General features: G+C 42.4%; 4 protein-coding genes and 1 long non-coding RNA gene across 9 annotated transcripts in view; 2 read left to right on the plus strand and 3 right to left on the minus strand.

The window, feature by feature from the left end:
- Positions 1–27,448: 27,448 nt before the first annotated feature.
- Positions 27,449–29,106, minus strand: LOC106569877 (ras-related and estrogen-regulated growth inhibitor-like protein). Its single transcript, XM_014141586.3, has 4 exons — positions 28,929–29,106; positions 28,660–28,713; positions 28,468–28,544; positions 27,449–28,293 (listed from the first exon to the last, which is right to left on the minus strand). Exons 1-4 carry the CDS (start codon positions 28,996–28,998, stop codon positions 27,877–27,879), a joined length of 618 nt encoding a protein of 205 aa, XP_013997061.1. The 5' UTR covers positions 28,999–29,106; the 3' UTR covers positions 27,449–27,876.
- Positions 29,107–29,849: 743 nt separating this feature from the next.
- On the minus strand, positions 29,850–43,878 carry LOC106569876 (transcription intermediary factor 1-beta). 5 transcript variants are annotated; one of them, XM_082961189.1, is made up of 17 exons: positions 43,771–43,878; positions 43,351–43,514; positions 42,974–43,062; positions 42,713–42,848; positions 42,435–42,552; positions 41,001–41,117; positions 40,694–40,808; positions 39,626–39,802; positions 38,892–39,003; positions 37,535–38,691; positions 35,132–35,223; positions 34,818–34,950; positions 34,545–34,735; positions 31,996–32,101; positions 31,294–31,362; positions 30,872–31,015; positions 29,850–30,578 (listed from the first exon to the last, which is right to left on the minus strand). In XM_082961189.1, the coding sequence occupies exons 2-17, from the start codon at positions 43,481–43,483 to the stop codon at positions 30,366–30,368; spliced, it is 3,102 nt and encodes a 1,033-aa protein (XP_082817315.1). In that variant the 5' UTR covers positions 43,484–43,514; positions 43,771–43,878; the 3' UTR covers positions 29,850–30,365. The 5 variants fall into 5 exon arrangements, with proteins under 5 accessions (XP_082817315.1, XP_013997058.3, XP_082817314.1 ...); XM_014141583.3 differs by having other exon boundaries at positions 43,351–43,552; positions 43,771–43,873; XM_082961188.1 differs by having other exon boundaries at positions 39,656–39,802; positions 43,351–43,869.
- Positions 43,879–43,905: 27 nt separating this feature from the next.
- On the plus strand, positions 43,906–46,444 carry LOC145860390 (uncharacterized). The gene is made up of 4 exons (XR_014380422.1): positions 43,906–44,101; positions 44,643–44,837; positions 44,916–44,986; positions 45,222–46,444. It is a non-coding gene; the product is annotated as an uncharacterized LOC145860390 (long non-coding RNA).
- A 6,009-nt stretch (positions 46,445–52,453) lies between these two features.
- LOC123726764 (perforin-1) lies at positions 52,454–55,175 on the minus strand. The gene is made up of 3 exons (XM_045694719.2): positions 55,109–55,175; positions 54,121–54,665; positions 52,454–53,892 (listed from the first exon to the last, which is right to left on the minus strand). Exons 1-3 carry the CDS (start codon positions 55,109–55,111, stop codon positions 52,671–52,673), a joined length of 1,770 nt encoding a protein of 589 aa, XP_045550675.1. The 5' UTR covers positions 55,112–55,175; the 3' UTR covers positions 52,454–52,670.
- A 13,076-nt stretch (positions 55,176–68,251) lies between these two features.
- LOC106570157 (uncharacterized) overlaps positions 68,252–71,667 on the plus strand; it is a 5,004-nt gene continuing 1,588 nt past the window's right edge. Inside the window, exons 1-3 of the mRNA XM_045694720.2 lie at positions 68,252–68,384; positions 69,050–69,101; positions 69,528–71,667. The exon at positions 69,528–71,667 is cut by the window's right edge and continues 1,588 nt beyond it. Coding sequence (XP_045550676.1) covers positions 68,315–68,384; positions 69,050–69,101; positions 69,528–71,574 — 2,169 coding nt within the window. The 5' untranslated portion in view covers positions 68,252–68,314 and the 3' untranslated portion in view covers positions 71,575–71,667. The remainder of the gene's footprint in view (positions 68,385–69,049; positions 69,102–69,527) is intronic.

The following is a 71,667-nucleotide window of genomic DNA, read 5'->3' on the forward strand; positions in this document are numbered from 1 at the left end:
TATCCTTATTAGATGACCCTTACCCAACACACTTGTCTAAATTGATTGGTCGTGTGAAGGAAATGCTATAACCACCCCCAGCCACATCTAGCTAAGTGGATGAGTCACTATTGTCTAGACATGTACACATGTTCATGAAATACAATAGATGGTTGTAATCACCCCCAGACACACCTGGATAATTTGATGGGTCATGTAATAATCTGGCCGAAGTGGAGTCTTTTGTTTAGACATCTAGCTAGCTAGCTAGCTAAACAATGAACCGGCATAATCCCAACTCATACTACTACCAATACAAACATTTTTATAGCTGTAGTATGAATCTGCAGGTAGCTAAAGCTAACAAACGAGGTTCAATGTTAGCTAGCTAACATTAGGCTATAACTAGCAATGCAAATGGATTACTGATTTTATTAATATTACTGCACAGATCATACACGTAACGTTGCTAGCGAGTGCAGAAAGTAGCCCATCACTTTTTCCAACTGATCTGTCGATAATGCTTGCTAAATTCAGGGCACCAATGTTATTGAGAAAAGTAGCAAAACTTTTGTAGTTCTGGATGGCTAACGTTATATCTTCCAAAAACGGTCAACTGTCAACACATACTGAACAGCTCACGACAAAAGCATGCTACATGGCAGACCAGTCTAAACTCATCTGTCTTTTTCCGTGGCAAAATCAACAAAGCTTGTAATTTAACAATTGTATTTGTATTTATGGATGGAATATAAGTTTGTTATTAAGGCACATGAAAGTTCACATGTTCCAGAAAGAATTTCTGCCAAAACCCGCATTTTGATAAAAAAATTATGTTTATGTTCAAATGCCGCTCCTGTGTAGTGACATGCAACATACGCCTAGTTTCCTGAAACGAGTCACATGTATACAATAGATCTCAACCATAATCAATCAATCAATCAAACAATCAATATGAAATGTACAGCTACTAAATATATAGCCCCCAAGATAAACTCATAACAAAAGTTTCAGAGATAACTTCGCTCCCGTTGGTTATAAAGTCCAAATAAAATTAGAATGAATCCTTTGCATCTTTCCCACAAAAAATGCCCAATTAGTTACACTAGAGCAGCAGTTTGGCTACGGCTTTCACTGATACATTTGACTGATCAAATTCAGTGATTCCACTCACGGTGGTTCTCTAGAACTTTTGACAATAATCTGGTGGACCCCGGAAAAGGAAAAAATTGGGAACCACTGGTCTAGCAGATCTCCAGCATCAAAGTTGTTAGTCGAATTCAGTTGTCTAATTTCAAAGAGAAAGAGTGTGGTTACTTCTCACCCACGCTCAACCAAGTTGCCTAATACTGAAGTGATTGGCTGTGGTTACCCCTCCCTACCAATTGCTACAAGTGGGTGGAAGGTGTCGCCCGCAATTAATAACTTTGTATCTTCGCACATCTACTCATACAAGTCCATTCTTTTTTCAAGTCAAGTCAAACTCAGGAAGCAGTGTGGCTCGCTTAAACCGGAACCTATGCCCACAGGCTTATCTTGCCTCCACACTCTTAATCTCTTCTTCAGGCTTAGTAGGGTTACTCAATAAAAACGGCAGAATGGACGTTACAAGCAGCTGAAATCTCCATGTTGCATCAGACGAGTGCCTACAGGGGGAACATAAACAGCGGTAGTGATGACGGGGGATTCAGAAGGCCATGATTGAAGCTTTGGTCATCTAGAACTTCCGAACATTGGGAGAGAGATGACAATGACGCCTAAGAAGCTATAGTGGTGCTGTTTTACAGAATCTTGCCACCATAAAGCTAGCAACTTGAAATAACTTTCTATGGAGTTAACTTCTACTGACATGAAGAGAACAAAAAACGGTACCCCACTCTTTCAGGTGGCGAAGGCCCTATAAACGTGATGTTCGATCGGAGTCACGTTACTCTCCTCGGAAAACAGGCTTTTAGGGTCTGCCTAATGTCCAAAACACCCACTTAACCACATAAGAGGATTAGCGAAACCCCTCTTAACCCCCTTCATATCCCCCTCTTTAAGGGTTTTATATGGAAAAGAATTCCCCTAATCTGTCTGCCTCTTAAAGTTTTCTTTGGCTACCTGTGGCATGAGCTTGGGACAAGGCTATTTTTACAATAGCACGTGAACGACCATCTTAAGGCTGTTGAATCGGCGTAATGAGTCCATTCAACCTTTTGTATGGTCCCACATCCACAGTTTTCAGACATCACGCACGTTAATGACATGTTATGTTGTGGCGGGATTGTTGTCACCAAGCAACGGAATTACCTATAATTACCTCACTGCCCTGAGCTGGTATGTTTCTCATTGGGGGTGAACATGTCATTTCCACAGGGGTAGAGTTGTTATGTCTTGTGGTCAACACATTCAAGTTTCTCTCCAGGGAAAGGCTGTATGCAGGGCCCTGAATCACCTCATTAACCCAACAACTAATTGAAGGACGAATTATAATGCCTATAAAACTCTGACAACCCTGCTGAAAAAAAACAGTATATACCAGCAAATGCTGGTGACGAGTGCTGGTTTTGCTGGTGACCCGTCTTCGCTGTTTTGGTCACCAGAAAAAACATCATTATGTCACATTATGCTGGCTTGCACAGTGATGTTTAATTCCTATTTACATCCCAGGAAGAGTGGGGCTATCCGACAATTGGAACTTCTATTCAGCCACAATCTCCAGTCAGAATGATTGCTAGGGTTAGAAAGATGAGTTACTGAGACTACGTAAGCCATCTAAACTGGATAAACAATTTCAGTAACAGGCACAAATAACGGGTGCAATAGAAAAATGTATGTTATTTATCTTTGTGTAGCATTTAATACATGAATCAATGTACTTGTACATGTGCAAAAACACAACAAACAAAAAGATATTGAAACAAACAATTTAAAAAATCTAACTACAATAGAGCATGCTGGGAAATATGATCATGATGGGTGTGGTTTTGTAGACCAGCTTGACCATGCTAGACCAGCATAGACTAGCATGGACCATCTTGGTCACCAGCATGCCAGCATCACCAGCATAAGATGGTCACCAGCATCACCAGCTTTACCAGCTAGTCGGCCAGCCTAACCAGCTAGACCAAGCTGGTAAAACCAGATTGACCAGATAGACCAGGCTGGTCAACCAGCATAGCCATGCTGGTCATCCCAACTTGACCAGCATCCAACCAACACTAGCCAGCATAGACCAGCACAGACCAGCATGGACCAGCTTGAAAATGATGCTGGTCTATACTGGGAGTTTTCTACGCAGGGAAATAGTGGCCAACCTAATGAGACCCATGTGTCACAGGTTTCTGGATCATACTTTGTTTAGATCATCCATCATGTGGTGTGTGTACGTGCAAATCAATGTGCAAATCAATGTGTGTATATGTGACAGGTGGTTTCTTTCCCCTGTCCAATAACACCCTGTCAGGTGTTCTGCTCTTAGCTAATCACTTTGGGCAAGTTGGTGCTTCCCCATGTGTCACGTTATTTCAACATCCTTTTAAAAGAGCTTGTGAGAGCCCTGAAACTCTGTTTGGTCTCTCTGGCGTACTATAGCTTCAGCTGAAGAGGTAGTTTAAACAAACATTCCTTTTTCTAACAGTGTTGGTTTATTGCCTTTGGATAAATTGTATACTGCCTTTGCATATGCTTAGTAAATCTAAACCTTACTCTAGGCTTCACAAGGGCCCTTCGATGAGTTTGATTGGTTGGCCTGGTAGAATACCATAACGGGGCCACCTAAGGCCAATGTTGGGGAACAGAATATTAACTTCTGACCACGAGCCTCCAGTAACCTGTCATAGTCCTATAGGCATGGAAGGTTCCCTTTTCATATTGATGTAGATGCTCAATGATTAAGTTGTGCCAGTGTGTGTAATCTGTGTATGTTAATGTCTGTATGAGTGAGTATATCCATGTATGTCGTGTATGCATGTTTGTTTTGTTCCAAATATGTAATTATACAAAAATGTAATACACTTTTTATCAGTGTGTATATATTTTTTTGCAGTATCTAGATTTAATTGCTTATGTAAGTGAGTATGTGCCTTTGTGTACTGTGTGAGTATAGAGACGTTTGTGTGACATAGAATGGCAGTCTCGCAACAGTCTATCTTATTTTCATGTTATCAGCATGTCTTGTTATTTTGCCATCATCCCCTATTGACGAGGGCCTTCACTCAAGTGTGTTATTGACAATGATTGCATTCACCTCACTTCTGACATCCTCATGTGTAAAACTGTTAAAAAAAACAAACAGATAATGCAACACCTCACGGCGCAACGCCTCTCCCCTATTTGACCTAGATAGTTTGTGTGTATGCATTGATATGTAGGCTACGTGTGCCTTTTTTTAAATTGTATGTAAGTTCTGTCCTTGAGCTGCTCTTGTCTATTGACGTTCTGTATTATGTCATTCTGTATTATGCTTCATGTTTTGTGTGGACCCCAGGAAGTGTAGCTGCTGCTTTTGCAACAACTAATGGGGATCCTAATAAAATACCATAAATGCTAAAATTGCATGAACTATTTGTTTGCTTGCATGGTTTGCTGTGATTCCCCAGATTGGAATATACTACATTGACTTGAAATAGCTCTTGCCAATTCAATATCACCGCCTCCCTGCCCAAACTAATTACTAAATGCCCCCAGAACTAGTTAAACGGAACTGAACCTTACTTTCAGAGCACAGATGACATCAATGGTAAGTCTAGGTTTTGCGGAGAGGATCAGCCGGGAGTGGAAATGGCGACTGTGCTTGAATCTGAAAGTGCGGCAAGTGAAGTGTGTGATAATGAATAGAAAATAGTGAAATCAAAGAATGGAACTACATTTTCCAAAGTTGTAGTAGAAGCCAAGGACCGGTCCAATAATGCATTTCTTATTGGACTTTGATTATTGGACAAGGACAGCTGAACCTGCGGTTTGTGGAACCGTTCAAAGTCCTGAGGAGAGTCAATGAGGGGACGTATTGATTACAGCTCCCCGTCAATTAGCGTATCTCGCCCTCGTTTCATGTATCTCTCCTCAGGTTGGTGGCAGCTGGTCCCTTGGCTAGTGCTGGACCGTTCTCTAATTCGGGACTTCCACAGGCGTTGTCCCAACCGACCCGCCCCGCGTCTCTGGGGTCGTCCCCAAGGTCTGTCACACCAGCCATCGCTTTGGCTCCCCCTCCTGTCCAGCTCAGGCGTTTGGCGTCGCCGGCCTTCTAGCTGCTGCCGAACCTGCTGCTGGCGAACGCTCTTCACTCATCAACCCCACACCTGTCCCGTCATCATTACACACACCTGGTTCCAATCCCCACTCTATCCCTGTATATATTTGTCTTTGTTGGTCATTGTAATTGTTGCTTGTTTTCCTGAGAGGAATCTCTCCTACAGTTTCCTGAGTACTTTATTATTTTTGCAATTTGTCTTTCGTCCGCTTTTATTTATATATATATATAGTGCTTTAATAAATTCAGTAGTTCTAAACCTGCGACTGCCTCCTGCCTACTCCTCTCTACACTTGTGACAGTCCCACAATTGACAGTACATGTCAGAGCAAAAACCAAGCGATGAGGTCGAAAGAATTGTGCATAGATCTCCGAGACAGGATTGTGTCAAGGCACAGATCTGGGGAATGCTACCAAAACATTTCTGAAGCATTGAAGATCCCCAAGAACACAGTGGCTTCCATCATTCTGAAATGGAAGAAGTTTTGAACCACCAAGACTTTTCCTAGAGCTGGCGGCCCAGCCAAACTGAGCAATTTGGGGAGAAGGACATTGGTCAGGGAGGTGACTTTGACAGAACTCCAGAGATCCTCTGGGGAGATGGGAAACCCTTCCAGAAGAACAACCATCTCTGCAGCACTCCACCAATCAGGCCTTTATGGTAGAGTGGCCAGATGGAAGCCACTCCTCAGTATAAGGCACAAAGGCACGCTTGGAGAGGCACCTAAATGACTCTCAGACCATGAGAAACAAGATTCTCTGGTCTGATTAAACCAAGCTTGAACACTTTGGACTGAATACTAAGCGTCACATCTGGAGGAAACCTGGCACCATCCCTACGGTGAAGTATAGTGGTGGCAGCATCATGCTGTGGGGATGTTTTTCAGCGGCAGGGACTGTGAGACTAGTCGGGATTGAGGAAAAGATGAACGGAGCAAAGTACAGAGAGATCCTTGATGAAAACCTGCTCAGGAGCTCTCAGGATGTCAGACTGGGGTGAAGGTTCACCTTCAGGACAACGACCCACAGCCAAGTCAACGCAGGAGTGGCTTCGGGACAAGTCTTTGAATTTCCTTGAGTGGCCGAGCCAGAGCCCGGACTTGAACCCGACCGAACATCTCTGGAGAGACCTGAAAAGAGCTGTGCAGCGATGCTCCCCATTCAACCTGACAGAGCTTGAGAGGATCTACAGAGAAGAATGGGAGAAACTCCCCAAATACAGGTGTGCCAAGCTTATAGCGTCATACCCAAGAAAACTCAAGGCTGTAATCGCTGCCAAGGTGCTTCAACAAAGTACTGAGTAAAAGGTCTGAATTCTTATGTGAATGTGATATTTCAGTTTTTTTATTTTTAATACATTTGCAAACATTTCAAAAAACATGTTTTTGCTTTGTCATAATGGGGTATTGTCAGGGGCGAAAATCTGATATCAACTTTGGAGGGGACAATTACATGACATTTTCTCAAGAGCAATTCCTGAGGGGGACACCAAAAGTAGTGCTGTAACACATAGCCTACATTGTAATATGGTAAATGTATTACCAAAGAAATAAGGTATTTGCCGTACTCCTAACTACCGGTACCTAAAACTACACAATTAATCACAACAGCAATACCATTGCCTTTAACAAATCTTAGTTCAGTCACCAGTTTAAGTTGAGAGTGGGGGTATCCATGGCATTTTCCAATTATGTTCCTATTTTACAAGTCAAAAAAATTGAGAACCTTTCATAATGTTGCCAAACAAAGACTCAACAAACTTACCTGAGACTCCCTGTCTCTGCCAGTCTGTCCCTGCATATCTGTCCCCAACTCTGCTGTCTGTGTGCCATCTGTTGCCTGCTCTGCCTAATGACATCATTGTGAAACATTTCCATTAGAATTTCATTTCTTTCTTATGAACATTTTATCAACTAGTCTTTGAGATATTAGGCTACTAGGGTTCTTACTTTGCATTTTGGTGTACTGAAAAATACTCTGATGTCCATCTTTTATTTTTCTGCCATTTTTCTACCTGGCTGGCTGGCTACACACACACAGGTTATTTACAGTAGGAGATGGGCTTCTATCATCTTATCTTTTATCATTCTATATGGGCTTCGATCTAAAAGGTAGCTAGCAAATGTGAAATGGATTAAAATGACAAGAGTTGGCCATTTACACAACATATGGTGCAACCTTTTGTAATTTTAATAGTTTGTTTCATATTGGCTGGCTTCCAACAATAGCTGAATTTGCAAAGCTAGCGAGCACCAATTCCGTTTCAGTGGTGTTTGCTATAATCTTTGCTACCCGGGTTAAATAAAGGTGAAATAAAATAAATAAATAAAAGTTCCCTTGCGACAATTTAGCTTTTGCAACGAGACCATTAAATATATTTAAGACAGAGAGTGTAGTTCTGTTCAGTTTGGACTTCAGTTTATCGCTAACCTTATCACAGGGACTTTGAAGCACTAACTTACATCATCTGCATGCTGATCTTGGAATAAATTGACGATAGCAAAGATTCCATCTTTGACGAGGCCACATAAATGGAATAGGTACTAGCTAGCTTAATAGTTCATATTTGCCCGCTAGCTCTGCATATTCAGCTAGTGTGTGTGCGCGATTGACTGGATTAACCTCACGTCAGTTACGTTCATTGAGTGCCTTTCAGACAGTGGATACCACCCCTCTGTTACCTTGCCAAATAAGGAACTGGCAGTGGATCAAACCATTGTGAGGCAAAGGGTGGGGGGGTCACAATCTTTTGAAACTTAAAAACGCGCTATTAAGTGTCTATAATCAGCACAATTGCTTTCATTGCGTATTATTAATATTATTTAAATTACATAGTTATGTTTCAGTGATATATTGGGGGGGACAAATCATATTTTTCCCAGGATGGGGGGGTCGTGTGTCCCCCGTCCCCCCCGGGATTTCCGCCCCTGGGTATTGTGTGTAGATTGATGAGGGGGAAAAAACTATTTATCCATTTTATAATAAGTCTGTAACATAACAAAATGTGGAAAAAGTCAAGGGGTCTGAATACTTTCCGAATGCACTGTATTTTTGTTCACAATGTGTCTGAGTACATACTGTATGCATGTGCGTGGATGCACTCTGTTTGGTGTTGCCGGCTCCACCAGCACGTGTCCTGTTGTCTCCAGCTAATGGCCAGGATGGCTGCGTCTCTACGTCTCCCTGCATGTGCCTCAGGGTCCCACTGGGGTGATGTGGTTGATGCGCCTCAGCTGTGGCCAGATCTGCCGCTGCTGTTCCCCCTCCCAGATGACCTCTGCCACCCCTCTCAGCAAGCGAAGCAGTCCGCCCACTCAGCCCCAGATGACCTCTGCCACCCCTCTCAGCAGGCGAAGCAGTCCGCCCACTCAGCCCCAGCAGCGCTGATGATGCATTACTATAACTTCCCTGGTGTGCCACTCTCATTCCTATGAATCTTTGCATCTCCAATTTGTGTTTTCCTTTTCCTTATCTCTTCTTGAGATTCGTCTCAGGCAGGCCCTATAAAAAACATGAGCTGGCGCAAACCCAGAACAATTATTTTGTGTGGAGGTGCTGACTAACGGTCAATAAACTATAAACTATCAAAATAAATTGAGTCGCACACTCCATATATAAACTCTTAGTGTATTATTCGGTGTTTAACAACGTTTCGGCATCGCCGTGCCTTCTTCAGGGAGGCTCTGCCATGTGTCTCTTTTCCCTGAGGTGAAGGCTCTTTGACTGTTTGTGACTGAGCTAAATTAGTTTGGAGTTACTGATGTACTTCTGATAGCTGTTGATGGGATCTTGAGGGGACGGTTGTGTGTCTACAGTGGTCCCCGACTATCTTCATTAGCACAATCCAAATGTAGAAGAAATCTCATTGGTATACAACCTGACCATGGTGTTATAAAAGATGTCATGATGACGTCATAGCAACTGGTTTTGCCCTCTGGGAATCTAACCAACCAGTTAAGTTTAACTTCCCCCAATGTTTCCCTAAATCATCAGCGCAACCGAGAATTCTGCTGGGCCATCAAATATGGATTTAGTAAATCCAATAACAGTCCACAATAACTGAAGTCTAAATGGGTTTGCTCCTGTCCTGCTATCGCAAATAACTCCATCTATGCTCTAGCTGCCTTGACTGTCACTCTGGTCATCACACAGAAGATACACCTCAGTCAAGGTCTAAAAGGTGAGAAACTGTCAAGCCCCTCTTATAAGAAATGGCAGAGGGTCAGATATCTCAGCACGTGGTTTTAATTTAGTTTCCAGCGTTAACGATCAGTCGATCTGCGGCACAGGTGTGCGAAGCGACACTAGCGACCCGCGTCGATTGAGCCGCTCACCCTTTGGCAGCCCAGGTGCGCTGGGAGTGAGAGGAGGGCTCTGTGTTCCCCTCGTGCACCCTGTGTGGCATGAGGGACCTGCTATGTGTGGAATGCAGGACCGGAGGGGGCCATGTTGCCCACTGGAATGCCAGGAATGGCTGTCCTTCTCCATCATTCCGGAGACATTCAGAGGAGCGAGCTGACCTCAGGGCTGTTTATTTGCAAACAGCGTGACGTGGTCGGTTTCAACCAAGTTGTTTTTTTAAGAGTCCTTCTCCCACTTAGAGTCTCTGCCAAGAGGTCACTCTGGTTAATCTTTAGCCAACCTGCTCCTTGGTTGTCTTCTGCTGCTGTCCAGGGGGGCGACTTGGAGCAAGGTTCAAGTTGATTGTGAAGTTGAACTACTTATGAGGATACATTTTTAAACTGTTGGCTTTCAGTGGCCTGGAGCCAATAGGTGGTAACTTCAGAGTTCAACCAGGACAGATATGCAGGCTGGAGTTTGGCTTTAAGTGCTGGGTCAAAGCAATGGATGTTTTTCGCCCCTACTAGCTAAGGCAGGGGAGCAAAGTCTTAACTGAGCAGAACCGCTGAAGCACATAGTCTGCTATACCTTCTTTATAATGAAAAGGAGTGATGAGAATTTTGTCACTCAGTATTGCGCAACAGGAAGGGGAATGGATGGAATGTGCATGACTAAATGTTTTATTTTATCCCTCGTTTAATAGGTTGTTCCTTGTTTAACTGGCCCTCCATTGTGATAAAACAGGAAAACTTAACAAATCGTATGCAGTTAAATGATGTAACCAACTGATGGAATTTGTGTTTACCTTGAGCCAAGACCATAAATGTACAAAAAATGTTAACATTTTTTAATCCAATGGTTGAATCACCTTCCATACAACGAGGAAGTTCACGTAGAACCTTTCACAACACACAAGTTCCCAGCTGTTCCTATCATGTCCGAAAGGGTTGTTTTAAAATGAGAAGACATAGTAAGACAGACTTAAGTTTCTCCATAACACAGTAATTTATCGTGTCCCCCACCCCCTTTTTTTTTTTTTTACCCATTTTATGATCTGTTTTGGACTAATAAAGAGAGAGATAGGGGGAGAGAGCAAGTCATACATGCGAGGCCCCACTCCGCAGGGGGTTAAGAGGAGGGTGGGTTTGTCTGTGGTGACACAGACGGGTGGGGGGGGGGGTCCTGTTTATCCTGGTAGATGACTATGACCTTTCTCTTTAAATGCTCTCAACCAAATAACTCTGTCCTTTGTGTGTGTTTAAACTTAAGGTTCAAAGTGTACATGTGACATTTCAGTATGGTAAATGCCTCTATAGTGGGCGTAGCCATGCTTGTTGTGAATGGTTTTACTATAGAGTGATCAACAGATTGACTGTTCTCCCCTCCAACATCATTAAGTTTGCTGAAGACATGACGGTGGTAGGCCTGATCACTGTCGACGATGAGACAGCCTATAGGGAGGTCAGTGACCTGGCAGTGTGGTGCCGGGATAACAACCTCTCTCTCTCAACATTAGCAAGACTAAGGAGCTGATCGTGGACTACAGGTAACAGCCTCCCCCATCCACATCGACGGGGCTGTAGTGGAGTGGGTCGAGAGCTTGAAGTTCCTCGGTGTCCACATCACTAAGGAATTAACATGGTCCACACACACCAACAGTCGTGAAGGAGGCGCTACAGAGGGTAGTGCATACGGCCTAGTACGTCACTGGGGCTGAGCTCCCGGCCATCCAGGACCTCTATACAAGGCGGTGTCAGAGGAAGGCCCTAAAAATTGTCAAAGGCTCCAGCCACCCAAGTCATACTGTTCTCTCTGCTACCGCACAGCAAGCGGTACCGATGTTTAAGTCTGGAACCAACAGGACCCTGAACAGTTTCTACCCCCCAGCCATAAGACTGTTAAATAGTTAACCAAGTAGCTACATGGACTATCTGCATTGACCCTTTTTGCACCAACTTTGACTCATCACGTACACTGCTGCTACTGTTTATCTATCCTGTTGTCTACTTTACCCCTACCTGTATGTACATATCTACCTTAATCACCTCGTACCCCTGCACATCAACTCGGTACCCCGTGTATATAGACAAGTTATCATTACACATTGTGTATTTATTATTCTCTGCATTGTTGGGTAGGACCCATATGTAAGCATTTCACAGTTAGTCTAGACTCGTTGTTTACGACGCATGTCACAAATACTATGTGAAGAATATTATCAACAGCATGTCAAAAACCAAGGTTCTTTCAAGCCAATACCACAGGCACGAAGGCAGACAGTCAGTCTCTAGAGTCTGTATTAAAAGAGGGTTACAGGAAAAAAGCCACACAGAACAAAACACAGGGACAGCACACTCCCACGACATACTCGCTAGAGTCCATAGTTGTTTAGCATCTCATCTCATCTCACCTCATGGGTTTCCAATGTGGTAGTCGTGGCCTCGGCAGTCTCGTCGTAGCAGGCCACGTCTGGAGGGCGGAGAAAGCTTCATCAGTAACGTCATCATTCTGGAAACCATTGGTACGCACTCACACGTTGTTCGGCTCTTCATCCCAAAGCAGGATTGTTCCGTTCGGCTCTTCCCGACCAGGGTCACACTCATCTGGTCCCCTCTCCCCAGACGCCGGTCGGTCGATAGAGAGAGATTGTGTGCATGCGGCTGAGCACAGCCTGTGGCACCTAGAGTGCCTCGGAAAGTAATCAGACCCCTTGACTTTTTCCACATTTTGTTACGTTACAGCCTTATTCTAAAATGGATGAAATAAATCAAAATCCTCAGCAATCTACACATAATACCCCATAATGACGCAGCGAAAACTGGTTTTCAGAATTTTTGCAAATGTATGAAAAAAACACAAACAGAAATTGCTTCTTTGCATAAGTATTCAGAGCCTTTGCTATGAGACTCGAAATTGAGCTCAGGTGCATCCTGTTTCCATTGATCGGGTCATTGCGCACACCTGGCCCCTATTCCCACTGATTGTATTTGTATATATGTGCCCTATGTTCACTATGGTCTTGTTGATTATTGTTACTATGTCCGTTGCTCGTGTGAGTACCTGTGCTGTGTGTTTTAGGCTTTCGTGCCCTTGTGGATTGTGCAGATGATTACGGGTCTCGTCCCGTGTGTTATTCATTGTGAGCGTGTGTTATTTATTCGAGGTACTCCTCACTCTTTTGTTTGGGTTTCAACCCTGTGTTTTGTTATGTGTTTGTTTGGTCTTCGTCCCCGTGCCTTTACACGGCACGCCGTAATTTGGGCTTAATAAAAAAAAAAAATACGCATTCCTGCGCCTGTCTCCCGAATCCATTTATACCAACGTGACAGAATAATCTACCACCCAATGGAAATCAAAAGGCACACTTATACAAGTACTAATCAATGGGAATAGGGGCCAGGTGTGCGCAATAAAAGTTCCAGAGGGATCCGTGACAGTCCCACAGTTGACAGAGCAAAAACCAAGGAATGAGGTCGAAGAAAATGTCCATAGGGTTCCGAGACAGGATTGTGTCGAGGCACAGATTTGGAGAAGGGCACCAAAACATTTCTGCAGCATTGAAGGTCCCCAAGAACACAGTGGCCTCCATCATTCTTAAATGAAAGAGGTTTGGAACCACTGAGACTCTTCCTAGTTCTGGCCGCCCGGCCAAACTGAGCAATCGGGGGAGAAGGGCCTTGGTCAGGGAGGTGACCAAGAACCTGATGGTCACTCTGACAGAGCTCTAGAGTTCCTCCGTGGAGATGGGAGAACCTTCCAGAAAGACAACCATCTCTGCAGCCCTCCACCAATCAGGCCTTTATGGTAGAGTTGCCAGACAGAAGCCACTCCTCAGTAAAAGGCACATGACATCCCGCTTGGAGTTTGCCAAAAGGCACCTACAGACTCTCAGACCATGAGAAACAAGACTCTCTGGTTTGATAAAGCCCAGATTCAGCTCTTTGGCCTGAATGCCAAGCTTCACGTCTGGAGGACACGTGGCACCATCCCTACAGTGAAGTATGGTGGTGGTAGCATCATGCTGTGAGTGTGTTTTTCAGTGGAAGGGACTGAGAGACTAATCAGGATCGAGGAAAAGATGAATGGCGCAAAGTACAGAGAGATACTTGATGAAAACCTGTTCCAGAGTGCTCTGACCTCAGACTGGGGCGAAGGTTCCCCTTCCAACAGCACAAAAAACCTAAGCACACAGCCAAGTCAACGCAGGAGTGGTTTCGGGACAAGTCTCTGAATGTCTTTCAGTGGCCCAGACTTCAACCCGATCGGACATCTCTGAAGAGACCTGAAAATAGCTGTGCAGCGACGCTCCCCATTCAACTTGACAGAGCTTGAGAAGATCTGCAGAGAAGAATGGAAGAAACTCCCCAAACATAGATGTGCCAAGCTTGTAGCGTCATACCCAAGAAGACTCAAGGCTGTAATCGCTGCCAAAGGTTCTTCAACAAAGTACTGAGTAAAGGGTCTGAATACTTATGTAAATGTGATATTACAAAAATCCCCAAAAACTGTTTTTGCTTTGTCATTATGGGGTAGATTGTTTGTGAAAAAAAGTATTTATTCAATTTTAGAAGAAGTCCTGTAACCTAACAAAATGTGGAGAAATTCAAGGCGTCTGAATACTTTGCAAAGGCACTGTATCCTCTACCGTTACTGGCTTGAATCACCTGAACAATGTCTGAGAGCTACCTTTGTGCAGGGACAGCTCGTTGTCCCCAATGCTCCTCAGGTGTGGGTGGCATGGCTATGGTCCCTAATTAACACACTCATTGCCGTGAGACAAGTCAAATCAAATCAAATTGTATTTGTCACATGAGCCGAATACATATAGTGAAATGCTTACTTACAAGACCTTAACCAACAATGCAGTTTTAAAAAAGTGTTAAGTAAAAAAGAGATTCGTAAAAAGAAAAATAACAAATAATTCAATAGCAGCAGTAAAGTAACAGTAGCGAGGCTATATACAGGGGGTACCGGTACAGAGTAAATGTGCGGGGGAACCGGTTAGTCAAGGTAATTGAGGTAAGATGTACATGTAGGTAGAGTTAAAGTGACTATACATAGGTAATAAACAGAGAGTAGCAGCAGCGCTAAAGAGAATGCAAATAGTCTGGGTAGCCAGAGAGAACAGTCTATGACTAGGGTGGCTGGAGTCTTTGACAATTTTTAGGGCCTTCCTCTGACATCACCTGGTATAGAGGTCCTGGATGGCAGGAAGCTTGGCCCCAGTGATGTACTGGGCTGTACGCACTACCCTCTGTAGTGCCTTGCGGTCAGAGGCCAAGCAGTTGCCATACCAGGCAGTGATGCAACCAGTTAGGATGCTCTCGATGGTGCAGCTGTAGAACCTTTTGAGGATCTGAGGACCCATGCCAAATATTTTCAGTCTCCTGAGGGGAAATAGGTTTTGTTGTGCCCTCTTCACGACTGTCTTGGTGTATTTGGACCATGTTAGTTCATTGGTGATGTGGACACCAAGGAACTTGAAGCTCTTAACCTGCTCCACTACAGCCCCGTCGATGAGAATGGGGGCGTGCTCAGTCCTCTTTTTCCTGTTGTCCACAATCATCTCCTTTGTCTTGATCACGTTGAGGGAGAGGTTGTTATCCTGGCACCACACGGCCAGGTCTCTGACCACCTCCCTATAAGTTGTCTCATCGTTGTGTAGTCGGCAAACTTAATGATGGTGTTGGAGTCGTGCCTGGCCAAGCAGTCATGAGTGAACAGGGAGTACAAGAGGGGACTGTGCACGCACCCCTGAGGGGCCCCCGTGTTGAGGATCAGCATGGCAGATGTGCTGCTACCTAGTTGTTTAGTTCCAGGGTCCTTAGCTTAGTGATGAGCTTTGTGATGAGTGTTGAACGCTGAGCTGTAGTCAATGAATAGCATTATCACGTAGGTGTTCCTTTTGTCCAGATGGGAAAGGGCAGTGTGGAGTGCAATGGAGATCGCATCATCTGTGGATCTGTTGGGGCAGTATGCAAATTGGAGTGGGTCTAGGGTTTCTGGGATAATGGTGCTGATGTGAGCCATGAACAGCTACAGACGTGAGTGCTTTAGTCGATAGTCATTTAGGCAGGTTACCTTAGTGTTCTTGGATCAGGGACTATGGTGGTCTGCTTATGACATGCTGGTAATACAGACTCAGTCAGGGACAGGTTGAAAATGTCAGTAAAGACACAAGTTGTCAGCGCATGATCTGAGTACACGTCCTGGTAATCCATCTGGCCCTGCGGCCTTGTGAATGTTGACCTGTTTAAAGGTCTTACTCACATCGGCTACGGAGAGCGTGATCACACAGTCGTCTGGAACAGCTGATGCTCTCATGCATGCTTCAGTGTTGCTTGCCTCGAAGCAAGCATAGAAGTAATTTCGCTTGACTGGTAGGCTCGTGTCACTGGGCAGTTCACAGCTGTGCTTCTCTTTGTAGTCTGTAATAGTTTGCAAGCCGTGCCACATCTGACGAGCGTCGGAGCCGGTGTGGTACGATTTAATCTTCAGCCACGACTCGGTGAAACATAAGATATTACAGTTTTTAATGTACTGTTGGTAGGATATTCGTGAACGTAGCTCATCAATTTTGTTATCCAATGATTGTAAGTTGGCTAATAGGACTGATGGTAGAGGCAGATTACCCGCTCACCGTCGGATCCTTACAAGACACTCCGACCTACGTCCCCGATATCTCCGTCTCCGTCTCATGCGAATCACAGGGATTTGGGCCTTGTAGGGTGTCTGAAGTAAATCCTTTGCATCTGGCTCGTTAAAGAAAAAATCTTCATCCAGTACGAGGTGAGTAATTGCTGTCTTGAAATCTAGAAGCTCTTGTTGGTCAGAAGAGACGATGGCAGAAACATTATTTTCAAAATAAGTTACAAATAACGCGAAAAATAACACACAAAAGCACAATTGGTTAGGAGTCCATAAAACGGCAGCCATCTCCTCCGGCGCCATTCTGTTACAAACACTCAAAATGAGGTTAACCAATTCAAAGTAAAGGAAGTCCCTCAAATAAGTAAATAAGACATTTACCAAAACTCAGCACACAATAGAATAAATATTTAAAGCACCTCTAGGTTAATACATTCAAAATAAAGTACACACGAGGGAATAAAGAAAAAGGACTAAACAGAGCCGTAGCACACACGTGACACATACTCACATGCTAATAAGACACTAGCTGTGTTCCAATACTCATACTGACCGCACTAACCTACTATTTGTGTTGTACATTGAGTGTGTAGTATGTTTATTTGTCATAGTATGGATATAGTTAATATGCCAAAAGTCGTACTACATTTGCCAAAATACGAAGTATACAAGCAGTGGACACTATTTTTGTGCTTTTAGGGCCCATACTGCAATTCTTCAGAAAATGGGCGTGGCTTCACAGCATTCTCAGATTTGAAGAAAATGGCAGAAAATATGCAGCCAAAGTCTAACGAGAGCGGATACAAATTCATCGCTTTAGCTAATTATGACAAATGTTAAGAAAATGTTGAGCAAAGTAATAAAGTAATGACTTTCAAATAAGTTACGCTACACGTTATGTTGGCTGACAATTTGTTAGCTACGCTAGCCACATTGCATATCATTACACCAGTTGCTTGTATGTACCGGTATGTTAGCTAGCTACCAAACTTTAGTTGGCTACTAATGAATCAAACTTGCCAGTATATTAACTGTATGCTATCTAACTAACTACCCAACATGTATTGACTTGATTATTCACGTCATTCTTAGCTTAGCTAAGTGGTATAGTCGTTTGCGTTCTCAATGGACATTGTTAATTAAGTCATAAGATGTCTAGCTAGTAATTTGTTATGCTAGCAAGCTAGCAAGAAGTTGCATAGCAACAGCATCAATTTCTGGTAGACAGGCGAAGTGCTAGTGCACTCAACTGAAAGGATAACGTTTGTTTACAGTATACTTATGTAGTATGTAGTATATACCCATTAAGTATGTAGTATACAGTATGTTATTATGGGTATTCGAACATACCTACTGTCAATGAGTTGTGTGTGTGTGTGTGCGTGTGCGTGTGCGTGTGCGTGTGTGTGTGTGTGTGTGTTGTATAGGTAGAAGTATGTGGTAATTGTGCACAATAAATCCTGCGATCCCTCTCGTCTTCTCTAACGGGGGAAAGATTGTAAAAAAGAGAATTGTATTCAGCAGTAGTACTCAAATAAGACTTTTATAGGTTTCGTAGGTACAGTACATCTCTGCACTGAATGTCCGTACTTAACGGACTATGGCAGTAAAAATGTACAGATCTGTCCACAAAGTGCCTGTTTTTTGGGCCTGCATATCCTTCCAGCGAGAACGTACATACAGTAGTTACATTTGTTTGTTTCTCGCTGAGTAGTGCATGGAGCTTTTGGCAGGGTGCGAGTGGTACCAAGCACATTCCAGGGTATTTAATATGGAGTTTAATGATTAGCTGACTCTGCTTGGGGTCCACCACTCTCCATGGGAGGAGAGCTATTGGGCTGAGTCATCGTCTACCAAACAGAAGAGCTTTCTAATATCTCAGCCAGGGAACACTGAAACAAGGCACCTTACTGCTGAAATGGACATTCTGACACTCAATCATCTGGATTCACAGCATAAAAGAACGCATGTAAAAGGGCGGTTTGCGGAGTACAAATGTACATTTTGACAGTCGATGTCTTGACATATGGACAATGGATGCCAAGATGTAGCCTGGGGGTTGGGTTCAGAGTTTACACTGGAGTGCGCTCCTTCATTGAAGAAACTTGAAGGCCAATCTTACCAGATAATGCAGATCCTTGCTACCTGAAACCACTTACTTACCATTATGGGTTTTACACATTCAGCTTTGCTTAACAATAAAAATCACTCCCGCTTGACAAAAGTTTAAAAAAAGAACTGCGCTGAGGTTACGTATAGAGCTACACTACACACTGCTGAAATGCACATTTAGAAATTATGGCCTATATGACCGGCAATCCAATGGATCCTTGTTTACTAATTTATTTGTAAAATGCAGCACTACCACTAGACCAGCCTCCAACACGGGACTTCTTTAGCATTTGATAGGAACAGAACATTTTCAGAAATTATGACATCTGACATTTTAGTCCTGTCACCTACCCTCAGCTAGTCAATAGAGTCAGTATCATACAATGTACACTGTACCCTGGGTGACTCAGGCTACATGTAACAAAGTTCCTGTGTAGGTCACAAGTCAAGGGTCATCCCAGAACAGAGGAGGCTGGTGGGAGGAGCTATAGGAGGACGGGCTTGTTGTAAAGACTAGAATGGAAGTCATGGAATGGTGTCAAACACATCAAACATATGGAAACCCCGTTTGACTCCGTTCCATTCATTCCATTCCAGCCATTACAAGGAGCATGCCCTCCTATAGTGCCTCTCACCAGCCTCCTCTGGCCCAGTTGCAGATCAGGCAGCTCAATAGTAACTGAGGTGTCCTGATTATATCTCAGGAGTCAGACACTTACCCAACAAATACCTTTCAAGGAGCCAGTCCCTAAAGGTGAGAGGTCAAGTCCTGTAAAAACCATGGGAGTGGAGATAAGGTGTGTTTGATCAGGGTACCTAACAGGAGGAAGTCAAATAATAGTCTTCCCTGTGGCTCAGTTGGTAGAGCATGGTGTTTGCAATGCCAGCATGGTGTGTGCAATGCCAGGGTTGTGGGTTCGATTCCCACGGGGGGCCAGTACAAAAAAAAAAATGCATGAAATGAAATGTATGCATTCACTACTGTAAGTTCCTCTGGATAAGAGTGTCTGCTAAATGACGAAAATGTAAATGTAATAGATTCATAGTAACAGACACACTCCCTCTCAATGGACCTCTCTTTCACACATGCACACACACATTAAGACACATGGCAAGGACACACTGACACAGGTAGTTCATCTTCTCTGTGCATCAGAGGCAGACCGTTAGGAACCTAATCATTAATATCCTGTCTTCCACTCACCTTGGGAGTGGGTTTATGTTTGAGAGAGAGGCAGGGTCTCTATAGAACAATCTTATTTGGAGGGGCACTACAATCTGTTCATGTGTCTGGAGAGAGGCCCTCAGGTACACCAGGAGAGAGTGTTTGGAGTGATCCGTTTACTCCACAATGTGTGTGTGTGTGTACGTGTGTGCGCCTGTAATGTGGCGCCTGTGTGCGCCTGTAATGACAAAAGGAAACTCTGAAAAGGAATGACAAACGGACGCTGACTAAGCCTATTCGCAGCACAAGTGGAAGGTACATTTACACAAGTGTACCTTCCACTTGTGCTGCGAATAGGCTTAGTCAGCGTCCTGTTGTCATTCCTTTTCAGAGTTTCCTTCTGTCATTACAGGGGAAAGTGATCCCAGACAACCATTTCAGACTGTCGATCTGGTATATTACCGAGAGAAAAAAACAAAAGACAATGTTTATATGATCCCCTTTCAAACAGCCCCTTATTTCCCCTTTTATACAAATCCGTAAGTAACTGGCAAATTGGGAGGGGCGGGGGGTTGGGGGGTGTTTGCATTCAAATTAAGGAGGTGTTAAACAATGGAAGTGTGAATGGCTTTACCTGTATAAAAAGCAGAGAACCATTCACACAGATCCGATTCCTGTACTTTGGTTACAGGGTCTGTGAAAATGCAGGAATCATGAATAGGTCGTTAGGTGGGTTTTAATTGTCGATGTTTTTTTTACCCCCTACCCCTTTCAGATATACAACAAAGCAGGTATAAAGAGGCAAGCATGGTAAAATAGTGGGAATTTGGCCTGTCTGTTAAAGGGATACTAACTGACCTAGGTTTAGGGACACAAGTTACCAAACAGCCCGTCCATATCGATCAATCAACCTGTATTGTCTATTAATATAGACAGCAGGGTTGACAAGGTCACAACAATACTACGTGCATAACTCAGAGGTAAAAGGCTGTGCGGTAGATGGCTTGTTTCAGCTAGTTTAATCTTGTTCTTGATACCATCTCTTGTTTTGAAGTGTTTGACTGTTGTCACATCTATGCTAAAATGGCTAAAATTAGCTAGCTAGCAAACCAACAACTGTGACCATATATTTGAGAGACTGTGCCCAGTGAGAAGGAAAATCTCCTTTGGAAGGAAGCCATCCTCCTTGACTGGCTGGGTAGAAGTTCTGGGTAGAAGTTCAGAGTGCGGATGGCCGTTCTTATGCATCCCTAAAACGGTTTGTTTTGTGTGATTGCAAGAACTTTCTAAATGGATTTCACCCATTGACATGTGAGGGGCATGACTGGACATTGCTCTGTTTTACTACGTGTCCAATGGTACTGACATGGATGTCATCCATGTTGTTGATGCCTGCCTGCTGTCTGGTCATTATTGATTGGTCCCAGTTACACAATGCAGTTGGCCTGGGTCATGTTCATTGGGGACCAACGGGAACAAGCGAAAATGAAACTGGGAGGGACTACATGGGCTGGTCCAATAAGAAACAATAATTTAGGTTTTCCTTTGCTTTCCCTAACCCACACACTTACACTCTCTCTCCAGGGCCACCGGTGATGGTCAAGACAGGCAAATATCTTCTGTGTTAGCCTCCTCTTCCCTAGGGCCTTATTAGATAACAGCCAGTAATCAAATTGCTGTGCTCTCTAAATCCCACTTTCTCTCCGTCCAACCGGAGGTCTACTGGTAATGTGAACATCTGCTGCCCCTCAATCCCAGACATATCCAAGCCCCCTCTCCCTCCTCCACCCCCCAGTAGCTGGGGATGTAAGCCTCTGGCTGGTCCTGGACACTTGCATGACTCGGCGCTGGTACTCCACATCCTGTCTGTGAATGAAAAGCCATGTCTACTACAGACAAACTGGTGTCTCCGGCCTTGTGTGCCAGCGTCATTGACTGAGAGGAGGCCGTGGTGGGCGTGTGTGTGTGTGTGTGTCTGTGTGTGTTAACAATGAGCCTGAAAGAAGCTGCGAGGTGTGTTTCTGTGCTCCTTGTTCGTTGGCACAGGTCAAACCCCCGGAGCTTCCGGAGAATCCTTGCTGCGTTTCAGAGAAAAAGACGCCCACTATCTCTCGCCAACGTGCCCCTAACCTCCCAACCCCCCACTGTTGATCGGAAGTAGAGTTCATTCTGTGGGATCTTCCCGGCGGCGCTTGCTTTCTCGATGGCGTGGGCGCTTTTGCGTGGGCGAGAGACCGTTGGCAACAGTGACGGCCCTGGTTGCCATGGACACTGAGTTTCCCTTTTCCATAACCGTCCCACAACGATGACATCGTGGCAGCTCTTAGTCTGTGTGGCACACCAACCTGTACTCAAACCGACAGGATCCCTCTCACTCATTACAGATAAGCGTCAACGATGGTGTTGTTGTTGCCATGAGCCTCTACGTTCATATTCATTAGTACTGATTGAAGCACTGAAGAGACAAATATTTGTTGTTGCTTGCGTCACGTGTCCGGGGGTGGCACGGAGTGGATTTCATAACAGGAGACAATGCTCTCAACTAATATTCCTCACGAAACGCTCAGAACCCCTAACCCAATAGCCACATTTGCCCTACCCCCTCCCCCAGATACATTACCTCACATACTGTATGGATGTACTGTACATGTAAGTATTATCACGTTTGTATGCAAAGGGCAAATGCCTAGGGAAAATAATAATTAAAATAGTAAAAAAGTAAAAAAGGGAATCCCGCACTCCCACCCTGCCAGAGCTGTACATTCCCCGTATCACGGCAGGTAGCCTAGTGGTTAGAGCGTTGTACTAGCGCTGTACTAGTAACCGAAAGATTGCGAGATCGAATCCCCGAGCTGACAAGGTAAAAATCTGTCGTTCTGCCCCTGAGCAAGGCAGTTAACCCACTGTTCCTAGGCCGTCATTGAAAATAAGAATTTCTTCTTAACTGACTTGCCTAGTTAAATAAAGGTCAAATAAAAATAATTGTTGGTCTCCATGGACAACGTTAATGCGATGGCAGAAGCTGTATGACATACTGATAGTACTTCATTCTACATACCAACCTATTTGTTCAGGCGAGAGATGCCCACTATAGCCCTGGTGTAGGTTGCACAAATACAAGTACTTGGACTGTACACTGAATATACAAAACATTAAGAACACCTGCTCTTTCCATGACATAGACTGACCAGGTGAATCCAGGTGAAAGCTATGATCCCTTATTGATGCCATTTGTTAAATCCACTTCAATCAGTGTAGATGAAGGGGAGGAGACAGGTTAAAGAAAGATTTTTAAGCCTTGAGACATGGATTGTGCATGTGTGCCATTCAGAGGGTGAATGGGCGACAAAATATTTAGGTGCCTTTGAAAGGGTAAAGTAGTAGGTGTCAGGTGCACCAGTTTGTCAAGTACAGCAACGCTGCTGGGTTTCTCACGCTCAACAGTTTCCCGTGTGTATCAAGAAGGTGTTCCTACTGTTTGGTAAACTCAGTGTACTGTATATGACGTGCATTATACAAGTGTGGTCCTCCCTCCTGGGATAGTTACAAAATGACACATTGGTTTCCTTACCCTGTAAGAGTCTATGGACAACATATGACTGCAATCCTAATATTGGTCACATGCTAATATTGGTCACATGACTTGAATGGGATTTGTGCCACAAATGCAAAAATATTTGTGCCAGGGAAACTAAACCAATGCATGGATTGCTGTCATACTGTCACAGCATTCATCGTCTTCTGAAGAAATAGAAAAGTCCTCGTCAGAAAAGGTAGACCAATACGCAGCGGAAGTCGTGTTCATCTTTGAATTTAATAAATCTCTAACGTGAACACGATACAATAAACAACGATAGTGCAACAGTTTTACAGGCTACAAAACACGCAATGCAAAAACAATCTCCCACAATTAGACAAACAAACACACCCAACTAATATAGGACTTCCAATCAAAGGAAACACCACACAGCTGCCTTCAATTGGAAGTCCACCCCAATTAACCAAACATAGACATACAACTAACTAGATAACACATAGAAATACATAAACACAGACCATAACCCAAAAAACCGGAAATACTAAATCAAACACCCTATTTTCCAAAACACCACCCCGAACCACATAAAACAAATACCCTCTGCCACGTCCTGACCAAACTACAATACCAATTAACCTTATACTGGCCAGGACGTGACACATCCCTTGTCCATAGACTTCTTACATGGTAAGGAAACCAATATGCCTTTTTGTAATTTGGGTGAATTATCCCTGTAGTTAATCCTTATCTCCATTGACATGCATTCGTAATGTATTACAGTATTATGTGCATGGGATATGGTTGAGATGTGTATGATACTTTTGGTCATGTAGTGTATGTGGACACCTGCTCGTCAAACATCTCATTCCAAAATCATGGACATTAATATGGAGTTGGTCCCCTCTTTGCTGCTATAACAGCCTCCACTCTTCTTGGAAGGTTTTCCACTAGATGTTGGAACATTTCTGCGGGGACTTGCTTCCATTCAGCCACAAGAGCATTAGTGAGGTCAGGCACTGATTTTGGGTGATTAGGCCTGGCTCGCAGTCGGTGTTACAATTCATCACATAGGTATTCGATTTAGTTAAGGTCAGGGCTCTGTGCAGGCCAGTCAAGTTCTTCCACACTGATCTCAACAAACCATTTCTGTATAGACCTTGCTTTGTGCACGGGGGCATTGTCATGCTGAAACAGCAAAGGGCCTTCCCCAAACTGTTTCCACAAAGTTGGAAGCACAGAATCATCTAGAATGTTATTGTTTGCTGTAGAGTTAAGATTTCCTTTCACTGGAACTAAGGGGCCTAGCCCGAACCATGAAAAACAGCCCCAGACCATTATTCCTCCTCCACCAAATTTTACAGTTGACACTTGCATTCGGGCAGGTTGCATTCTCCTGGCATCCACCAAACCCAGATTTGTCCGTCGGACTGCCAGATGGTGAAGCGTGATTCATCACTCCAGAGAATGCGTTTCTACTGCTCTTGAGTCCAATGGCAGTGAGCTTTACACTACTCCAGCTGACGCTTGGCATTGCGCATGGTGATCTTAGGCTTGTGTGTGGCTGCTCAGCCATTGAAACCCATTTCATGAAGCTCTCAACTAACAGTTAATTATGTTTACGTTGCTTCCACAGGCAGTTTGGAACTCGGTAGTGAGCGTTGGAAATGAGGGCAGATGATTTTTATGTGCTACGTGCTTCAGCACTCGGAGGTCCCGTTCTGTGAGCTTGTGTAGTCTACCACTTCGCGGCTGAGCCGTTGTTGCTCCTAGAAGTTCCACTTCACAATAACAGCACTTACAGTTGACCGGGGCAGCTCTAGCAGGGCAGAAATTTGTTGTATAAGGTGGCATCCTATGATGGTGCCACTTTGAAATTCACTGAGGTCTTCAGTAAGGCCATTCTACTGCCAATGTGTACTATGGAGATTGCATGGCTGTGTGCTCGATTTTATACACCTTTAAGCAACGGGTGAGGCTGAAATAGCATCCACATACTTTTGTATATATATTGTGTATATATAGTATTTTCATACAACATTATTGTGTGTCCACAATGAGAGAAGGAAGCTCATTTAGACAATTGAGAGTCCCCCTTCCTTCTCTCTTTTAAATACATTTATTGGAAAGGTTAAGGAGAGCCTGGAGGAGACCTGGTGATCCCAATGTGGTTACGCCTGAGGAGTGGGACCTGAACAAGGAGTGTCAGTGAAGAATAGGCCTCTTGGCAGGGGACCGACAGGCAGCGATACGCTGTGAACCTGTGGCAACCAGCGGTGATAAAGACGAGAACACATGAAGAAGCATAAGAGGCTCTGTGTGTTATGGAAGGGGGGCATGGACGTTTTGCTTCTTTAGCCCCGTTTACATCTGGTAGTAACATGCATCCTTTATTCTGATCCACATTCTGATTGAGTCCCGACAGGGTGCGCTTTAAGACAGGCGTAGACGCATTGTGATCTGAATGTGATCAGATCTTCATGCCCACCTCCAGAGGTAGTCAGGCACGCATCGTCACTGGATATGTAGACGGATCTGGAAAGTAAAACCATTTAAATTAACATTATCCCACATTCTAAAATCATTGACAGCTGGCTCCATTGACTTATGGCACCAACATTTCTTAAAGTAAATAAATATAGATTTTTTTTTAAAGAATATCTGTCAAATCATTTGCATCGAGGAAGGTACCAGGAAATCTGGTCACAATGAGTATACAGTGGACATATAAAAGTCACATTTTAACACCATGCACAATCAGAATGTGGACAAGATCAGGACACAGGACCATGTTAAAACAAAGCTTTTGAGCAGTAACTGATAAAGATGAAGTACCTGTGGAGACTGCCTGAAGCACGGTGTCTGTGTCAATATCGAATCCCCCACTGCTTGTCACCGCAGGGGTGGCTAACCCTCCCCCTGGAGAACTACTGGGTTTTCAGGCTACTGCTCCAGCCCTGCTAAACTCTAACACCCGGTTCTACTAATCAACTGCTCATCAGGACCTTGCTTACATATCCTTCCTGCTGGATGTTTGTATGTGCAAACTCACAGCATTAGCAAAGCACCCCACATAGCCTCCTTAGTAAGCCAAACTGCCCCTTGAGACGTGGTTTCTGTTGGGGCTCAACGTGATGCTCCGGTGTTGTGACTGGAGAAGTCCCACGCTTGGCCACAACGGTCATCATGCTGCAGTCAGTATCCCACACGTAGATCCTGTCAGGTCAAGTGTGTGAGTGAACCTGTGAGTAAACAAGGGGGCAATGAGGTGGCACGAGCTCCCCTCTGTTGTGAACGAAGATGTTAGTTTTTATCGGTTTCATTTGGTCAGTGAAATCGAATGCTGTGGAGGAAATGGCTTTGAAGTGCAGAGTTTAAGTGCACAGACTTCAGGATGATTGACTGCATTTCCCTTGTAGTTGACCTTGGTTAGGAAGTCTACATTGATGGGAGCTTGGGGGTTAGATTGGCTACTTTCGCCATAGGGATTCTATGGGGTTAGGCTTGGAAAGCTCAGTTGAGCGATCTTGGAGCCGCATTGACAGAATTCTTTGAGTGATTTCTGATTTGTGAGAGAGCACAATAAAGGATAACTTTTTGGAATGTCAAATGTTTGTGTTTTCAAAATGGTTTTGTATTACGTTTGGTGTGTTTCACCCTTCACATAATGGAATTGAATGGATTTCTGTCCAAATAACCTTGGAAACCTTAGTTGAGATGATCTGTTGACAGCTCAATGACAATCCATTTTCTGTCATTCATTTGTGAAGTATCTGGGGAGAGGAGTAAGATGTGGCTTGGTTCAGCTTTACCTCTAGCTAGATTGGGTGAGATGTTCCCCTCTTAAAGTGATTGTTTTTTTTAATTACCTCCAGCATGATTTGACAAATAGAGCTTGAAAAAAATGGATTGCACTTAAGCATTTGTTTGACATTTTATTAGGAAATCGTAGGACAAAGTTCTGTCGTGGGTACACTTTGTTCAGTTAAAGTCTAACGACTTGTATAACAAACATGACTTCAGTTATCATTCATGAAAAGTTCCCAAACATTTTTTATAGAATCAGTAGTAAATGAAATAGACAAGAAGTTTGTCCAGTGCATTAACAACCCTATGAAAAAAGTAAAGTGGGCCTCTGCATTCTTAGAACACATCAAATGTACAGTACACAAATAGACGGTATTGACATTATTAAACATCATAAAGACGAACAGAGAATGTTCCCCCAATACCTGGCCTTTCAAGATGCCTTGAAGTGTGATGATGTTGGTGGCATATATGGAAACACAGCAAAGCTACATGTATACTAACTGAAGCAAGTTTAATGATCAGACCATTATAATGAGTGAAACAGCTACACATTCTGGTCTGTTTTGCATAGATTGTCAACAGTCCAAAAAAGGATTGTGCCAATGACAAGGCCAAGCTGGCCTGACCCTTAGAACGTTTTGCATACTGATACAGCTTAGTAAAGAGAAAGAAACTGTCTATTGCACATAGGTTTTCCACAATTCTTCTTCCAGGCATTTAAACAGATACCATTTGCTTTACAGTTGGCAATTCATTGTATGGCAATCTAATATATTGTACATTTAAGGGCATGTAATGCTACTTTAGGCCAGCTGACCTCAGACACTCAAGAGTATTTATTTTGCAGTAAGTAGATTGTCCAAAGGCCCGTTCGACAGGATTTGATTGTCAATCTTCTCATTTGAGTAAGAATCCAAGCAGCGTGAATTCAGTTAAGCCGCATTGACCTATTCCAATATGGAAACGTAACGATCCACTTCACGCACGGACAAGTCCCGGACCGTTTAGATGCAGAACTATCATCTCAGTGTCTCTCATATTAGGCTATTGGAACTACTCAGTTCTCTTCCTCCCGAAAACGGCGGACATGCTTCTCACGAGACCCTTGATCCCAGCTGCCCCCTTCTTGAGCGCCCTCGCCTCTCGGATAAGGTCGAGCAGTTCGTGAAATACCAGCTGCACCCCGTGGTATGTCTCCGCTGCAGAGATCTCGAAAAAGCCACAGTTTGTGGAAAGAGTGAGGAGGCGCCCTTCCTCGCTGGAGACGGTGCGCCGATGCTGGAGGTCGCGTTTATTCCCTACGATGACGATGGGAGGTGCACCGGGGAATTTGCTTTTGGCTTGCCGGATGCGCTTCACCTGTTGCCGCACCACGTTGAAGCTGGCACGGTCACATATGCTGTAAACCAGGATGAAACCGTCCGCCCACTGGAGTTGTCTGTCGCTGATGTGTCCCGCGCCCTCATCATTCTACAACACATGAAGACACAATACATTCATTTATTAAACCCTTTAACCTCCTTGTTTAATAGAAAACCTAAAGAATGCTCTGACTGTTGGAGTATCCACTAGTCAAAGTCATTGTTGTTACCCTTATAACGTTATTATAATGTAGGCCAAATTATATACAATGTTTTGCCTCACCTGGGGGCAAAGTGAGTCCCAGATATTAAAGCAAATCTCCCGTCCGTCTATTCTGTCAGTATGACTGTAAATGGATTCTGTAAAGGCAAACATAACGGACCATTTAGATACTTGGTTAGATCGACTGTAATCTTTTGATTTGAATGCAATTATATCATTACCAATGGATCAAGTCAAAAGACCAGCACTTACCAATATCGCCGTATTCGCCAATAAACCTTCTAGTGAGAAACCGCACCGTGAGAGCTGAGGGCAGAAAATAGAAAATAGCGCGATGAGACATGTTGATCAGTAAATGTATTATCCCTATACAAGGAAAGACATTCTACGTTGCATTTGGCCATCATAACTAGTCTACTTTCAATGATCACAAACATATGCTCTTCATGGTGCACAAAGACTGTCAATATCATGAATAAAAGTGCAAAAATATTTCAAGGATTCATTAAAATTATGCTCACCAGATTTACCGACGCTTTCAGCGCCAAGTAGTAAGAAATTAGCCTCCACTTTTTGCTGACTTCCTTCCATTGTTTTGTTGTAGTGGAGTGTGCGGATTTACTTAGACAACCATTTGTTAAAAGTGTGCAACTTTTTCCGTGTCTCTGTTCAACCTGGAGGACACACTAAGTGTAAAATATATTGGATTGTGCTGTCTGTTAATTTATAAGGGGTAGGCGGGCCCGGTTCTCTGATGGATAAAACCTACGGGCCAATGAGAGGACTGTGCGCTTGTCAGAGGCCAATGCGCTTAATATAGAACTTCGTGCCACCCAGCGATTAACAATACACAATCATAGCTGCGGTAAGTAGTTGGCCGAGTTTTTATTTTTGATTATATTTAAGTGGGGGGACGGAAAAAATATGTTTTCCTGCACAACATCCGCTATAGTGGTTCGCTAATACAGCACTGTTAAAGGCCCAGTGCACTATTTGTGCTAAAAAGTCAGATTTTTCAGGGGTACTGCAGCCCTCTCTACGCTCCGCTGCTATGTACAGAATAGCATAATTCCCTAAACCTTCAAATGTATCAATTTGATATTCACAGTTTGAGTTTAGTTAAATGGACATCAATTCATATGAAACCATCATCTTGGAAGTAACAGAACACAATTTATAGTCTACCAAAGAAAACACCAAGTAGACACTAAAATAACTCACAACTAAGTTACCCCACGCTGTACAGTCCTAAAACCAAAGACAGGACGACCTATATGATGGCATAACCAATGTTTTCAGTTCATTTACTGATGTCCAATGCCACCCAGTGGTGGTAATATTCTGGACATTTTAACTTACCATGGTCGTGTTAGAATAGTGCCCAGTAAGAGTCACTGAGTTTAGACGTTTACTAAACTTGATCAAACAAAGTATACAAAAGATGCACACAAAAACATTTATTGTAAATAGATAAATATAAAGATGCACACAAAAACATTTATTGTAAATAGATAAATATAAAGATGCACACAAAAACGTTTATTGTAAATAGATAAATATAAAGATGCACACAAAAACGTTTATTGTAAATAGATAAATATAAAGATGCACACAAAAACGTTTATTGTAAATAGATAAATATAAAGATGCACACAAAAACGTTTATTGTAAATAGATAAATATAAAGATGCACACAAAAACGTTTATTGTAAATAGATAAATATAAAGATGCACACACAAAAACAACACTTGAAACATTTTATCCCCAGTGTTTGTAACCAACTACAGTTGCAGCCAAATACACATTTTCAAAAAATGTAATGTTATTTTAGAAACATAACTTTTTAAGATGAGTGGGGTTCCAATATATTTGGAGGCAACAGTATGTACAAACATGTTCTGCAAGCAATTCAAATCAATACAGAAAAATACAGGCTTCTTTTCCCATTCTTTATCTTTCATTGAGTCCTGCGTGAAATCTTTTTGCCTGCACGCTCTACCTCGAGAGGACTCGGATTCTTCCTCATGGTCACTTTCTCCTTGTCCCCCTCTTGTTCCGCATTCCTCTCCGCCTCCCCTTGGTGGGGATTGACGAGCAGCGAAGGGTGCAGGGTCCCCTCAAACGTTTTGCCCAGCTCCTTCTCAAAACATGCCTGAAGTCGGTCCACTGACTTGGAATAGCGTGAGTGTGTGAGAGAGAGGAAAGGGTGATGAAAGAGCAACAGAACCAGATCACTATTGATGACTAAAGAGGGCAACAGAGTAAGGCTTTCCAAATGCAAAGCTCTGACTAATTGTTTCATAATGTACAAGAAAAGATAGGCGTTAGGGGATTTTGACCAAGAAAAAAGTCGTCATTTGGAAATGAGGGCCTACAAATGGAACTGTAGCCATCATATGCATTTCTCTATAGGAAAATCAGGGTGAGCTGAGACATGGACACAGCCATCGTGAGCCTCCTCACCTTCACGCGCGTCAACTGTATGTGGAGGAGAAGCCAGACATCGGACACAAATTCCGACGGGGTGCAGTAAGGGGGGACCAGTTTCCGTAGCAACCGTCCCTGAATCAAGGTGATGTCAATGTAGTGAGAAGACCGGGAAGAGAGCTAAGGAGAGGAAGAGAATCAAAATACTATTTTTCTCCTGAGTCAAAGCAATACAACTGACTAACATCAAACTGCAATTGTATACAGTATATTCAACACACACAGTTGAAAAACAAAGTCATACTTCATTAAAAGGACTAGTCATTTGTCAGCAACCTACATGGTAATAAACATGAAGTCTGTTCATGTGTGCCATTTTAATAGCTAACGCCATGACAATACTAAGAGGGATGTTGAGGATGTGAAGGTAAACGCAGTAAGTTGCACTTGTCGATTACCTTGGCTGGTCTGTAGAGGACAACGCTGCGCTTTCTGCATAAAAGGACGAGTAGTAAGCGCTCACATCTCTGTAGGGTAAGAGATGGTTTACACACACACACACACACACACACGGTTCAGTAAATCCACACTGTAGACCAGTGTTACCCAACTCCAGTCCTCCTGTAGCCCCAACACCACACATTTTTGCTGTAGCCCCAGACAAGCACACCGGATTCAACTTGTCAACTAATCATCAAGGCCTCAATGAGTTGAATCAGGTGAGTTTGTCTGGGGCCACAACGAAAATATGTACTGCTGGTTAACACTGCTTTAGAGTACAATAGACAAAACACCTTGAGTGGGCAAACTAACAGAAGCGATTTAATGGAAAGACTAAAAAACGGTGGGTTGGATGAGTCTGGGTTAAAATAACCAATTAAGAGCCGGTCATATCAAAAATACATGGTTGACATTTTTACTCTACCCTTGTTTCTTTCAATGAAAAATGATTCCCTGATCTAAAAACAGATCATTTCCATTAAAATGGGGTCAGGGGTCAATAAGTACTTGAAACAGACACAGTAAACAATACCAGACCTGCGTAGACATGCTCAAACAGAGAACTGGGCATGCACAGTCGTGTGTGTACAAAGATGCCCATATTCAAGTGAAAGAGAGCAGACGTGCCCAGACATGCTCTCCAAAGTAAAAAGGCTCACCATTTGGTCAGGAGGGCTCATACACAGTTCCCCGTTGGTCTCACTGTAGTCCTGCAGCCACGCCAGATCAGAGAGGTCCCGGCACAGCATACACTGCCAGCGCTCACTGGGAGAGCAGCATCGCATACATCAGGCCAATACAGAGAGAGAAATCTCAATGCTTTATTTGGGCCCCACAGTGAAACATCTTTCCACACAGGGGTCCTCATTTGAGATCCATATACAATACAGATTCTAATAAGAAACCAGTTATTGAAGTAATAAAGAAGTAAAAAAATATAAATATACACTGAACAAAAAAATATAAAAACACAACATGTAAAGTGTTGGTCCCATGTTTCATGAGCTGAAATAAAAAGATACCAGAAATGTTCCATAAAGCCAATTTCTCTCAATGATGGGCACAAATTTGTTTAACATCCCGCTTAGTGAGCATTTCTCCATTGCCAAGAGAATCCATCCACCTGACAGGTGTGGCATATCAAGAAGCTGATTAAACAGCATGGTCATTACACAGGTGCACCTTGTGCAGGGGACAAAAGGCCACTAAAATGTGCAGTTTTGTCAGAACACAATGCTACAGATGTCTCTAGTTGAGGGAGCATGCAATTGGCATGCTGGCTGCAGGAATGTCCACCAGAGCTGTTGCCAGATAATTTAATGTTTATGAGGCCGATACGTAAACTTAATAAAGAGCAGTGATACTAGCAAGAGCAGTGTGCGGGTTTCTTCGCTTTTCTCATAATGTTAATTTTTCTACCATAAGCCGCCTCCGTCGTTTTAGAGAAAAATTGGCAGTACGTCCAACTGGCCTCACAAATGCAGACTATGTATAATCTGATGAAACGGTTTGCACAACCGAAGAATTTCTGCACAGAAACCGTCGCAGGAAGCTCATCTGTATGCTTGTCATCCTCACCAGGGTCTTGAACTGACTGCAGTTTGGAGTCGTAATCGACTTCACTGGGCAAATGCTCACCTTCGATGGCCATTGACACGCTGGAGAAGTATGCTCTTTACGAATTAATCCTGGTTTCAACTGTACCGAGCAGATGGCAGACAGCGTCATGTGGGCAAGCAGTTTGCTGATGTCAACATTGTGAACAGAGTGCCCCATGGTGGCGGTGGGGTTATGGCATCCAAAAAAAAGTATTAAATATATTTTGATTTGTTTGAGATTCTTCAAAGTAACCACTCTTTGCCTTTGACAGCTTTGCATACTCTTGGCATTCTCTCAACCAGCTTCATGAGGTAGTCACCTGGAATGCATTTCAATTAACAGGTGTGCCTTGTTCAAAGTTAATTTGTGGAATTTCTTTCCCTCTTAATGCGTTTGAGCCAATCAGTTGTGGTATACAGAAGATATCCCTATTTGGTAAAAGACCAAGTCCATATTATGGCAAGAATTGCTCAAATAAGCAAATAAGCATTACTTTAAGACATTAAGGTCAGTCAAACCAGAAAATGTCCAGAACTTTGAACGTTTCTTCAAGTGCAGCCGCAAAAACCATCAAGCATTATGATAAAACTGGCTCTCATGAGGACCGCCACAGCAAGGAAGAACCAGAGTTACCTCTGCTGCAGAGGATAAGTTCACTAGAGTTACCAGCCTCAGATTGCAGCCCAAATAAATGCTTCACAGAGTTCAAGTAACAGACATCTCAACAACTGTTCAGAGGAGACTGTGTGAGTCAGGATTTCATGGTCGAATTGCTGCAAATAAACCACTAAAGGACACCAATAAGAAGAAGAGACTTGCTTGGGCCAAGAAACAGGAGCAAGATCGGTGGAAATCTGTCCTTTGGTCTGATGAGTCCAAATTGGAGATTTTTGGTTCCAATGTCTTTGTGAGACAGAGTAGGTGAACGGATGATCTCCACATGTGTGGTTCCCAACATGAAGGTGGTGTGATGGTGCTTTGGTGGTGACACTGATTTATTTAGAATTCAAGGCACACTTAACCAGCATGGCTACCACAGCATACTGCAGAGATACACCATCCCATCTGGTTTGCGCTTAGTGGGACTATCATTTGTTTTCAACAGGACAATGACCCAAAACACACCTCCAGGCTGTGTAAGGGCTATTTGACAAAGGAGAGTGATGGAGTGCTGCATCAGATGACCTGGCCTCCACAATCACCCAACCTCAACCCAATTGAGATGGTTAGGGATGAGTTGGAACACAGTGTAAAGGAAAAGCAGCCAACAAGTGCTCAGCATAAGTGGGAACTCCAAGACGGTTGGAAAAGCATTCCTCGTGAAGCTAGTTGAGAGAATGCCAAGAGTGTGTAAAGCCGTCATCAAGGCAAAGGGTGGCTACTTTGAAGAATGACAAATATAAAATATTTTTTTGATTTGTTTAACACTTTTTTGGTTACTACATGATTCCATGTGTTACTTCATAGCTTCGATGAGTTCACTATTATTCTACAATGTATAAAATAGTAAAAATAAAGAAAAACCCTTGAATGAGTAGGTGTCCAAACTTTTGACTGGTACTGTATGTTTTTAAAATCACTGCTCATTCAGAATGCAATTAAAGCTTACGTCGATAAGGAATAGATGGGTGGAATGTGACACTCCCTGTGGAAGCCCCGTCCACACACGACACACAGGGTGAGATTCCCTGACTTCCTACATGCTGTGCAGTGTTTCCTCCTGACCAGGAACGGGCGTAGCTGGTGGGTGCTCCTCAGACTGCCTGGGCTCGACATGGAGGAGCAAGGAGACTCTGGTTGCTGGAAGATGTGTAAACCAGTGTCAGCGAGAAAACGTGATATTAACACACATTCAAACCAACACTGTGAAAGTTGGCCTTACCGGCGCGTCCGTCTGGATCACCTGAACGACAGTTTGCTTCCCTTTGATCCCTGCAAGGAGGCGGAAGCGGGTTGGCGGGACGCCAACATAGGCGTCAAGGATGGGCATCCAAAGCAAAGACACCTGCGGAAATCTACAGAGAGCCATGCACTGAGGTTAAACCCCTTGATGGTGCACACAATATGATGTACGCATGCATGTACAAACTCAATTAAGCTACACACCATCACACTGAAGTAATTCATGCCCAGAATAACGATTTGTGCAGTTTTTCCTGTTGACAAATGTTACAATAAGGCTAGAAAGATTGTCACCTGTTATTAAGCCCAACAGACACCTGGCACCCAGTCTCTTCAATACTGTCAGCAGCACTGACATCAAAATCAGCCATATTGTCATCTTCCTCCTGTACGACAGTAAGATAAATGCTTTACATTTTACTGTTGTGTTGAGAAAGAGTGAGACAGCCATAGCGCTCAGATGAAATAAAAATAAATCAATATTAGCCATTAAAATGCTTCAAATGAAATTGTTTAAATACACTGACACCATTAGACTGTACGCTACACCAACAAGAGTTTAAATGAAAATAAATGGATACAAAAATATTTCCAATTTTGTTTGGTATGAAGGGCAAGAGACTACAGAAAGACTGTACAGGCTGGAGTTTGTTATGATCCAGGGCATTAACTAGGTAGATTTGGACCTAAAGCAAAACACCTCTATCGGAGAGCAGAAATCATTGCTGAGGTCAAGTTCAACTTCCTGAGTGCAGCTGGGGACACTGACCACATTGACAGTGTCATTTGTGGATACCTCATTGGTGGTTGACATGTCTGTCTGAATAATCTCTGTGCAGTCAGTTAGGGCTAGGTCCCTCTGCAGAGTCGCAGTCTGCACAATGCCGGTATGGACAGTTTCACTGTGGACTGGTTCCATCTGCACAGTGTCTGTCTGGACTGCATAAACTGGTTCAGTCAGGACAGGGTCTGTCTGCACGGATTCAGTCTTATTGAAGTTTGATTGGACAATTTCATTCTGCAGGGTTTCTGCCCTGGCAGAGTCCGTCTGCACCGTTTCAATGAAGGCAGAGTCCGTCTGCACCGTTTCAATGAAGGCAGAGTCCGTCTGCACCGTTTCAATGAAGGCAGAGTCCGTCTGCACCGTTTCAATGAAGGCAGAGTCCGTCTGCACCGTTTCAATGAAGGCAGAGTCCGTCTGCACCGTTTCAATGAAGGCAGAGTCCGTCTGCACCGTTTCAATGAAGGCAGAGTCCGTCTGCACCGTTTCAATGAAGGCAGAGTCCGTCTGCACCGTTTCAATGAAGGCAGAGTCCGTCTGCACCGTTTCAATGAAGGCAGAGTCCGTCTGCACCGTTTCAATGAAGGCAGAGTCCGTCTGCACCGTTTCAATGAAGGCAGAGTCCGTCTGCACCGTTTCAATGAAGGCAGAGTCCGTCTGCACCGTTTCAGGCTGGAAAAAAATCCTTTTGCACAATTTCAGCCACATTAACAATTTGTGTGTGGACAGGGTCAGTCTGGACAGTTTCAGTAGGTCGTGTGTCAGGCATGATCACTCCGATGTGTTCCATTAGCCCTGTAACTGATAAGATGTCTGTGGCTGGCGGTTCTTCCTTGATCGTGATCCCAGATACTTGTGTGCTTAAGTTGACAACATAGGTCTGGTCAGTTTCAGTACGCACAATGTCGCTTTGGACAGTGTTAGAATGCACAAGGTTAATCTGGACAGGCACAGTTTGGGAAGGGGCAAGCATGTCTGTCCTCACAGACTCCCTTGGGCCTGTAACTGGCCGTAATGTTTGTTCCTCCTCGATTCCAACTACTTGAACAGGAACAATTTCCATCTGGGCTGTTTTATTCTGGAAAAGTACTGTCTGGTCAGATGTAGTCTGGACAAGTTCGGCCTGGCTGGTCTCATTCTGGACAAAGTCTGGCTGAGCAGTTTTATTATGGACAATGTCTTTCTCCGTGGATTCTTCCATGACAAAGACTGTCGGATTTGGGTCAACGTCTGTCTGAGCAGTTTCCATTTGTACAGAGTCTGCCTGGGTATTAGCAGTGTGTACGAGGAGAGTGGAGGCGGCTTCATCCTTTCTGCACAATCCTGACTGAGCAGTGCCATTCTGGGCAGACTGCTTGGTGTCCTGGACTGCTGAAATATTATTCTTTACCCGTCGTAAAATTATTATTGGATATTTTGGACCAGTGGACTGTGACTGAGGAGCTTCCTGTTGAGAAGGTGTGATAGTGTCTTATTAATGAGATTAAGACTATCAAAGGCCAGCGGTGTGATCCTAATTCAATTAATAAATAAATAAATACATGCTTTCAAAATGTTTCCAATTACATTGCAAAATGCAGATATGATAATGAATTCTTCACAGCTGATCTACAATGTTTATACTTCAGATAACACTACAGCAGTAATTCCAAAGTTACCCAATTGTGATTTAGCCAAACGTTTAACTTCCATTATTTACTCAACCTCACAAGACCTAACTGAGGATACAAAACAGGACAATAGACAAACTAGCATAAAATGAGATTTGGGAGACCACCAGACAGAAGATGGATTTGAGAGGAAGTAAAGAGATGGGAGGCAAAAGAGGACACATGAACCACTATGGGATAGGAACTACTAGGAGGTACTACAGATAAGAGGGAAATAAACAGTAAAGACCTTTCTTCACAACTAACCATAGGGCTCTTTGGAGAGGTGGGGTCTGGCAGACATGGTGGGCGGAGTCCTCCTGGGACAGAAGCAGCTAGCACTTGGTTTTCACCTCCTCTAACAGAGCTCAACATGTTGAAAAAGGGCACGTCATTACAAATGAAGACCAGGCTTCCATTGTCAAGCCTGTTCACAGCGCCAGTGGGACCAGAAACTGGAGCGCTGTTAGACAAAACCAAGTATGGGGGGACAGCCCTTACACATCCAAAGCTGGGGGGAGTGTTCACAGTGCCAGGAAAAAGAGTGGCATTAGCTGGTGACATGCTCCAAGTGACAGAGTTCCCAGTGACAGGGAGTGTGAAGTGGGCTAAACCCACCTGATTGACCGTCTTGACACTCCTGCCAACAACCAGATTTGATTGACGGCTGCCTGAAGCCTTAGTAGCTTCTTGTCTGTACACTGGAGCCGTTGCATTCTGGTCCATAATGTTGGGTGTAGCTTCTCTTTCCATGACAACGGTAGCAGCCACATCCCCAGCCTGCTTTTCGGCACCTATAGGGGGAACCTTCTCACAGGAGGAGTCCGCTGGTACCTTCAAGGGCTGCAAACAACTTCGTTTAATTTGAGGACCCACATTTTCATCCCCCGCTTTCCTTTTGACATGAAAGGCCCGGGAAACAAGTTCCACCATCAGGTCAGACTTTGAGGAGCCACCCTGATACCCGTGATATGGGACAGGGGTGTCCAGTGCAATCCCTGATAATGACGAGCTGTCATCGTTTTCCGTGTTTACAGCACATAGCTGGGGACCTGTTGCATTCACAGCAGACGTAGAGGACAAGGACAGAGGGCTGTCAGAGCAGGAAGAGGATAGTGCCTGTAAAGAGGGTCCGCGAGAGTCAGGGGAAAAGTGGTAAAATGGCAGTCTCTCTGGTTCATGGGGATAGGGGGAGGATGGGGGGCAAGAAAGCGAGCGCATTAGTGTTGGTTGACGTCGGGAGAGGGGAACATTTCCCGCTGACGTACTGGAGGTTTCCTGGGATGAAGGTGACAATGTTGAGGATGCTCTGCTGTTTCTCTGCTGTTCCAGAGAAAATTTGGGAGGATTGATTTGAATGGGATCAACCAGAGTCTTTCTCAGGTTTAACCGAGCAAACGGGACCACCTTAGTCACAATTTCCCCTGAACGAAAACAGAATGACACACACATTAATTAAGAATGCAACTTCCACCATCTTCCACTATTTTACTCTAAGCTGTAACAAAATATTTCTGGCAGCATCAAGCCAACAAAAAAGCATTATCACTGCATAGAGATGTCATTATTCATAAGTCCGACAAATCTAGACGCATCACAAAAATCCCATTGCTTTGATACGTACCAAAACATCCAACGGTTTGGTGGATGTCCTGGCCACAATGGAGCTTCAGCTCCTTCATTGTAGACACTGCACTGGGGTTTTTGGCTAGAACACCTTGCAGCTCAGAGTGGATCTAAAAGGGGAAAGAAGAGGATGGTAGGAAACAAGATGGAGACAACTTGAGCACTGGTGGGTCAAGAAAGACAAGATACATTTTTTATGTAGCGTAAAAACTTCAACTAAACGCAGTCTCCCTTTTAATAGCCGGGCATCGGCACACATTTCGGCAAATAAACACACGTTTCAAATAAAAGCAGTTTTTTTTTTTTACAAAGTTGCCGCGGACACAGCTGATATTCCCAGTCATGTGCATTAAAACTTGTTTTTATTTTTGTCATCGTTGCTAGCCATGGCGCCATGAAGCCCAAAACTGAGGGTGTATGATAGGTAGCCTAGTCTTTGCAAGTCTGATTCGCGATGGATTTGTAATTAGAATGTTTATACTGGTCACAATAAACAGTATGGTTGGCTTTTCCACATTTTATTGAGCAAAAGCTGTGTGCATTAAGGAAATAGACACCTGGCTCAAATAATGAAGGTGTCCGTCTTTAATAATCGAATAATGTTCAGTGAAGCAAATAAATGCTGGGCTATTAATTGAAGTTTTACGTAACAGATCAGGGCAGTAGCATGTATTCGCTCTAATTATACCTACATATTTACCAGAGTGTTTCTTCAGTGTAATTCTAAGTTACCTTTGATCTTAGATTGGACTTTTTATCTACCCATCTTTTGCAGGATAGCAGGGAGGTGTGATCCTCACTCTTCAGGGCTTTCTCCGTGAAGGCCAACACATACTTCTGCCTCTCTCCCAGCTTCCTAAGATGGGCCTGTCTCTCTGTGACACACTCACTCTCCTTCCAACAGTGATCCTAGGCAACAAACAATGAGACAATGACCAATCATTCAAATATAGTGTGCAGCATCAAGTTATCTACACAGCTGGCTGGACACTGTGGACAAAACAGAGATTTTTCATTGGCAGGACTGGGTTGACTCAGGGAATTAAGTTGACTTGTAAGTTGCATGGGGAGTAACCTCATCTGAGACCTGAAGATGCCTGGGCTTCAGCTCAGCAGTCTAAACATCATCTTCAGTCCCTCAGACTAATTTGGTCTACAACTTGGTTGGTTCAGCAGTGAGAAATTATGAACAAAACACAAAGTAAGAAATTATGAACAAAAAAAAAGTGCTTTACTGGTATAGCATGGGTAGGGTTGCCATCTACAAACTAAAGCTAATTCGGCTTATAATTAACACCTAATTCTGAATTGTTGTCGAATGGACAAAAATGTATAGAATATTTCTCCTATAGCTGCCGTTTCCATTACACGTCTGTTTTTTTTGGCCGATGTTGCTTTAGTCGAATAAACCTGCATCAATGGAAACCTGCCTACTGACAAGAGGAATGATGTCCAATGCATAGCCTAACAGGGTGAGGCCCCACAAGAGCAATTAGCAAAGCAAATGGTCCATCATAATGCATTGCATTATTAACATCTGTGATTTACATAACATGTACATTTTAGTCATGCTGGGAGGTGCTGTGGGATTATTTAAGATACTCTTTGAAGATGTAGGGTTTCAGATGTTTTCAGGAGATGGGCAAGGAATCTGCTGTCCTAGCTTCAGGGAGAAGCTGGTTCCACTACTGGAGTATGAGGACAGAAGAGCTTTGACTGGGCTGAGCGTGAACCACCCTTCCGTAGGGGTGGAAGGGCCAAGAGATCAGATTCTGCCAATCTGTGTGTGTGAAATGTTACCTGCATTTCCTTTGAAAGCTGCATGGCCCTCTTCACCAGGACACTCCAGATGACCTTGAGGATATCCTTGACCTCTGTCCTCACACTCTCCTGCAGATCCTCCAAGTCGGACAGCCTGGGGGCAAAGTTCACACACCTAGCTATGACATTTATTCATTCTTTCATGAGACTAAATAACCACAAATGAACAGCTCAACAATGACGGATCCAGTAAGACTTGGATACTGTCTGATACAGCAGACTCCTGAACAATTGGTGTGCCGCCATAATTTTCATTCACGCACACCCAGACGCGTTAACAACTGACCGTCCATCCAGGTCCTGTAGGTGCTGTTGCACAGTCCCTCTCTGCATCCTCACAGTCTCGAGTAGATACTGTAAGCATTTCCTCTGCTCTGGTAAAGCGTCCTGGGCGAACTGGTACCTAGAGAAAATAAACAGAAATTACAGAAAGAGAGAACATCAAATAGTAAGGTAAGGCATGAGGGAACTGATGACATCTATGGTCTCCATATGTATATTTAGAATGCCGCTGGAGGAGATGGCTATCGTTTTATGGGCTCCTAACCAATTGTGCTATTTTGTGTTTTTTTTGCATTATTTGTGACTTATTTTGTACATTATGTTTTTGCCACTGTCTCTTATGCCCGTAAAGAGCTTTTGGAGAGAAGGACAGCGATTACTCACCTCGCACTGGACAAAGATTTTTTCTTTAACGAGTCAGACGCAAATAATTTAATTCTGACAAGGCCCAAATCTCAGTCAATAGCATGAAGAAGAGACTGAGATATCGGGGACGTAGGTCGGGATGCCTTGTAAGGATCCAACGGTGGGTGGGTAATCTGCTTCTACCATCTGTCCTACTAGGCAACGTGCAATCATTGGATAATAAACTGGATGAGCTCCGATCAAGACTATCCAACCAAACGCTCATTCAAAACTGTAATATCTTATGTTTCACCGAGTCGTGCCTGAACGACGACATGGATAACATACAGCTGGCTGGGTTTTCTGTGCATCGGCAAGATAGAACAGCTGCTTCTGGTAAGACAAGGGGTGGCGGTCTGTGTATATTTGTAAACAGCAGCTGGTGCACAAAATCTAATATTAAGGAACTCTCAAGGTTTTGCTCGCCTGAGGTAGAGTATCTCATGATAAGCTGTAGACCACACTATTTACCAGTGGCCTAGCCAGAGCCTGGACTAGAACCCAATCAAACATCTCTGGAGAGACCTGAAAATAGCTGTGCAGCGATGCTCCCCATTCAACCTGAAAGAGCGTGAGAGGATCTGCAGAGAAAAATGGGAGAAACTCCCCAAATAAAGGTGTGCCAAGCTTGTAGCGTCATACCCAAGAAGACGAGGTTGTAATCGTTGCCAAAGGTGCTTCAACAAAGTACTGACTAAAGGGTCTGAATACTTAGGTAAATGTGATACGTTTTATTTTTATTACATTTGCAAACATTTCTAAACCTGTTTCTGCTTTGTCATTATGGGGTATTGTGAGTAGATTGAGGGGGAAAAAATACATTATCCATTTTAGAATAAGGCTGTAATGTAACAAAATGAGGAAAAGGTCAGGGGGTCTGAATACATTCCGAATGCACTGTAGCTCCATTCCTGTGTATTTTATTGTTGGGAAGGGCTCGTAAGCAAGCATTTCACAATAAAGTCTACACCTGTTGTATTCGGCGCATGTGACAAATACAATTTTATTTGGAGGTGCTTGAGGGAAATCTTACTTGTGCTCCTTGTGGAAGGTTAGCTGACAATCACGGCAAGTCAGCTGATCACAAGTCACACAGAAAAGCTTCATCTGCTCCCTCTTATGGATGGGACACAACGCTGTCCTGCTGAAACCTGGAGATCGAACATTTCACGCCATCACTGACAGCTAACAAAATATCCAACTGCGGGCATTAACACTGCTTTGAATAAGGTGTTCCTTTGGATTAAAACGTTTCATGTGCTAAATGTTTGTGGTCATAGTCTGGTCTGACGTAATGGCAGAAGGTCGTACCTGGAGGTAATTGGGGTAGGACATTATGGTTGCGTATTAACTTCACCCTCTTGTGGGCTGCCACACAGTCAGAGCAGAGCGGTTCGCCACATTCTACACACCAGCCACAGACCACAGGCTCATCACAACCCCCACACTGAAAGAGAGGGGTATCATATCAGCTTTCATTCCATTCATAGCCAACAGGCTAATGCATGTATACATTGAGTGATAAATGAGTTTGTTCACTGTCATTTACAGCAGCACCCATCCATTACCTACCCAGGGTTTTGAATCAGTGGGGAAGCTAGGGAGGAAAGGATTGTCAATGATTTCAGAAGAAGTGTATTGCCTTCCACAGACCGGACATTCTAGGAGAAAATGGAAGTGATATTCAATTCACAGGATGGACAGGAATGCTTGTCTGCAATCACTTTGTCATGTCTTGAACAGACTTACACGTTTACCACAGAAATGGTTTGATTAGTCCATGTGTGGCATATTTTAATTATTGGACAGACTGAATCAGACTGGTCAGAGACTGAATCTGATCTGTGGTCAAGTCTCTTCAGCCTAGTTATACTAAATGCAACCTAATCACTAAATTCACAAATTCTTAAGAGTTTCTAAATAGTGTGACATCTTTCAACATGGCTCACCTGTCTTGAAATCACTCAGGGGAACACACTCCCGACACACAGAATGTAGGCATGGTAGGAGTTGAGGATTTCTGTCAGGCTTCAATTCCGTACAACACAAACCACAACCATCGAGGGGGCACAGTGGTCGCATGGTTACAGGTGAGGTTGTCCCCCTGTCAGCTCTCGGAGATAACATTTCACCAAACGATTATAAAACTGTCTAACCACCACGAAACAAAAAGGTGAGAAGAAAAGTGAGTTACGAGTGAAATGCGTACAATGACACAAAGCATTCACCCGGGGTCACACTGGCACAGTTCGTTTACTTTTAGCATATCGAACTATCAATTTCCACGCGTCACCTAAAAAGTCTAGTCATTCGGCTTTAACTTATATTAAAACGATTGTGTTAAAATTAGCCGGCGGTAACCAGCTTACCTCAGACTCCAACAAACATGTTATTTGGCGCGAAGGTAGAAAAATAAAAAGTTGCGTTCTTGCGACTCAATAGCCCTTATACAGGTTCCATGATCGAACGTTCTAAACACACTTCCTATCGGTGTGACAATTTCCGGTCAGTCTAGTTGTTATCGACGATATAACGTTACAACCACTATGTGGCAGTTTTTTACTAGGTGTCTTCAGGACTTGCCTCAAATTAATATTAATGATGTACATCGACTTGTTAAATCAGCCACAGAGACTCCAGCTAGCAAGAATGAAAAGGGGTTCAAGATGTATATAGGAAGCTATATAGACAACTATGAAGGTGAGTACCAAGTCAGTGACAGATATAACGTTAGTTAGCTACAATCATTAGCTATCTAATTTAACTATTAACTGTAGCTAGCTAGTTACTTCGTAAAATGATGTAACGTTGACAGAATCTATATTTTCGTTAGCTTGGTTAAGTTATGCTTGTTAGGTCCATGAGGAAGAGTGAAAAGCCGCACAGCATGAGAGTAGGGAAAGCTTATAGATAGCTACTAGGGACCTTGTTAAACATCTCCTGTGAGACACTGCCATTATGGTAAAAATGTGTTGGAGACAGTGTCAACGTTTAATCTTATCAGTAGATAGATATTAGATGGATATTAATGATGGGTCCCAATCCCAATTTAGAATTGCCCACTTTACCAAATAACCTGTTAAAATCTGTTGATGCAGTGTTTGGTAATTGTGTTACTGAGACACAATCTATTCCTGTATAGTTAAATGAGCCCCTAGTTAATAAGACTAGACACTAGTGTTTATTGTTATTTATGGGCCGCATCATTCTTGTTTCTCACTTCAGTCACTTCACTTCACAGATGGTGTTAAAGCACTCCGAACCAGTGATAGTGGTCCAAAGCCACTGCTCCTGTGTTGCAGGAAGTGCTCTGTGCAATCATTTGATGGCCCTTCTTTACCAGACAGCGCACTACTCTCAGCTAAACATTCCTGCTGCACCACCAGTTCACAGCTGCACAGACACAGAACAGTGTTGGCACAAGCCAAGAACACTTGTGAGTCTATCAGTATCCATAAAAAAAATGCACCTGAAAAGTATTCAGCCTATGTAACAGTAACTCCTTGTTAATTAGGGTGTGAAACCAGGTCCAGTTGATGGGATAGAGTTCTGTAAACCTACTAACTCGTGTGCTGATGGAAAAAGGTAAGTTGGAGGTTCCTAGAATGGAAACATTTTAGAAACCATTTTCTTGTGATTGTATCCAGATAATGAAAATGTTTGGGACAACGTCCGGGGGTAAATATATCATCTATAAATCTGTATATTTTAATTAATTTTATTTGTACTTTTGGGCTTGTGCTGTTTCTGGAAAAGTTACATGAGTCTTTGTCATAGTAATCTCTCCAACCTGATGTTAAGGTTTTCAAATGTTTTGCAGAAGTTCTCTCTACAAAGCACTCAATGGATACATGCCTGACATGGACCTTCTCCGCGTCTCAGAAACGTATGCCAACTTTTCTCCACTTACTGCCCCTCTTGTGACAACAATGGAAATGTCAGCTGACGTGCCCCTGGTTGAGTCCGCCTTTGGGCCAGTGCAAGCCGGCAGTGTTCTCTCCTATCAGCTTCCACAGCCAAAGACCCGTGAAATTGTGAAGATTGCCGATGCCCCTTCTCCACCAATACTTCCATTAGATGGCTTCAGGCTTCCCAGTGTGCTTACGTCCTTAGCCATTAGGAGAAGTTCCACCTCAAGGCATTAGAGACAACCTACGAGATGTCACACAAAGTCGAGGTTGCTACAAGGGAGCAGAGTAGCAGCCCGGAATGGCATCAGCTCAGGAAAATGAGAATAACATCCTCTCGTTTCCGAGAGGTTTGCCATGTCCGGGGAGAGACCTCAGCTGACCACCTAGCTGAGCGGATGTTCAAGGGATCTGGTATGCAGACCATGGAGATGAAGAGGGCGCTAGCCATGGAGCCAGTGGCTGTACAGGAGTACTGCACACTAAAGAATGTTAACTTCTTTCTGTGTGGCTTCGTAGTGCACCCAGATACTCCGTGGTTAGGATCCTCTCCAGATGGAATCATATTTGATCCCAGTGTGAGACCACAGTTCGGACTCTTAGAGGTCAAGTGCCCAAATGTACCAAGTTATGTTGACTGCCCTTACCTGAAGATACAGAATGGAGAGCTGAAGTTGAATAGATCTCATGCTTACTACTGGCAGGTGCAAGGTCAAATCCTTCTCACAGGTTGTAGGTGACTTTGTCATCTGTGCACAGGAGGACATCCTAGTTGAAAAGATATATACAGATCTACAGGTTTCAAAAACTATGAGAGAAGGTTGACCTCTTTTATTTTTACCACTACTTGCAGAAGTGTCTATTTCGCACCTGAATGGATGCCCTGCACGAGTGCTGAGTTTAGTGGTTTTATGAAAAATAAGTATTGATGTTCTTGTGAAGAAATCTACAGTAGAATAGATTTGTAAAAAAAAAAATGTATTTCAGCAAATGTTCAACAGTTCAGTTAATCAATTACACATCTAACATTGTATTCAATCTTGCATTCTGGCAATTCTGTGTTTACTTGATTTATTTCCCCCACCCCTGTTACTGATTGCCTAATTAAAGCCAATACAAGCTCCACACAAACTGATATTCACTACAACACAAATTATTGATACATGTCGTAGATAAACAAATTATTATTTTGCTGCTAGCAAATAAACACATTTACACTGGCTTGGCCCATGCTCTGGACCGGATCAGAGACGGCACAGTCCACCGGCAGAGCACCTTGTTCTTCATCCCCCTCAGTCGGAGCAGGAGGTTTCAGTCATCTTCCCCAAACACCAGGTCTCTTTTAAATGTGCCAGTTCCACGCGAAGACAGTAGAAACAACACCCCTTTTTAGGTATTGTCGCCCCCCAATTTTTCCCTCAACAAAGTCACTTTCGACGAAATGTGTACTACACACCTTTGTGTGTTTGGTGACAGCAAAGTTGTCTCGATGTACTGCCACCAACCACCTTTTTCTGAGCTCTATCTACATCGACCGGGAAACGATGGAAGCTCACAATACCATTACATTTGAAAGAAACTGAACACAGAGGCACTGAACAATGTTCATTAGCACCTCCTTCGCGGGGCTGTAATTTAAACGTAGTCATTGCGAACTATTTAAGTCAGAAATGCATCGACGATAGCTAGTAAGCTAATGAAGGGCAATCTGCAGTCCAAACAATACCGACAACACCCCGCTACTGTTTCGATAAACTACTGCGGGATGGGGCTGAACAAAATTCATAGATAGAACTGTGTATGCAAGGACTGACCATCTATTATATACAATTATACTTTAAACCGTGTTTTGAGGCTATACAGTGTTAGTTTACAATTACAAATTGTTTAAACACAGAGTACAACAAGCGTATACTTTGGGTTCTGATGGGGTTGGACAGTTGAACTAAGATCATGAGGAAACAATGGCTATATATCATGCAATTAAAATTCCAAAAATGTACGTAGCAATCACAGATTTCCCGTTTAAAGGCAGAGCAACAAGATGAGGGGGTTGTGTGGAAAGGCACCAGGCAGGGTACATCTAGGGCCTTTTCCCATCCTCTCTCCTCCATGCCCCGAAAACCGATAAGTGGATGAGGAGATGTCAATGCGTTAGTAGGCAAACGGAAGTGTCCTCTATTCCTCCGATAGCCACATTTCATCGAGGATGAATCTGCCACAGCCCCTTCGCATTAGCTTTTTTTTGTCGGAGGAGGAGATAAGCGCTTAAAAACAATATTCAACTTATCGTTTTATCAATAAAATATTTTCACAACAAACTTAATTGATGCATTTATTTTGGGATCCACCCCTATAAATGGTATTTGCCTGATGAGGTGCGAGTGGAGGTCAGTCATTTCATTCAAGCACATTTTCTTCACTTTCCCTCTCCTCGCCTCCTCGATTACCTTTGACATTTTTCGAAGCTATCCAATTGAAAAAAGGCCCTAGATTTCAAAACTCTTCTGTGAAGGACTCAGGTAGGATATACACTATCCTCAATGAAAGTTGGCTATCGGAGGACACTCTTCCAATCGCCTACTAACGATTTGACATCTCAACCACTTATCGGTTTCTGGATCACGGAGGAGAGAGGACAGAGAAGAGGGTGGAGAACTGACATTTACCAAATGAGAAAAGGTCTAGGCCTATTTGAAGGTTTAAAGCAAATTGCCCACAATTTATGAATTTAGCTACATAAAATAAAATAAATAGATCAGGTTACCAGCGCTAGTTTATTGTGTGTGAAGAATAATCAATCATGTTGGAGAATTTTTTTTTTTTTTTTAAACATTTCCCCACAGACTGTTGTTGCATATTGTTTGGGACAGGGCACCTCAATTAAAGGGAAGTTCCACTTCCAGAGGCAGTTTGGAACTCAGTAGGGAATGTTGCAACCGAGGGCAGACGATTTTTACACGCTACTCGCTTCAGCACTCTGCGGTCCCATTCTGTGAGCTTTTGTGGCTTATCATTTCGCGGCTGAGCCGTTCTTGCTCCTAGACGTTTCCACTGCGCAATAACAGCATTTAGAGTTGACCGGGGCAGCACTAAATTTGATTAACTGATTTGTTGGAAAGGTGGAATCCTATGGTGTTGCCATGTTGAAAGTCACTGAGCTCTGCAGTACGGGCCACTCTCCTGCCAATGTTTATCTATGGAGATTGCATGTCTATGTGCTCGATTTTATACACCTATCAGCAACGGGTGTGGCTGAAACAGCCAAATCCACAAATTTGAAGGGTATGTAGTGTACATTATCACCTGACCTATGGAATTCTGAGTAAACACTGCCCTCTATCAGTTGGAAGAGACACTACATACCTGACTCCTGAGAGTTTGAAATTCTCTGGGGTGAAGTGCTTAGTGCAGAAATAGATTAAGTTGCTCTGGGGGTCCCATGGCCCCTGACCTTGTGGGCCCTTGCGTTGTGAGTTGATGATCCATAGGTCCTGGCGTGGGGTTCCGTGCTTTGGCAACCTGGCAACCAAACAAGCTTAATGAAGACTTACAATAGATTCAGAGGGGTAGTGTTAAATGCAGAAGACACATTTCAGTTAATGTTAATGTCAGTTAAAGTTGTACAACACAGTAGGTATCCCCCTTTCCCTTTCCTTTCCAAAGTAATACATAGCATGCACATGGTTATCAGATTAAGTAGGTCAGTGTTCATGTCAAAATCTTCTATATATATATATATCAAACATACAAATGCTTAGGGTTAGGAGTTTCAAAAATAGTGGGTTGGTAATGGTTGTTCAGTTATGAACTGTCACAACTTCAATCATTGATCTGTTTCTGACATAGTAGGCTATTGCTTTACAAGTCACAGGGGTCTATGTTAACAAATCTAACGCAACGGTAAATCTGTAGCGTTATAGGTTTGGAAGTGTGTCAGAATTTGTTTTGCTATGTTCACAAATGGAATTACGGGCGCAGTAGCTGCCGGTGGCGCGTAATGGCTGGGTTTTGATACATAAACAAGTTGTGGGTGTGTCGAGACTTGGCCTCTCGCTGGCCAATCAAAACGTGCTCCATGGCTAAATATATGGTTGCTTCAAGTTGTGTATTTACGTTCTTTTATGTATTGCGTTGTCATCAACTCCAATTGGAATGTTAGTCTGTTATAGCCTAGTTTGTTAAATAGCCTGCCCCTTATTGTCTAAATATGTTAAACATGTTTGTAGTCCACATTGTTCTAACTTCATTGCTTCAATATGGATTGTTAAACATAGGCTATAACATTTGCACTGACATAGGGGCTAGGCCGACTGTAAATTGCGGTCTCGACAGGGACATGCCAAACGTAGTCAATAAGCAAGATTAAACTCACTAGGCTATTGATAAGGCCTAAAAAGACAGTATATAACTCTAATCAAATTCTATTAAAAAAAAGAAACAACAAATGTTTTAAATAGGCTATATGTAAATACAGTTACAGACACCATAATTGCACCCCATGGGCGTATAATACAGACGAGGCATCTTCTCTCGTTCCATGGCACTCTGTGTACACGTAGGCCTAAATATCTTTACACAAAACATTCGCGTGTCGACACAAAATACTAGGCTCCTGTATCGTTGCCTATGTGCGAGCCAGATTTGAAAAAAAAATATGCCATTCATAGGGCATTATAGGAGGTCTGAATAGTATGGACTGGAGCGTGTCTTTTGTAATCAGACGAGGGGCGCTCTTTGAAAAAAATGGGGATGGATAGCCTACTTGAACAAGCAAAATGAAGTATGCTTGTTTTTTTAAATCAAATTCAACAAAATGGGGGTGGAAACCATTCATTTTTTTAAATGTTTCTAAACATGAAATTCACTGGCACAAAAGGCACTTCTATCATTCCATGGGCACAGTGCGTCATGGCTGGAAAGACTGTGCTCCTGCTCTCAAAATACATGCCATTATCAACTGCAGTACCGTTAACACCTGCTTTTTGTGGGTCTTAAAATATCCCATTAGTGCTGCATGAAATTAGAGCCCACAGTCTTAAAGGTGCAATATGCAGAAATCGCTCTGCCATTTCCTGGTTGTTAAGATTCAAATAGTTTGCCTAATTTCAGTTTGTGACAAAACAAGCAATGTGTAGTGTAGAGAATTATTGTACCATCTAAACCACTGTGAAATATGTTTTCTATAACCAAAAATATTGTATTTTCACCTTGTTTGAAGCTGGTGTACAAAACCGAAAGTAAAAGACGCAAAGCAAAATGTAAGAACAGGAAGCATAGAAATAAAGCACATAGAACAGATATCCCTCTTCTTAGACTTGCTTTCAATGATAATGACAGATCTATAATTCACATTTCAATGTGAATTTGGTTGGTCGCCCCAAAAAACATTCATTGAAATGCATTCCAGGTGACTACCTCATGAAGCTGGTTTAGATTATGTCAAGAGTGTGCAAATTCCTGTATTCCAGTGTTTAATTGCTATATTGTAATTACTTCGCCACCATGGCCTATTTATTGCCTTACCTCCCTTATCCTACCTCATTTGCACATGCTGTATATAGACTTTTCTACTGTATTATTGATTGTATGTTTGATTATTCCATGTGTAACTCTGTGTTGTTGTATGTGTCGAACTGCGTTGCTTTATCTTGGCCAGGTCGCAGTTGCAAATGAGAACTTGTTCTCAACTAGCCTACCTGGTTAAATAAAGGTGAAATATAAATACAATTAAAAAAAGAGTTTGCAAAGCTGTCATCAAGGCAAAGGGTGGCTACTTTGAAGAATCTAAAATCTAAAATCTATTTTTATTTGTTTCACACTTTTTTGTGTTATGTGTTATTTCATAGTTTTGATGTCTTCACTATTATTCTACAATGTAAAAAATAGTAAAAATAAAGAAAAACCCTTGAATGAGTAGGTGTGTCCCAAACTTTAACTGGTACTGTATGCATTAACTTATACACATCATTGTTGACTATAGGCTACTGTGTCTTTTTTATCTTTACCTGGTGTAGCCACTTGAAGCCACTACAAGTGAACAAAAGTAAACTTTATTATCAAAAACATAAATGCTTTGTCTGACTTGTGTTTCCTAACCCAATAACAGCTCAGGTGTGCTGTACATTCCCAAGCTTGTAGAAAATGAACAGCGTGCATTGTGACTGTAGAGACACGGTTCCCTGGATGTGTTCATGCCAAATGAAAATGTAATTTAAAAAAAATCTGTGAAATTACATATTTACTACTAGGCCCATCAGTAGCGGTATGTCAGGTAAAATCACTGGGTAAGCCAAGCATTGACTAAAATACAGTAGAATAGAATACAGTATATACGTATGAGATGAGTAAAATTAGCACATGCTTTATACTTTTTTTGTCAAGTGCGGTCAGATGCTCGCTGGCTTCCCTTGCCTTCAATGCTACAGGCGGCAAACATGTCATACTCGTTTGGACCAGACAGCATCAGATAGATGGCCTACACGTAGAGAGACAGAGGGGCGCTGTTTCCCTCGCTCAGATGCTTTCTCCTGTTAGATACATTCAGCCTCTTGTAAATTGAAGGACAATTATGAAACACAGAGAGACGAAAGATACATTATTTAGTATTTTATTTCTTTGGTAATGAATACACACCACTGAGGCCCATAAAACATTTTCAGGCACACATAGGAAGTACCGTGAAAAAAATATAGACCCCCAAATGTCACGGTATAATTCGCATTCTGGGTAGTTACACTATTTTCACAAAAATACCATGACATTATAGTGGTTAGAGATACCTTTTTTTAATATATATATATATATATATATATATATATATATATATATATATATATATATATATATATATATATATATATATAGCAAGGCTGGTTTGTCATGTCAAGAGTTACATATCCACATCTTTCATTGTTTTTAATATCTGATAAGCTCAGCATGATAACAAGCAGTCTATAGCAAAAGCCTTAGATGTAATTATTGGGAATTATATTTTGGAAAATGATATGAACTGATACAAGATGAGCTGCTAAAAACATTTTCACAATATCTGTCACGTCAAAATTGTAACGCAAATCCAATGCAATTATAATTATATTATGCTTTGAACAAAGAAAAAACGAAAACATTATATTTTGTCTTTGCAGTGCTTTAATGCAAAAAAAGAAACCAGTGCAAAGCAATTGCTCATACTGTCAATGCTACAGATAAAACAGAAACACATGACACATAGTCATTTCACTCTAGTTTCATTTCACATGAATCATCTAACCATGATCCTGCCTGTGGCCTAAGGGACCATCTGAAATGCTGAATTATGCTATGCGAAGCAGTCACCAACTCGTCGCTCACCTCATACCTTATTCATCATAACATCTCTTTAAGCCAAACTTGTCAACCGCATCATTGGTGGGATTCCTGCCCAACTCAAGTCGCCACTTCTCCCCAGCCAGCTTGCCATTTCTGGAGTGGAAGACTTTTGCCAGGGAGGCGCTCATAGGAGAGGGGATGTACTCTTCACAGCGTGAGCCTCCAAGGCTGGGAGCACATTGCACCGTGTAGGAGAAGAAGAATGTGCCATATTGGAACACACAGACGTCACTCACATTTCCTCTACGCAGATCAAAGGAACATTCACCCAGGACATCTTTGTTCCAAACAATTCCGTCTGTGTCATACACCTTGAAAGTGAGTTTGGTGGCAAAGTTGATATGGATAGGTCCGAATTCAAAGCTCTCTGGCCAAACGGGATCGTCGTCGTCTTTGATCATCTCAGTGAGTTTGACTTGTTTATCATATGAGATCTCAACAAAACCATCCGTTTTGGTTGAGATGTCCCCGTATAGGCCCTTTGCTCTCAAACCATAGACTTGCAGCCTGGCCAGGCCTTTCCCAGCAGGGCAACAGTTGGACTTGATGCTCTGATCACTGTTGCAGACACAGGCACAGTGATCCCTTTTGCTGGTCCTCGTACCTATCTGACAGGACTCTGAGCATTTCTTTATCAGGGTGTTTTCAAGGATGTACTCCTCCACTGCTTTCTTCAGCCCAGGTTGAGCAGGATGTTCACTTTTCAACAGGAAGTGAAGGGGCTTAAGGGAGAAGTGCACCACGTCAGGGACTGTTTTCAAGGACTCCAGCCACTCTTTGTAGGTGTTTGCGTCCAATGCACCTGAGAACAGCAGGTCGCCTCCATTTACTACCCCTCCTTTAATTTCCGATTGGCGGTCACTGAACATGCTGCTGAAACTTTGGTTGGTGCCAAGTTTCTTCTTTAGCTTATTACAGTAGTGAAGCTCGGCAGTCAAACTAGCGCTGAATTGATATGACAAGGAGGCCTCGACATCGAGACAGTCCTTCACTTCAGTGACTGTCAGTCCGTTCATAGTCGCCTGACAAGACTTGATGGAAGTTATAGCGCTCACTTTCCCTCCCAGGTTGACTTGAGAGGTGAAATGAGTGCCGTATGTGTCTATCAGGTTTCTATAGGCTGGCTTAGTATTGAGGTCATAAACAGTGGGGAGCTTCTTCACCGAATTCAGAAATTGTTTGTGAAGAGGAGGATCTTCGACCAGGCTATATCTGAGGAAAAAAGTGACAATGGTTTGGTTAACATTTAACAATAATGGGTTGTATTTTAGTCTTTAATAGCAGTTAAGAGGAACGCAATTGGTAAGCATGTGATGGTATTGTATGTGAACTTATCATCATGCAATGGATACACAATATTCATGAAAAGCATTATATTAGCCTCATATTACAGTCTCTTTAAGAATCTTTTAGTTTAGTCACTGAAGTTGAGTGCATCACCTGTAGATGCTACAATGGACTTCATGCCTGGTGAAACTGTATCTGTCCTGCTTCGACTTTGCAATGGCATATGTTGCTTCTCTGGAATCTGTCCCTCCAATGACTGTCTTGACCTTTACTCCATTAATCGCAAGGTCCAGGCCAAGTTTCCAGTTGTTGGTCACGGCTGAAGTTGTGGTATTGATGAGGGACTCACTGGATTCATAGATGCTGCTTGAGACCTCCCGCTTGCAGTCGGTGATGGCTCTCCAGTTTGCCATGGCTGCTGGAAGCTTCTGTTTTACTCCACCCAAATAGAAATTGACACCTAACTCGCAAGTGTCTCCCTCCCTCTTCCAATTTTCCATGTCGATCACATAAGAACCTTTTCGCTGCATCTTCACAATGTCGAAACCTTCCCCTGCCAGGTTGTAACCAGGGACAAACTTGGCCTGCTCACATTCCTGTTGCTTGCCAGGAATCTTTCCCATCAAACTCCCTGCCAGGCACTGTACTGTGCCTGCCCAGCAGATCAGTAGAAGTACACACAGCTCCTTCATCACCCTCTTCATAGAAAAAAGTACAAATAATCAAAATCATTTAGCAGACACTTTTATCCAGAGGATTAAGTGCCTTGCTCAAGAGCACATCAACAGATTTTTCACCTAGTCAGCGTCAGCTCTGGGATTTGAAACAGCAACTTTTCGGTCACTGGCTCAATGCTCTTAACCACTAGGCTACCTGCCACCACACACTGTAGTGACACACTGCAGTGAGCTTGTAATGGTAATTTATGAGTAAATGTGTTGTACTGATCCATTTGATCAGTGAAATGTATTGCTGTTCCAAGCACTAAGTACTTATCGATTACAGTACAGTGCACATGAAATAAAGTTTTAAGAAATAGGACAATAGACCTTAAGATCTGTACGAAGAATTGTTGTCCTTCAGGTTTTATGACTAAACATCAAAAGATAAAATGTATAAAGTTTGAGACTTCATATCATACCATGTGTTCTTTCTCTTGGAGGTGTAAAACGCCAGTTGTTTCTTGATTCTATATTGGATGAGAGAGAAGAGCCTTTAAATACACTGCTGGGTGGCTTGAGGGTTTTTTGCTGGTCATTGTCACAGAATATTTAGTGGTAAACCCCAAATTTCAATGCAAAAAAAAGCACATTCTCCTCTGTTGTAATTTGGTGACAAGTCAGTTGGTGGCTTTAGCGTTAGAATGCAAAAACTAAGAGGTTTAGGAGTTTGGTTATGCAAAATATGGTTCTGTTTCTAGTAAAAATATATAAGGATGATTTCATATGGTTGAAAGACGTAGTTTCATTTTATGATGTTCTTGCTCTGTAATTTTTTAAATCTAACAAATCTTCATGTGAGTCTTTCACACACACTCTTTTCACACTTTACCCTCACCACAGCCACCCATACTGGTACAGAGCGTAACATAGCATTGCTGATACCTTGCTCTTCATGGTAAACGTTACCTAACCAGGCCATTATACATGCAGTGTAAATTCTCCACATTACAGTATCATCATGATCTGTTTCTTTGTATTTTATTTTCCAGCCATGAAAAGATTTATTAAAAACACTACTGATTTTGATGTTCTGAAAACACAAGACCTCATAATTATCCCCCCAATGCTTTATTAAATGTCTATTTAAGTCTTTAACATAGTGAAAACAAGATTAGAGCACAGAATCAAATTTTGTATAATTTTTTTGCAACCAAGAATAGGCAATTAGTCTTTCAGAGTACATTACCCTTTCCCTGTAATTTAATGCCCAACACAAGTTTATCTTCAATGAGTCTACAAAGAAAAGTATTGTAAAGTGGTTGTTCCACTGGATATCATAAGGTGAATGCACCATTTTGTAAGTCGCTCTGGATAAGAGCGTCTGCTAAATGACTTAAATGTAATGTAAAATGTAAAAGTACATTTCTCTCAGCTGCAACAACACCATTCAACTAATATCATCCCTGTAAATCCGTTGTCCTTTTAATCACATTTGAACAGAATGAACAAACCGCAAGCACAAATGGACAGCATGTAGTTCTATTAGCATATCAAGATTGAAACGTATAGCAAAGGAAAGCTCTCATGTATAGACTATCAAAATGCATTGACCTTACACAAACAAGACATTCACAACCTGCTGGATGCAGTGTCACCACAAGGGTTGCACATACTGTAGTGAGTGGATGATAGAGGGTGTTTGTACAGACAGATTCGTCAAAATATATGTTGTAACAAACCAAATGAGTTTGTAAATCTGTTCTAGGCCTACCTGAGTGTAGAACAGACCTATAACAATATATTACAACAAGATATTCATTAAAAAGCTGTTCATGATTTTTTTGCATTACCTTCAGATATTTGTCAATTGATTTAAACAGTAATTCACAACATTTTGGCAGTTGGTTATTAACATACCCATGTAGTGGACAAATATTACTATGTTAAAGATTGTATTTTATTTAGTTCAACAGCGTTTTTAAAAAAAATCATGAATTATTCATTGCACTTGTTGAGTTTGAGTGTTTTATTACAGGCACAATGATTGCAAGTAGGCCTATACTATCTCTTTTGAATAACTGCTATGTTAATTTATAGAGACACATCTCAATTGTCACTAAGAGGGCAGTATTTTACTGCATGTAACGCCTGCTCACCTTCGGTCACATGGTTTACTCCTCCAGTTCCTTTGGCTACCAGCACATAGGTCACAGCAGATTATTTCTGTTCTGATTTCTATCTATAACACGGGCCTTGGAGGCCCACAGTGACATCTGAATTCACATGACAAACAAGAGAAAAAAGTACAAGTGATCAAATTTGGAGTTAAGTACTTATCAACTAGAGTACAGTGCATATGAAGTAACATTTTAAGAAATAGGTCAATATACTTTAAAGGCCCAGTGAATTCAAAATAGAATAAATGATTGTGTTTTGTGTCCTATTGCACAGCAGCTTATGAAACTAACAGTGTAAAAGTGTGATTTTATTTCCTGATAGTTGCTGGTTGAAAATGTTGGTTTAGTTGTCACCCAAGTGTCTATCACTACGCTTTCAACAATTTAAAAGAACAGCAAAGTTCAAATGGGAATTCGTTTTTTTATACAACAGATTAATGTGTTTTCACTGTGCTTCATCTCATACCATAACCAAATGACCTGGATTGCAGTTAAGATTACATTAAAAGTACATAGTACAAGTGATCAATCTCGTTTGAGATTCTGCGCAGAATATTACAGCAATTGTGAAGATCTCCACTGACCTGCGACAACCTATGCATGCTATCTTGAGCATGCAAGCTTTATATGATTACATAGGAATACATGTATGGTTACAGTAACCTAAACATGTGGCAATGGATGTGTTACTCATTTTAAAGTTGAATGTTACATTAGGGTCGTTCCACCTCAAAAAGCACAAGAAAGAGAATTTTGACACTCACCATCTCAAATTGTTCTGAAATTGTTTCTGGTGTTAGAAACAGATACAATTAGCTTTGTTGCAATATAATTTGATCTCTGAGAAGTTAGGCTAATTGATTACACCCAAATTGGTCATTTAAATGTACATGATTCATATAATATTCAATACATATAGTACCTAACATCCGATTTGGACCAAACTTTTTTCTAGCAATGAGTTAGACATGAGGAATCCAAAGAAATGGTCAAAAGCCACCCATGGACCCTCCACACCCCACGCCAATCCCACCTCAACAACGTACTGTATATAGTATCAGTTCTCTATGACTGACAAGTAGTATGGAGCTGTGGCTTGGAGTATTGTTTCTTCATCCTATTTAATGTATTCCCAGTGAATTTTGTGATTTTTTTTTATCCCATGTTCAGAGAAATGAGTCATTGAAGTTGTTAGGTTTATGTACCATCCTACGTGTTTAAACAAAAATGTATTTAACCTTTATTTAACTAGGCAAGTCAGTTAAGTAAAAATTCTTATTTATAATGACGGCCTTCCAAAAGGCAAAAGGCGTCCTGCGGGGACGGGGGCTGGGATTAGAAATAAAATATAAATCAAATATAAATGTAGGACAAAACACACATCACGACAAGAGAGACAACACAACACTACATAAAGAGAGACCTAAGACAACAACATAGCAAGGCAGCAACACATGACAACGCAGCATGGTAGCAACACAACATAACAGCAACACAACATGGTAGCAGCACAAAACATGGTACAAACATTATTGGGCACAGACAACAGCACAAAGGGCAATAAGGTAGAGACAACAATACATCACATAAAGCAGCCACAGCTGTCAGTAAAAGTGTCCATGATTGAGTCTTTGAATGAAGAGATTGAGATAAAACTGTCCAGTTTGAGTGTTTGTTGCAGCTCGTTCCAGTCGCTAGCTGCAGCGAACTGAAAAGAGCAGCAATCCAGGGATGTGTGTGCTTTGGGGAACTTTAACAGAATGTGACTGGCAGAATGGGTTTTGTATGTGGAGGATGAGGTCTGCAGTAGATATCTCAGATAGGGGGGAGTGAGGCCTAAGAGGATTTTATAAATAAGCATCAACCAGTGGGTCTTGCGACGAGTATACAGAGATGGCCAGTTTACAGAGGAGTATAGAGATGAATGATGTGTCTTATAAGGAGCATTGGTGGCAAATCTGACGGCCGAATGGTAAAGAACATCTAGCCGCTCGAGAGCACCCTTACCTGCACCCTTATCTATAAATTACGTCTCCGTAATCTAGCATGGGTAGGATGGTCATCTGAATCAGGGTTAGTTACACCAAAAATCTAAGTTAAAGAATAGGGCTAAATCAAATCAAATTTTAAATGCACTTTAAATAAAGTTTTGTTGAATTATTGGTTGAATGGAAACAATAGCTGTTGATGACTTTGCAAATGCTATATAGGCCTAAATAGCATCATTGATGAATATGAGTGGTAAAGTACCGTCACATTTAATTTGCTCTGTTTTAAGTCGATCTTTCAACATTCATTCTCATGATAGTACATTGGCAGTAGTCAGTGACAAATATCTTAGCTAAGCAGGGCTTGGTTAAAACACTGGATGGGAGACCAAAGAGTTGCTGTATATAGATCGATTCTCACGTAGGACGTACTGCCTAGCCTATAGTTTTTTCTGATAGTGGATATAACGTTGAAGATCTGAAGTTGTTTTGAAGGTACAAATTCAACCTATTTTATACAAAGTTTGTCTCTGTTGAAAATTGGTTACCATGATGACATAATCCTGTGGTTGAAATTTCACCCTCAAAACATTTTCCACATAGATTCCGCATCACAATACATTGACAAATTACATTGAAACAACTTTGATTCAACCAGTTTATGCCCAGTGGAAAGTCAGTTGGTGGCTTTACCATTAGAATGCAATAACTAAGAGTTTTAGGAGTTTGGTTGAAAAACGTAGTTTAATTTGACTAGTAATATCTTGAATGATGATTTTTCTCTGTTGTTTTTTTAATCTAACAAGTCTTTATGTGAGTCTTTCACACACACTCTTCTCACACTTTACCTTCACCACAGCCACCCATCCTGGTAGAGAGTTCTTCCTGAGACAGCTTGGACAGCAGTGTAACCCTGTGGGTATCAGTGACTTCAGAATGCATGGATGTTGCACTGGGTTCCCCTTAATGTTGCAAAATAAACCACTACAGCCACACGGGGCAGAGATGGAAACTGAACTGGTTGCTGAGGGGGAGGTGGGGGACAGCAAGCTTAAAAACTGAAAACATATGCAGCCACTTACATTTGATGATGTCCCATCTGTGTATTTTGTGTTATAGGATGTAAAAGTTGACATATCATCACATGAGGTTAGCAGTGTAGCTAAGTGGTTACATTATTTGTTCAGTCAGAGCACAGGTGCAGTGAGTACAGCTTGTGTGCATGAAGAATACGGTAGTGTAGCTACTACACATCTCCTATTACAATTCAAAATGATTGAAGCTCTATCAACATTTTTAAATCAACTAGTCAATTTGCTTTACCACAATACTGGGACATTCACATTCTCCCACAGGATAAACTACTGCCAGTAGTACTACTAGTTTAAACGTTAAGTCACGATGACAGTACAGTAACATAGCATTGCTGATACATTGCTCTTCATGGTAAACGTTACCTAACCAGGCCATTATACATGCAGTGTAAATTCTCCACATTACAGTATCATCATGATCTGTTTCTTTGTATTTTATTTTCCAGCCATGAAAAGATTTATTAAAAACACTACTGATTTTGATGTTCTGAAAACACAAGACCTCATAATTACCCCCCCAATGCTTTATTAAATGTTTATTTAGGATGATCTAAGTCTTTAACATAGTGAAAACAAGATAAGAGACACAGAATCAATTTTGTTTGTATTTCATTGCAGCCAAGAATGGGCAATTAGTCTTTCAGAGTACATTACTCTTTCCCTTTAATTTAAACCATTGTAGCACTAATGCCAAACACAAGTTTATCTTCAATGAGTTTTCACCTGTCTACAAATTCAAGCAATTTCTCTTAGCTCCAACAACACCATTCAACTTATATCATCCCTGTAAATTCCTGTTTTCCTTTTAATCACATTTTAACAGAATGAGCAAACTTCCAGCAAAAATGAACAGCATGTAGTTCTATCAGCATATCAAGATTGAAAAGTATAGCAAAGGAAAGCTCTCATGTATAGACTATGAAAATATATTGACCTTACACAAACAAGACATTCACAACCTACTAGATGCAGTGTCACCACAAGGGTTCCGCCCTTGATCATGACTCTCAGTTCCATTACATTACACATACCAGTCATTGGACTAAGCCCTGTCATTGAGCAATCCGGTGTGATGTCCGTTTCAATATGCCCAGGAATTCTGTTTCCTCTGTGGCCTAAGAGCACATGTACACAGACAATCGACTGTAATCCACTCGCCATCTCCTGTGATTGATTGTTTGCACACAGAGAAACACAGCTAGCTCCTCTGAGTCAGGGGAAGGGCACCTCAACCAGACATTGGTAAATACAAAGTGGAAAATCTCTAGATTCTAATGAAATTTGGAGGGGAGGTTGTTATTTGATTCCATTTAGAATGTATCAATACAACTGCTCTGTTAGGCTATGGTTTAGTTCATTTATAATCAAAACATACAGTCAGGTCCAGAATTATTGGCACCCTTGATAAAGAGCAAAAAGACTTTAGAAAAACATTAATAGGAGAAAGAAAACAAGTATGCGGCCAGTATGTTGCAATAAACTTTAGTAAACTACTAACATAATATATTTACAAAATAATACATATAGACCGTTTCCTACTACAAAAAGAGGCTAAATGGATCCACCTCCTAGCACAGGAGGCTGGTGGGACCTTAATTGGGGAGAACGGGGTGGTGTTAAAGACTGGAGTGGAATCAGTGGAATGGTATCAAATACATCAAACATATGGTTTCCAGGTGTTTGATGCCATTCCATTTGCTCATTTCCGGCCATTATTATGAGCCGTTCTCCCCTCAGCAGCCTCCTGCGCCTTCTAGATACTGTCACTCCCCACGGATTAAATGAGCATTAGACTGCAGTAGACCTTCTTAGACTGACTAGTATATGAACTGTGTATTTCCCTTGTTACTATGAGTTTTTGATCATCGCCATGGTGTGCGTATTGTTTTTTATAGAACGCGTTTGATGCACAAGTGTATTTATTGTCATTTACAGCAAAACTCTGATAATTATCCTTTACGCACTTCCTTTGTATACATCTCTGTGCGTTAATTTTCATGTTGCATTTATTTTTCATGTCGCCTCTATACATTGACGTGATCATGTTGTATTTATGTTTTGTATATAGTTTATTTTCCTGACATGCGACATTTACTTGCCCCCGCCACGTCAGCTTCCGTGTACAACGCTCCCTGAGGAAGACTTTAGCAGTCCAAACGCGTGCAGTTGTTCGTCCTGATGTACAATGCTGACTGCTCCTATATGTATTATTTTCTAAATATATTCCATTAATATTTCACAAAAGTTTATTACAACATACTGGCCGCCTACTCGTCTTCTTTTTTAGATCAAAAAAAAAATGAACACTTGTTTTTTTCTTAAAATTGCATTGTTAGTTAAGTAAGTACCGGTAAGCATTTCAAGGTGTCTTATGTAGCAGTCTGGTCTCATAGACTAGACGTAACATAGTAAATGTCAATCCGGGATACCGAAATTAGTATGATACTGAATGTTTTGTTTGATATGGTTTCATAGAACAGATGGTTACTTAAGGAAAAAATGAAAGTAGGATGGTTGGTCGTATAACGCTAATGTCTAGCAACCCAAAGGTTGCGTGTTCGAATCTCATCATGGACAACTTTAGCATTGTAGCTAATTAGCAACTTTTCAACTACTTACTACTTTTTGCTACTTTGCAACTACTTAGCTTACCCCTCTCCTAACCCTAACCTAAACCCTGTTAGCTCACCCTTCCCCTAACCCTAAACTGAACCCTTTAACCTAACACCTAAACTTAACCCTAACCTTAACCCTAACCCCTAGCCTAGATAACGTTAGCCAGAGCTAACATATTCATAACTATTCATTACATATCATACGTTTAGCAAATTCTTAACATATTGTAAGTTTAACAAATTCGTAACATAAAATACAAATTGTAATTCATAACATATCATAAGAAGTGGGTGATGACATACACTAATTAATACATACCATACGAAACATAAAATGTTATACTAAATGAGCATCCTGGAAAATGCTCTGAGACCAGGTTGTCTGTAGGGAGGGAGTTTTGTCAAGATCCACGACACGCAATCTGAACGTTAACACTTGTCTCTTGCGGTACGGTATTGGAAGCATAAAGACTTTGTCTTTCATATCGGCGAGAAATAATTTTACGAAAGCTTCATCGAATAGCATAACTAAACGACCTGGATTGTAGTTGAGATTACATTGTAGTGCAAGTGATCAATGCTGTTCGAGATTCTGCACAGATATTTATATTGTGAAGAGCTCCACAGACCTGCGACCTTTGCATGCTACCTTGAACATGCATGCTTTCTATGATTACATAATAATACTTTTATAGGTACAGTAACCTCAAAATGTGGCTATGGATGAGTTACTCATTTTAAGGTTGAATACAAACTGTTACATTAGTTTGTAAGATAGCTTTAACTTTAGGCTACTTACTGTGTTCCAAAAATCATATGGAATTGTGTTGACAAGGCAACCAAATATCAATATTTAACGGAAATGTGTCTAATGCTTGGATAGTTTAATCTGTGCCACTGGCTTAATCCTATTCATTAACTTTTATTTTTGGTTTAGTTGGAGACGTGAATCCAACACATAATTTGTTAAGCTGTCAACAAGTTAATATGCTTTTTACTGTATTGCAAAAGTGATATTGAATTGTGTTTGGTTGTCAACGCAATCAAATATCAACATTTGAAGGAGATGACTTAGTGACTTCGTCTGACTTTTTAATTCCAGTTTGTCTAAAAATTTATAATTGACATGTTGAATTCACGTCTCCATCTCAACCAAAAATCGTGGTTAAAGAATAGGACAAAATCAAATCAAATCCAAACTTTAAATGCACTGGTTGAAATGGAGATGTGGAATAAAACCCTAGGCCTATATGTAGTGTCTATATGTAACCCTAGGCCTATATGTACTGTCTATATGTAACCTTAGGCCTATATGTACTGTCTATATGTAACCCTAGGCCTATATGTACTGTCTATATGTAACCTTAGGCCTATATGTACTGTCTATATGTAACCTTAGGCCTATATGTACTGTCTATATGTAACCCTAGGCCTATATGTACTGTCTATATGTAACCTTAGGCCTATATGTACTGTCTATATGTAACCTTAGGCCTATATGTAGTGTCTATATGTAACCCTAGGCCTATATGTACTGTCTATATGTAACCCTAGGCCTATATGTACTGCAGTGGCGACCTGTCATTCAGGGCAGGTGGGGCCTGTTTTGCATGTTATTGCATGTAGTCTAGGTAGCCATTTGATTAGCTGTTCAGGAGTCTTATGACTTGGGGGTAGAAGCTGTTTAGAAGCCTCTTGGACCTAGGCTTGGCGCTCTGGTACCGCTTGCCGTGCGGTAGCAGAGAGAACAGTCTGGCTGGAGTCTTTCACAATTTTTAGGGCCTTCCTTTGACACTGCCTGGTATAGAGATGTACTGGGCCGTACGCACGACCTCCGTTGTGCCTTGCGGTCAGAGGCCAAGCAGTTGCCATACCAGTTGCCATACCAGGCAGTGATGCAACCAATCAGGATGCTCTCGATGGTGCAGCTGTAAAACCTTTTGAGGATCTGAGGACCCATGCCAAATCTTTTCAGTCTCCTGAGGGGGAATAGGTTTTGTCGTGCCCTCTTCACGACTGTCTTGGTGTGCTTGGACCATGTTAGTTGTTGGTGATGTGGACGCCAAGGAACTTGAAGCTCTCAACCTGCTCCACTACAGCCTCGTCGATGAGAATGGGGGCGTGCTCGGTCCTCCTTTTCCTGTACAATCATCTCCTTTGACTTGATCACGTTGAGTGAGAGTTTGTTGTCCTTGCACCACACGGTCAGGTCTCTGACCTCCTCCCTATCGGCTGTCTCATCGTTGTCGGTGATCAGGCCTACCACTGATGTGTCATCAGCAAACGTAATGATGGTGTTGGAGTTGTGCCTGGCTGTGCAATCATGAGTGAACAGGGAGTACAGGAGGGGACTGAGCACGCACACGTCCTGGTAATCCGTCTGGCCCAACGGCCTTGTGAATCTTGGCCTGTTTAAAGGTCTTACTGACATCGGCTGCGGAGAGCTTGATCACACAGTTACCCGGAACAACTGATGCTCTCATGCATGTTTCAGTGTTACTTGCCTCGAAGCAAGCATAGAAGTTATTTAGCTCATCTGGTAGGCTCGTGTCACTGGGCAGCTCTCGGCTGTGCTTCCCTTTGTAGTCTGTAATAGTTTGCAAGCCCTGCCACAGCCGAGGAGCGTCGGAGCCGGTGTAGTACAATTCGATCTTAGTCCTGTATTGACGCTTTGCCTGTTTGATGGTTCATCGGAGGGCATAGCGGGATTTCATATAAGCTTCTGGGTTAAAGTCCCGCTCCTTGAAAGCGGCAGGTCTACCCTTTAGCTCAGTATGAATGTTGCCTGTAATCCATGGATTCTGGTTGGGGTATGTACGTACAGTCACTGTGGGGACAACGTCCTCAATGCACTTATTGATAAAGCCAGTGACTGATGTGGTGTACTCCTCAATGCCATCGGAAGAATCCCGGAACATATTCCAGTCTGTGCTAGCAAAACAGTCCTGTAGTTTAGAATCTGCTTCATCTGACCACTTTTTTTATTGACCGAGTCACTGGTGCCCCCTACTTTAATTTTTGCTTGTAAGCAGGAATCAGGAGGATAGAGTTATATATCTTACCGTAGCTTTGATATGACTGATCATGTCAACAACATACAGTGAGGGAAAAAAGTATTTGATCCCCTGCTGATTTTGTATGTTTGCCCACTGACAAAGAAATGATCAGTCTATAATTTTAATGGTAGGTTTATTTGAACAGTGAGAGACAGAATAATAACCAAAAAAATCCTGAAAAACGCATGTCAAAAAGGATATAAAATTATTTGCATTTTAATGAGGGAAATAAGTATTTGACCCATCTGCAAAACATGACTTAGTACCTGGTGGCAAAACCCTTGTTGGCAATCACAGAGGTCAGACGTTTCTTGTAGTTGGCCACCAGGTTTGCACACATCTCATGAGGGATTTTGTCCCACTCCTCTTTGCAGATCTTCTCCAAGTCATTATGGTTTCGAAGCTGACGTTTGGCAACTCGAACCTTCAGCTCCCTCCACAGATTTTCTATGGGATTAAGGTCTGGAGACTGGCTAGGCCACTCCAGGACCTTAATGTGCTTCTTCTTGAGCCACTCCTTTGTTGCCTTGGCCATGTGTTTTGGGTCATTGTCATGCTGGAATACCCATCCACGACCCATCCACGAGGGAAGGAGGTTCTCACCCAAGATTTGATGGTACATGGCCCCGTCCATCGTCCCTTTGATGCAGTGAAGTTGTCCTGTCCCCTTAGCAGAAAAACACCCCCAAAACATAATGTTTCCACCTCCATGTTTGACGGTGGGGATGGTGTTCTTGGGGTCATAGGCAGCATTCCTCCTCCTCCAAACACGGCGAGTTGAGTTGATGCCAAAGAGCTCCATTTTGGTCTCATCTGACCCCAACACTTTCACCCAGTTGTCCTCTGAATCATTCAGATGTTCATTGGCAAACTTCAGACGGGCATGTATATGTGCTTTCTTGAGCAGGGGGACCTTGCGGGCGCTGCAGGATTTCAGTCCTTCACGGAGTAGTGTGTTACCAATTGTTTTCTTGGTGACTATGGTCCCAGCTGCCTTGAGATCATTGACAAGATCCTCCCGTGTAGTTCTGGGCTGATTCCTCACCGTTCTCATGATCATTGCAACTCCACGAGGTGAGAACTTGCATGGAGCCCCAGGCTGAGGGAGATTGACAGTTCTTTTGTGTTTCTTCCATTTGCGAATAATCGCACCAAATGTTGTCACCTTCTCACCAAGCTGCTTGGCGATGGTCTTGTAGCCCATTCCAGCCTTGTGTAGGTCTACAATATTGTCCCTGACATCCTTTGAGAGCTCTTTGGTCTTGGCCATGGTGGAGAGTTTGGAATCTGATTGATTGATTGCTTCTGTGGACAGGTGTCTTTTAAACAGGTAACAAGCTGAGATTAGGAGCACTCCCTTTAAGAGTGTGCTCCTAATCTCAGCTCGTTACCTGTATAAAAGACACCTGGGAGCCAGAAATCTTTCTGATTGAGAGGGGGTCAAATACTTATTTCCCTCATTAAAATGTAAATCAATTTAACATACTTTCAAAATCGGAGCTAGCAAGCTAGACAAGCAGTCATCATCATGAATCACGTCGACAATCTACTGGCAAATCCTTTTCAATCCTAGTCATATGAAGTATCGGTGCTCATTGGCCATTGGACATAAACATTACACAACAAGTTGGAAATTGCAAATTCAACAATGAGTGGTTTGGAAGGAATCAGTGGCTAACTGCAATAGTTGCAAAACAATCACTAGCTTGCTGTTCAGTGGAGTGGAAGTGTGGTGCAAGTTTGTGTTTAAGTATATTTAAAATCAAATAGTTTTAGACTTTTACTCAAGTACTATTTTACTGGGTGACTTTTACTTTTACTTGAGTAACTTTCTATTAAGGTATCTATACTTTTACTCAAGTATGACAATTGGGTACTTTTTCCACAACTGCTAATTATGACGTTTCTGCGCTAAACTAGGTTGAATATTTTCTTAAATAGAACTCCCTTCAGTCCAGGATCCCATAGTTCTTGAGTTGATTTCTCTCGCAAATTATTTGATTTCTCTAGAGAATTGGTGGGTTGGGCTCACAAAAATACAGAATTAAGTGGAATTCAAGTAATTGAACCAATGTCAGTCAATAATCGTGCAGCACTATTTATTAGAGGCACAATGATCGCAATTAGGCCTATACTATCTCTTTTGAATAACTGCTTTTTCTTCATAAGGACACGTCTCAATTGCTTCTAAGAGGCCAGTATTTTACACCACGTAGCACCTGTTTTACTACACCAGTTCCTTAGGCTACCATCACATGGGTCACAGCAGAGTGACATTTGAATCCACGACTCTATCCTCTCCAGAAATGTTGTTAATATGAACAACTGTGCACTATAGCTGTGCACTGTCATGTTAGAATACACTTGTTGGAAGAAATAATACATTTCTCAATACTACCCCACTTTTCCAGAATGTTAACCATTGATGCCCATTTAACTAATGAATTCAATTTCTTATAAATTCCTAGACACACTCCCTAGAGTACCAAATATTCTTTGTTGTCTTTATTAAGGTTAAGTATATTCTTGTAGTGCAATCCCCACGTTCTCTGCTATACCATGTCATGGTTAGCTTTACCTTCTTCCTTATCTGGTTACATTTGCCTTGAGTTATCACAGTCAAACAGTCACGTGTGTCCAAGAGCCAAACTTAACCATCTTTGTATATAGCAACCACACCCCAGGAACCCTATTTGCCTATTTGTTGGCGATGATGAATGCAGCAGAAAGTCTCTAAAACCCTTCGAGTGTTACAATGAGGACCCTAAGCTTTTACCTTACCTTCATCCTTCAGTCGTCTTTGACCCCAAAGCCTTATGTTGCAGGTGAGATAAATAAATTTCCTCTTAGACAACATCCATTTATTTGTTCGGGATATTCATTGGGTGTGTATGTTGTTTTGATCTAGTCTAGAATTATACTTTTTTCAGAAATGTATATTTTTTTTACAATAGAAATGACCTGACCATGTCAGTTGTAAATAGTCCCAATAGTACCATCCCCGAAATATTCATTTTTTTTGTCTAGACAGTGGTCAGTTGAAGAGACATATTTCAGTATATTCTGTGCCAGAGAGTCAGATATACTGTAACAGTACCCACTGAGCAAAACACAAGCATCAAAAAGGGTGAGGGTATTGCTGATAGCCTTGCTTTACCTGAAAATATATGAAGTTATATTGCATAGGCTTAAAGCCATGATAAAAAAAAGAAAGGAAATTACAATATTATATGCCATTATGTCAAAACGGGATACGGCTCGCTAAATTTCATTCAGCTGAAGTAAATTTGACCTGAAGTTCATTGCATTAATTTGCAGCTGCTAATGGGACTTTGACAAAATAAAAGTATACAGTACCAGTGTTCTTTATGTCTGACCTTGCTCCAGCAAAGCAACAACACACTAGACAGAGCCTACATGCCTTATACTCACAACAAGAGGTATCATGTGAGTTTTTGGTTTAAAATGCTTGTAATGTCTGTTTGCAAAGGAGTGGACTGGGAAACTCAGAATGTGTCATGTGAGTCCAATACAACTGATAGGTAAGGTATCAACAACATTTTCAAAACTTCTGTTCACCAGCATTTATATCCAAATGTGTTTTGAATGCAGTTATTTGAATTGTGAGTGCAGTTATTTGAATTGTGAATGCAGTTATTTGAATTGTGAATGCAGTTATTTTAATTGTGAATGCAGTTATTTGAATTGTGAATGCAGTTATTTAAATTGTGAATGCAGTTATTTGAATTGTGAATGCAGTTATTTGAATTGTGTAACATGCATTATAGATTTTTTTTCAATGTAGTATTTCAATGATCCAGGTTTGATAAGCATCATAGCGTGCAAAACCTATGACCTTTTAGGACCTTTGTAGCATAATCCAAATAACATGCCTAAATCACCTTGTTGAAAATGAGGAACTATGAAGATATTGTTCTTTTTTTCTAACCTAGTTCTGGTTTTGTCAGGTACATACTGCCACCAACTGAAAAGACTCCACAGGGCCTTGCCTCTTCACTAACATACTCAGATACTGTAGGATCCAGTGCTGATTTACATGAGCATGTCAAGCCACAGAAAGCCTGTGCAGTGTCCAATAGTGCCAAGTTGTGGCCCGTGAAAGCCCTTATCACATCTGAGTCACATTGTAGGCTGTTTGGAAATGTCAGTGTTAGCCATATTATACTAAGGAGGTACTGTGAAAGTGGTTTGAAAATGATTTTGTACCTCGTTCAATCAGAAGCTACTCGTTTGGTGGTGAAAGTAATAACAGGTTTATTAGAGGTTGTCACAATGTCTTTACACTTGTTCTCTAGTCTTTTTAAGACAGTCACACCAAAATCATTAATCCAGATTGACTCTGATAGAATTGATCAACACGATACTGTATCTGAGGTAAATGTGTCCTATGGTCATAATGTAAATGTGAGGGACATTTTGATTTATTCTGACCACCAGAATATAGTGATCCTGGAGGATGACCCTGTAGTGATGGAGTCAGCCTCCTTCCTCTTTGAGAAGCGCCCCTCTGTGTCGACTCTACTGAGGTACCACAAGGGGGCGCTGAAAGTCCTCAGGGGCTCTCAGACCCGTTTGACCAGAGACAGTCGTGTCCTACTGGTGGGTCATGGCAGCAAGGGCAGTGATGGTGTGGCCAGACTAGGAGGTTATGGGCCAGAGGAGCTTGCCAAAGTCGTGGTGGCCATGAAGATAGAAGATGGGCATCTGCACACTCTCAGCCTGGTGGGCTGTGCACTAGGAAAGGACCTCCAGTTTGCAGAGCGGCTGCTACGAGCGCTCATCTCACTCAACGTGGAGACCAAACTGCACCTGAGGAGCTCAGCACTATCCGTCAGGCCCAATGGAGAGAAGGTGACCAGGGAAGAAGGGGTCTGGAGGGACAAAGACGACAGTAAGAAAGTCATCGCCCAGCTGGACCAGAACGGTAACCTGCTGACCAGAGTGGAGGGAGACGACAGAGGACAGGTCATTCCCAACTACCAGGGGCACGCCCTATACATACAGACTTTAGAATGGCCAACCCACCCTCAAATGTTTGTCTCAGCAAACTTGCGTAAGAAGTACACCTCAATTGACTGTTTAGAGGGGCTTACATGGAGCCTGTTTTTTGAGGAAAATGAAAGAAGGCGCGCTCCAGATTACATACCAGTGCACGACCAGGGGAACCTCACGTCCGTGTGGCTGGCTGACCACCAACCCATGGAAGACATTCCCATCAAGCACCTCACCACCATTCTCGATCTGCTGGTGGAGATCAGGTACAACGCCAGGGAAGACGCCGACTTTGACTTGTATTACGTTCTGAACGACTGCATCTTTAAGGTGCAGAGGAGAACCTTCTACGCCTCCCTGGTGGGGAAGTACATTCATTCTAACCATCTGGAAGAAATTGAGAAATTCACTGATGCTTTCCGGCACCAGAAGGAGGACTATTCCCTCCAAGAGCTTAGACAGGGGCTCAAGGCATCCGAATTCAACAACTTCTGCCGCCAGACGTTCCAGCTGCAACGATGTGTCCAGGACTGTGAACGCTGGGGCCACTACTTCATGGCTGCTGTGTTCTCTGCATCCGTCCGAAACTTCCGCACATTCTCGCTCTTCCTTATGAGTGTTATCGCTTGCGAGGTGGGCCGATCCCAAGGCTCTGACAGCTCGCTCTGTACAGCCTTTGTTGGGGATGACCACCCTATGGTAGGGGACGACCCTTGGCTTGAACGCAGTAGACGTGGGTTCTATGGCTGCACGGTGGGCAAAGCTGAGGAGATGATGACCAAACGAGACACACTCGACTGGCTGGATCAGGTTGTTTCCAAGGAGAATGCCCTCTTTGCCAAGTCCAAGCAGATTATGAGTGGCGTCGACCACGACCAGGAGACAGAGCTCGATATCTTCGGGAGGGTCAAGGTCATGAATAAATACGTGTTTTCATCTTACCTTGAATTCTTTCGAGGAACGCCAGAGGGGAAGAAGCTGGCCAGAGGATGCAGAGCATGAGGATAGTACATGGCTGCTAGATGACCTAAACCCTATTCAATGAGATTGCAAAATTGTAATCATTGTTACTGGCTAATTTCCGTTGAATATGGG

The sequence above is a fragment of the Salmo salar genome, chromosome 14 (genome assembly GCF_965601325.2).
Source record: "Salmo salar chromosome 14, fSalSal1, whole genome shotgun sequence".
NCBI lineage: Eukaryota > Metazoa > Chordata > Actinopteri > Salmoniformes > Salmonidae > Salmo > Salmo salar.

Coding starts and splice junctions, on each gene's coding strand:
- LOC106569877 (XM_014141586.3), bottom strand. CDS start 28,998: ATGGAAGGAAGTCAGCAAAAAGTGGAGGCTAATTTCTTACTACTTGGC. Junction 28,714..28,928: donor TGAAAGCGTCGGTAAATCTG/GTGAGCATAATT, acceptor TTCTGCCCTCAG/CTCTCACGGTGCGGTTTCTC. Junction 28,545..28,659: donor TGGCGAATACGGCGATATTG/GTAAGTGCTGGT, acceptor TTGCCTTTACAG/AATCCATTTACAGTCATACT.
- LOC106569876 (XM_014141583.3), bottom strand. CDS start 43,528: ATGTTATCTCCGAGAGCTGACAGGGGGACAACCTCACCTGTAACCATG. Junction 34,951..35,131: donor TCTGTTGGGCTTAATAACAG/GTGACAATCTTT, acceptor GGCTCTCTGTAG/ATTTCCGCAGGTGTCTTTGC. Junction 34,736..34,817: donor TGATCCAGACGGACGCGCCG/GTAAGGCCAACT, acceptor CACATCTTCCAG/CAACCAGAGTCTCCTTGCTC.
- LOC123726764 (XM_045694719.2), bottom strand. Junction 53,893..54,120: donor GTCCATTGTAGCATCTACAG/GTGATGCACTCA, acceptor TTTTTTCCTCAG/ATATAGCCTGGTCGAAGATC.